Source organism: Mchenga conophoros, linkage group LG7 (assembly GCF_057382185.1).
Source record: "Mchenga conophoros isolate Kocher_MC1m ecotype Shallow Benthic linkage group LG7, M_conophoros_male_GT1.1, whole genome shotgun sequence".
NCBI classification, from domain to species: domain Eukaryota; kingdom Metazoa; phylum Chordata; class Actinopteri; order Cichliformes; family Cichlidae; genus Mchenga; species Mchenga conophoros.
Window position 1 is genome coordinate 58,642,474 of NC_140532.1, and position 57,014 is coordinate 58,699,487.

The 57,014-nt window shown below is 39.7% G+C and overlaps 4 protein-coding genes across 7 annotated transcripts in view; 2 read left to right on the forward strand and 2 right to left on the reverse strand.

Moving 5' to 3' along the window:
• Nucleotides 1-9,612, forward strand: part of aebp1a (AE binding protein 1a) — a 23,337-nt gene extending 13,725 nt beyond the window's left edge. For both annotated transcript variants that reach the window (XM_085280468.1, XM_085280469.1), the window contains exons 10-21: nt 1,202-1,341; nt 1,440-1,524; nt 1,621-1,765; nt 3,919-3,998; nt 4,141-4,264; nt 4,573-4,769; nt 5,467-5,640; nt 5,772-5,897; nt 5,988-6,234; nt 6,734-6,873; nt 8,431-8,530; nt 8,627-9,612. In XM_085280468.1, coding sequence (XP_085136594.1) covers nt 1,202-1,341; nt 1,440-1,524; nt 1,621-1,765; nt 3,919-3,998; nt 4,141-4,264; nt 4,573-4,769; nt 5,467-5,640; nt 5,772-5,897; nt 5,988-6,234; nt 6,734-6,873; nt 8,431-8,530; nt 8,627-9,195 — 2,127 coding nt within the window. In that variant the 3' untranslated portion in view covers nt 9,196-9,612. The remainder of the gene's footprint in view (nt 1-1,201; nt 1,342-1,439; nt 1,525-1,620; nt 1,766-3,918; nt 3,999-4,140; nt 4,265-4,572; nt 4,770-5,466; nt 5,641-5,771; nt 5,898-5,987; nt 6,235-6,733; nt 6,874-8,430; nt 8,531-8,626) is intronic.
• Nucleotides 9,613-11,125: 1,513 nt separating this feature from the next.
• On the reverse strand, nt 11,126-33,896 carry ddx56 (DEAD (Asp-Glu-Ala-Asp) box helicase 56). Its single transcript, XM_085280470.1, has 15 exons — nt 33,880-33,896; nt 28,894-29,015; nt 26,916-27,077; nt 26,497-26,651; nt 22,583-22,753; nt 21,938-22,028; nt 20,884-21,125; nt 19,695-19,835; nt 18,696-18,809; nt 18,520-18,614; nt 17,801-17,874; nt 16,514-16,603; nt 16,322-16,427; nt 12,872-12,972; nt 11,126-11,386 (listed from the first exon to the last, which is right to left on the reverse strand). The coding sequence occupies exons 2-15, from the start codon at nt 28,948-28,950 to the stop codon at nt 11,303-11,305; spliced, it is 1,683 nt and encodes a 560-aa protein (XP_085136596.1). The 5' UTR covers nt 28,951-29,015; nt 33,880-33,896; the 3' UTR covers nt 11,126-11,302.
• LOC146571315 (dual specificity protein phosphatase 26-like) lies at nt 33,355-46,619 on the forward strand. Of its 3 annotated transcripts, XM_085280473.1 has the most exons (5): nt 33,355-34,037; nt 34,338-34,521; nt 34,922-35,133; nt 38,183-38,423; nt 41,612-46,619. In XM_085280473.1, exons 2-4 carry the CDS (start codon nt 34,343-34,345, stop codon nt 38,386-38,388), a joined length of 597 nt encoding a protein of 198 aa, XP_085136599.1. In that variant the 5' UTR covers nt 33,355-34,037; nt 34,338-34,342; the 3' UTR covers nt 38,389-38,423; nt 41,612-46,619. The 3 variants fall into 3 exon arrangements, with proteins under 3 accessions (XP_085136599.1, XP_085136597.1, XP_085136598.1); XM_085280471.1 differs by having other exon boundaries at nt 33,357-34,037; nt 38,183-46,619; XM_085280472.1 differs by having other exon boundaries at nt 33,357-33,381; nt 38,183-46,619.
• Nucleotides 46,620-50,549: 3,930 nt separating this feature from the next.
• Nucleotides 50,550-53,025, reverse strand: LOC146571316 (peptidyl-prolyl cis-trans isomerase-like). The gene is made up of 5 exons (XM_085280474.1): nt 52,858-53,025; nt 52,056-52,086; nt 51,337-51,425; nt 51,072-51,244; nt 50,550-50,977 (listed from the first exon to the last, which is right to left on the reverse strand). Exons 1-5 carry the CDS (start codon nt 52,924-52,926, stop codon nt 50,842-50,844), a joined length of 498 nt encoding a protein of 165 aa, XP_085136600.1. The 5' UTR covers nt 52,927-53,025; the 3' UTR covers nt 50,550-50,841.
• Between the last annotated feature and the right edge of the window lie 3,989 nt (nt 53,026-57,014).

A 57,014-nucleotide genomic window follows, 5' to 3' on the forward strand; every position in this document is an offset into this window, starting at 1 on the left:
AAACCAAGTCACCTGAAAATTGGTAGAAAATTACAAGTTACAGTGATTTTAGTTACTGTCCTACCGTCATAAATAGACATGATATGTAGCTACTGTGTTTATGGCAGCTGTATTGAAGCACAAGAGTCAACCACTGACTAAAGCACTGTGGGGAATTTTTCATTACTTGGGATTGGGGAATGACATGCTTTTGGAGTTAGCTTTAAGCTGTCTTTAGAGGAACCTAATTTTCCAGACCTGGAGATTTCCGCTTGTTATCCCGATGCCGCAACAGAGTGCAACACAAAGGATAATTTCATTTTGGTGTAATTACCTTTAGGCAGCATGGTGGTGCAGTGGTAAAGATGGTTGCCTTACAGCAAAAAGGTTAGGAGTTTGACTCCACCATCTGACTGGGGTTTTTCTGTGTGGAGTGTGCATGTTCTCCTGTGGTTGCATGTGTTCTCTCCAGGTACTCCAGCTTCCTCCCACATTTTTAAAACACACAGTTAGTTGGGTTAGGTTAACTGAGGATTCTAAAATGCCCATAGATGTGAGTGGTTGTCTGTCACTCTGTTAGCTCTCCGAAAGACTGGCGACCTCTCCAGGGTGTACCCTGCTTCTTGCTCTGTGGTGGCTATGATAATCTCCAGCACCCCCCATGACCTTGATAAGGACAATGGATGGATGTTAATTTCATTTAATGAAACTATCTGTGTCATCCTAACTCTCCACTAATGCTGCACAGATTCGGAGAAACAAAGAGTGCACAAAACTGCATGATGCTTTCAGTTAAAACAAAACAACAACAAAAACATTCTTTTGTGAATCATCATGTTTTTATTCTCAGGACTAACAGAAAAAGCGTGCAAAATAATACATAAAAGGTGCACACTGGGACTAATTTAACTCCCCCATAAAGACGGTATTTGATGACCTCACCCTTAATTAAGAATTTTTGCACCTCAGTATAAGTCAATAAAGACAACCATTAGAATAGTTTCCAGGTTTTTCCAAAGGTAGCTGCATGGACAGAGACAACCCTCAAAAACTTCCAATGTGCACTGAACCATTTTGTCCTATGAGAGGCCCTGAAATATGACAGAAGCCTCTCAGTTGAGAAAAGAGCTTCAATGATTACTCCTCGTAGGCTTTCAAGAGTTATTCCATCATTTTATCAGGAAAACAATGTATTTTCAGCTCTCTGTGTGGTTGTGTACAGGGCTCTGACAATGATGAAGACCTGTATGGTGGTGCATGGTGCGCAGAGTCAGAGGAGCGAGAACACTGGTTTCAAGTTGATGCCCGCCGAGAGGTGGAGTTTACTGGGGTCATCACCCAGGGAAGAAACTCTGAGCTACAGTGAGTCCTACTCCATCTCCACATAATAAAACCTTGCACAAGTGCTGCTGTGTTTCATTAAAGTCAGTACTCAGTAATTTCTTTTGTTTTGATCCTAGTGAGGATTTTGTGTCGTCCTACTTTGTGGCCTTCAGCAACGACAGCAGAGACTGGACTTTACTACACGATGGCTACGCTGAATGGGTGATTGAGCCACAACTAATTATGAAAATGTTTTCGTAACAGTGAATTACACCTTTACACCTTCTCATTTCCTTCTCCTGTGATTCTCTCCTGCAGTTGTTCTATGGCAATGTGGATAAGGAAACACCAGTGATGAGTCAGTTTGCTACACCAGTGGTGGCACGTTACATCCGTATTCTGCCTCAGAGCTGGAATGGCAGCCTATGTCTCAGAGCCGAGATCCTAGCTTGTCAGCTGCCCAGTTAGTATTTTTTTAAATAGTAATATTTTAAATTAAAATGTCAGACAAAACAAAGATTTAGTATGCATTAACTTGGATTCTATTACTGTCAAGTCAAATTTGCTGTGTGGCAGGCAGGAGGAAAGACCCAAATGAAGGACTCACAGACTGAATGATAAACTTAAAGCTCAGCTTTATTTGCTAGAAAATTTTTTCTAGAAAGTAAAACTAGGAAACATGAACTAGGAAAACTAAACCAGAAACAAGCAACGAGAACATGAGGTAGAAACACAACACGAAGGGATTGTGTACGACCCAACAGAAAGAGGGGAAGACTGAGGATTAAAATACTCATCGGAGTAATCAGGGAACGGGAGATAGGAGAAACGCACAGCTGGAACTAATTAGGTAGGACTAAACTAAACATACTAACAAAGCACACAAGACTATCAAAGTAAAACAGAAAATAAGACAAGCATGCACAGACATGGAGTCAGAGACACGAGCTTAACACTACGACAGACATGGCAACAGAGGGAACATAGAGATGAGGGACCAGGACAGGCACAGAGGCATGGACTAGACACTGAACAGAGGGAGCACGAAATCTAGACCTAAGAACTAAACTATTAACAACAATTCCACTGAAACATATGATAATAATAATCAAAATAGCACAACTAGTGAATCAGAACATAAACCATAATAAAGAATAATACCAAAACACAAAAAACTTGAAATGCTGGGTCAAAATGACCAAGAACCGTGACAATTATGGCTTGTTTTTACTGCTAATCCTCAAGGGTCAAATACTTTTCCCCCTGTCACAGGATGTAATATCTCAATAAATAAATAACTAAATCTTTGATTCTTTAAAGAGCTTTTTAACTTTTTATCTACTTTTAGTAGCTGTGTGAAAATTAATGTTTGAGGGTATATTTATGCAGAAATACATCAGTCTTAACATGTTCACAGACTTTTCACTTCATTTGTAGAAACTTGAAGTTTTCCAACCTTATGAGTCATGTTTTCTTCATTCCATAATACAGTATGTCACCTCATACTGGAAGGGGGGAAACAAGAAAAAAATTGTTCTTTTGCCAAAGTAAGAGTGGAAATACACAAAAGTCTGTTTCAGAATCATAGCATGAACCTCCTAACCGTGGTCCTTAAGTGTGCTACATAAGTGCAAGATAACTGCTTGTATTCCCACTAGCTTTAGGAAAGACACAACAATAACATCTACTCAGCAGCAGCTGAACGTTTTGACTGCAAAATATTGGTACTTACTCATAAGCTTGTATTTTAAATAGAAATATTAGGGTTTTTACTGTGTTATCTATCTGACAACTGAGGTTTAGGTTACTTTGAAGATCAAAATTTAAACATGTAGGTAAGTCAAAATAAGAGGGTTTGCTGTGGATTACTTCATGGGGTATGAATTTAAAACCATCAAAAGCTTCAGAATGCAACAAAATACCTCAGCCATTACGAGTGTTTTTATCAAGATGCGCTGTACAGCAGGCAGGTTTTGGACCTAGTATCCAGGATTCGAGAGGCAAAATGGGTAAAACTAAAACCCTAAAAAACGTATATATGAACATACCGAAAGTAACCAAAACTCAAAACCCTGGGTTCTAAAACCAGGGGTCCTAACTGTGATGGAATTTTCTGTTAATAAAGCAACACAATCAGCTGTGGCCAAGCTTTTTTAATTACTGCATGCAGCAGAGCTAACACACATCAAACATCACAGCTCCACAGTCATGAGAGCTCTGTCACTGGGACGTCTCAGCCTCTCTTTTATACATTCACACACAACTCCTGCATTGCTACAGTTATAACAGCTTCCTGTCTCAACCCCCGCTGTTGCTGGGCAGGGATTTTCTAACTAATTCTACAGTGAATTTCTAACCACATAAAACGTAATGTGAGAATAAACTAGAAATGATCTAAAACAGTGTTTTAATTCCCAATGATTACTTGTGCCAACACTAGACCTGTTAAACATTTTTGTTTATAAGCATATTAGGTACCCTTAAATAAATTAAATAAATTCTAAATGCATAACAAATACTTAAAGTGGAGTAGTGTACTTGAAACTGAAATTAAAAACTTCTGCTTAGTAAAATATCTCCTTCCCACTCTGCTAATCTCTTTGCCAACTTTTTCAGGAAGCCACCACAGTGAGAATGAGGTCAACCCATCCGATGACCTGGACTTCAGACACCACAACTACAAGGAGATGAGACAGGTCTGTTTCTCACTTGGGACACTATCAGTCTACTCCACAATGCAACATTTCAACCTTGCCTCTCTAGCAGTATGCCAAAACCTACAAAAGCAATAATGTTGCAGCAACCATCCATAAATGTGTTTTTCCTTCACTCTTCTAGATGATGAAGGTAATAAATGAGGAATGTCCCAACATCACCAGGATCTACAACATTGGAAAAAGCTCCCAGGGCCTGAAAATGTATGCCATGGAAATCTCCGATAACCCCGGGGAGCATGAGCCTGGTAGAGAGATCTATAATATTTTTACTTAAGTGTAATTCTCTCAGCTGAAGCTCATCTTAGAATTGCATAATTTACACAGATTATGGTTCACCGTGAGACACAGATCTGAGTGTCATTACACTTGTTGCTGGCAAAGTAATATTTTGTTTTTTTGACTTGTAGACATTGCATGATGTCTGTCATTTAATGTACATGTATAACGCTTTGCATCTTTACAGAGCAATGTAAATAGGTTTTACCACATTCAAGTGGCTCTTAGTCCAGAAAATAAATTGTTAGTTGCGTTAATATGTTGTCTTTTTGTTTAGGTGAACCAGAATTTCGTTACACAGCTGGCCTCCATGGTAACGAGGCACTTGGACGAGAGCTCCTCCTGCTGCTTATGCAGTTTCTATGTAAAGAATACAATGATGACAACCCAAGAGTCCGTCGCCTGGTGGATGGTGTTAGAATACACTTGGTGCCCTCACTGAACCCGGATGCTTACGAGCTGGCCTACGAGATGGTACAATCAAAGGCTTCAAACTTTGTTTAGTGGCACATACCGCAAACAATATGGAGAAAAGTGAAGCAATTGTGGAAGTGCCTTAAACCTACAAACTTTAATGTTCAACAAGGTTGTAAAAAAGGTCGAGCAGTCTGTGGAGAACAACCCTCGGTTCCATCAACTCATAGCTTATAGATACCATTTTTAGTGCAGAAGGACAATAAAATAGGTAACATTGTAAGTCAGGCCTTACTTCTTACTGACAAGTCACTACCATATGAATATCTAATATCTGCCAGTTTCATTGCTAAAAACATGCTAAAGGCTTAAAAATCCTAAGCTCAAGGTTTCATCAACAAGATTTCCCAAACCAGTATGATACATGATGATGCCTGTGTCCGCCTTTCAAAGTAACAGTGGCTGTAAACATCTTTTTGTTTACAGAGCCATAATCAGTATGAAATTTTTGATCCAAATTTAGTATCTCATACCAGAATTTCTAATTTCTTAAATTAGTTACATTAGTTTAGAATACAGTTTTTAATTAAGTTGTTTTCTACAAATCTTGCATTTATAAAAGGAATTTTGTTGCTTCGTCTCATGTCTGAGCCTACTTGTCTTCACCACAACTGACAGATTTTTCAAAACACTGTAGAAAAATTATTCAGAGATCCCAGAGAGCATGAATGACCTAACACCATCCTCACTCCTGCAGGGATCAGAGATGGGAAACTGGGCCCTGGGCCACTGGACTGAAGAAGGTTATGACATCTTCCAGAATTTCCCAGATCTAAACAGCATCTTGTGGGGAGCTGAAGACAGAGGCTGGGTGCCTCGTATAGTGCCTAATCATCACATCCCCCTTCCAGAAAACTTTTTGAATGGCTCTGTGAGTTTGTTTACCGTCCTTTGGGATTGTGTGTGTGTGTGTGTGTGTGTGTGTGTGTGTGTGTGTGTGTGTGTGTGTGTGTGTGTATTTTAATTTACTACAAATTTATTAGCAATCTTTATCTCTTTTAGCTTGCAGTTGAGACAAAAGCTGTAATTACCTGGATGGAGCGCAACCCTTTTGTTCTGGGAGCTAATTTGCAAGGAGGCGAAAAACTGGTCACATATCCTTTTGACATGCAGCGCCCACCAATTTCTGTATGGCTCTTTTACTAAGAACACCTAACAAAAGCACTCTTTGGCAGCTGTACACTTGTATAATAACTCTATGCTGTCTTAATGTTTAAGCTAACTGACAACCGTCGTTGGAGAAATAATGCAGAAATGAACGAGGACACCTGGGCTCGCATTCAGCGCCAGAATGAGGGTGCTCTGAGGGAGACTCCAGACGACGCCATGTTTCGGTGGTTGGCAATGTCATATGCCCACAGCCATCTAACCATGACAGAGACCTACCGAGGTTCCTGCCATGGAGATGATATCACTGGAGGACAGGGGATCACTAACAGAGCCACCTGGAAGCCAGTGGTGGGAAGTAAGTGTTAACATGACACAGCAAAAAGGTCATAAATGAAAAATATTTCAGTCAAGACCATTAAGGGGTCTTTCTGTCTCAAATCATCACCTTAGAACATCTCCTGATCGACCATCTCCTGTTTGCATGAAAAGTTTATGGTCCAAAGTTTGACCATTTATAATTTTACAATATTGCTGGAAAATGTAAATTTTTTTATGTGTCTTTCCTAATTTCTTACCATCATTGTGATGGTAAGAAAAACCAGTGAAAATGCCATGTCAAATGTCTTTATTAATATGACAATCATTATAAATGTTTAGGGTTGTTTATTAAAATTTTTATGCAAATCAGAAACAGTCGACCAGAATTCTATCACAAGATTTATCCTTAAATATCAAGGTTATCAAAAGGCTATTTTTCTGTTTCTCCAAAAATGGACAAATAAAATCATCTAAATAGCCAGATGATATTACAACTGAAGGAGAATATTTCCTCTAAAACACAATCTCCTCCACAGGTATGAATGACTTCAGCTACCTGCACACAAACTGCTTCGAGCTCTCCATCTTCTTGGGCTGTGATAAGTTTCCCCATGAGAGTGAATTGCCTCTTGAGTGGGAGAACAACCGTGAGGCTTTGTTGTCCTTTATTGAACAAGTGAGAATTTTATTTCATTATATTTACACTCAACAAAAAATATAAACGCAACACCTTTGTTTTTGCTCCCATTCCCCATGGGATGGACGTAGAGACCTAAAATTCATTCCAGATACACAATATAACCATCCCTCCCAAACAGTGGTCACAAATCAGTCCAAATGTGTGGTAGTGGGCACATCCGCTATATTGAGATAATCCATCCCACCTCACAGGTGTGCCACATCAGGATGCTGATCTGACATCATGAGTAGTGCACAGGTGTACCTCAGACTGCCCACAACAAAAGGCCACCCTGGAATGTGCAGTTTTTTGCGCTATTGGGGGTCTGGGGACCCAGAACCGGTCAGTATCTGGTGTGACCACCATTTGCCTCATGCAGTGCAACACATCGTCGCATGGAGTCTATCAGATTGTCAATTGTGGCCTGTGGAATGTTGGTCCACTCCACTTCAATGGCTGTGCGAGGTTGTTGGATATTCGTGGGAACTGGTACACGCTGTCATATACGCCGGTCAAGCACATCCCGAACATGCTCAATGGGTGACATGTCCGGTGAGTATGCTGGCCATGCAAGAACTGGGACATTCTCAGCTGCCATCTGCCCTGAACAATGTGAACCATGATTCATCCGTCAAGCGCACACCTCTCCAACGTGCCAGACGCCATCGAATGTGAGCATTTGCCCACAAAAGTCTGTTACGGCGACGAGCTGGAGTCAGGTCAAGACCCCGATGAGGACGACGGGCATGCGGTTGAGCGTCCGTGAGACGGTTTCTGACAGTTTGTGCAGAAATTGTTTGGTTGTGCAAACCAATTGTTCCAGCAGCTGTCTGGGTGGCTGGTCTCAGACGATCTTGGAGGTGAACCTGCTGGATGTGGAGGTCCTGGGCTGGTGTGGTTACACGAGGTCTGCGGTTGTGAGGCCGGTTGGATGTGCTGCCATATTCTCTGAAACGCCTGTGGAGACGGCTTATGGTTGAGAAATGAACATTCAATGCACGGGCGACAGATCTGGTTGACATTCCTGCTGTCAGCATGCCAATTGCACGCTCCCTCATTGCTTGTGGCATCTGTGGGATTTTGCTGTGAGACAAAACTGCACATTCCAGGGTGGCCTTTTGTTGTGGGCAGTCTGAGTCTGTGCACTACTCATGATGTCAGATCAGCATCCTGATGTGGCACACCTGTGAGGTGGGATGGATTATCTAAATATAGCAGATGTGCCCACTACCACACATTTGGACTGATTTGTGACCACTGTTTGGGAGGGATGGTTATATTGTGTATCTGGAATGAATTTTAGGTCTCTACGTCCATCCCATGGGGAATGGGAGCAAAAACAAAGGTGTTGCGTTTATATTTTTGTTGAGTGTAGTTAAAAATTATATTTTCATGTCAGTTGCTTATCTGCTTTAGTGGTAGCTGAACGCAAGCTTTTGTCACGAAAAGTCTTGTACATAGCAGCTTTGATATGTCATTGACAAACGTGGAAATTAATGTTTTCTACATGTGAAATTTCCTTAAGATTCACTGGGATGTACTTTTCTTGTGCAGGTACATCGCGGGATAAAGGGTATTGTGAGGGATATAGATGGAAATCCACTTCCCAACGCGACAATATCTGTTGAGGGGATACGGCATGATGTTAAAACTGGTAAACTATTTTATATAGTGTTTCAGATCATGAAGATCCAGTCATTCGTTTACAGCATTTTTTAACATGACCTTTTTTAATGTAACCATTGTATAGCTGTGGGCGGGGATTACTGGCGACTGCTAAATCCTGGGGAGTACAAGGTAACAGCCAAAGCTGATGGCTACACCCCTCAGACACGGCTCTGCATGGTGGGCTATGACTCCGGAGCAACACCCTGCAGTTTCACCTTAACCAAATCCAACTGGGATCGCATCAAGAAAATCATGGCACTCCACGGCAAAAGACCCATTCGACTCATCACCAAAGCGAATGTAGTGAAAACAACTGCAGCCAGCACTGTGGCAGCCCCCAGCATTGATACAGAGCTTGAAAATCCCGCCAACACTCACGACATTGCGCGACGTAGACGGCTGCGGCTGATGCGTATACGGAGGCTGCGTTTGCAGAGGTTACAAGCCAGCCTTAGAACCACCCCTGCGACTACAATGACAACAACCACCACCACAGCATCCACCACTCTACCACCTGAAACCAAGAGAACAACCTCATGGTATGACTCTTGGTTTCCTGTGGATGAATGGTCCACTGAAAACCCATTCGATAGTGTTGTCTTTGACTCAGTGCCCACACAGGACTATCCTTTTGAATACACTATAGACTGATTACTGCACATACAAACCCAGTTCTATCTTATAGAAAGTCCTTACTAACCAAATCTGCTGCAAGATCACAGCTTTAAAACAAAACAACAAAAAAAACCCACAAAAAACATCTTTAATGATTTAGCTTGGACAAAATAAGACTTGTTGGCAGCATTGTGTATTGAGGGTTACATTCTTGGGAACAAATATTTCTTGGAGAGAGATAAAGAAGAAATGGAAGTCTCTGCTGAGCAAAGACTACACAGCACATGTTTAATTAGCTCTATGTTAAATTAAACATACAGTATGTTCAATAAGACAGGATTAGGTCTGTCTTCATTTTTTTAATGGCTTCATAGAATCATTTCTGGCTTCAATTAAACTGATTTATTGTACTGCTGAATGCATTGCATTAAAATGACGTTATTTTCTAAATTACTATAGTCTATGTATTTATTTATAGTTCAAAGAAGGTCCGTAACAGTTCACTCATGGGGAAATGTGCCACAGATGTAGATTGTAGATGTAGTTATTTATGTAATAATAATGGATTGCATTTTATATAGTGCTTTTCTAGACACTCAAAGCACTTTACAATTATTCATTCACTCTTCTTCTATTATCTTTCTATTATCTTCCTTTTATTCTCTATGTTACTTGTTAAGCACCTTGGCATACCCTTGGTTTTTAAGTGTGCTTTATAAATAAAGTTTATTATTATTATTATTTATCACTCTCACATTCACACACTGGCAAACCATAGTTGTAGCAGACTTTTTGCTTGTTTTTTGTTTGTTTTTTAATAAATAAACCTGTCTTTGATGGGAGACCAGAGTGCCAGACAAGCTACCCCTGACTTGGCTTTTACTGCTCCAAGATCAGTTACCATTACTACATACATATGCAAAAATAGATAGAGTATTTTGCTAATTTTAGCTCTATTTCCTATGATATGAACAGGTTTTCTCTTATTAATTACCTTGAGCAACAGTTATGATGTAGAGGAGTAGAAAACATAGAAACCTTACTCTTACTGAAGTCACCTGCAAGCTTCATTTGTAAGCTGCATTGTAAAAGGAATTGGTGAGAGAGATTTTGAGAGAAATTTGCCTCAAAAGTGTTACAAATGTGTATAACATGATTGATGACAAGCCTAGAGTAAGATTTGCAAATGTGTGTGGTGATTTGTGTGTAACTTGAGGTCTCACAATGCTCCAATCCACACAAATACTAAACAAACTAATCATAAAACAGTTGCACAAACACATACAGCCAAACCTGAATAAACAGTGATCATTTATACCCAAATTTCTTCCAAAAAGCTTCCTGTGCATATAGATGTCTCCCTAATGCAAATATTCAATTGCGTATCCTTTTGTTTGGCAAATCGCTGAAACTCCTTCAGATTTAATAGTCGTCTGGCATGGACCTTGGTCTTCAGTTTTACAGAATATTAATAGGATTCAATTCAGGGCTTTGTGCAGGCCAGTCATTTAATTTGGCTCATCTGGATGTAGTTCTACACCAAGGGTGATCGTTTTGGCAGGTGAAGCGACCACCCAGAAAATAACTGGTTTACAAGTTACTTATAATCCTATGGAGTATTAGATTGACCCACTCAAGATCCTTACCCTCCATGAACTTTAGAGTTTAAATAAACCATACTTTTAACCTAAAAGCATTTTCAGATCAAAATTAACAACTACTAAGGACTTAGATTCTAGGTCTAAAAGGTTAGAAACCTCAGTTTTAGCCTCTGGGCTTCTGAGTCAAATACACAGAGAAAAGAGAGAAGTCACGAGACAGACCAAATTATTGCCAAGTAACAAAGTACTAGAATTTCACTCAGGGAAACTAAAGTTTTCTAAACTTTACCAACGTTCCTTTGTTTTAGGTGTCATTTTGCAAACATCAGCATGCTAATGCTCATCGAATTACAGCACAACAGAGACACTGTTTGACAAAAAATGTATTCCAACATGTGTAATTATACAGAGCAAATGCACTGTGTATACAGTTAATTATTCAATGGATCAAATAAAACAGATATTGCTAATGAGATATAATAGACTGGTGTATGAGTGTAATAACATTTGCATCTCAAACGCATTCAGGTGTGTTCCAACGGCTATGACTGGCTCGCTTTGCCTTTTCTGTTTTTCCCTCCAGTGTACTGGAAACTCTTCAGTGGGTTCTTCCCCCGGATGTTCTTCTACCAAAACCAAAAGGGAACACATTAGCTCAGAACAAGGGGGTGATTTCATCAAACTAACTGGACATTTTTGTTTTAATATACATTTTATATTGTGAGCTTTGTAAAAGACATAAAATGGCATCTCACTAATATCAATTAGGGCTGCACGATTAATCGTTAGAAAATCGCGATCTCAATTCATACTTATGTGCGATCTCATTTCCAAATGACAACGATTTAAAAAAAAAAAAAAAAAAAAAAGACGACGATTGTACCGCATTTTGATCCGGGACGTACTCTGCATGAAAACAAGCGCTCACTCTTCCTGTTCAACAAATGACAAGGGCGGAGCCTCATACCACGTGATACAGAAGCTGTGCCGTGTGATGCTAAAATTAGCAGGGAAAAAACAACGGAGAGCACGTCAGGGATGATGAGAAAGTGACAGGAGAAAATCCGTCTTCGTCAACCACCCAAACACCAATAACAGGAACCTTATACAGCGCTTCCCTATACACGTCGAACTCCCGCAGGCACAAAGAAATTACGGAGGCTATCACTTATCACCTGACCAAAGATTATGGCTCCCATCAACACTGTGCAAAACGAGGGATTTAGGAAAATGATCAACACCCTAGACAAACGCTACACAGTGCCGTCCCGCAACTATTTTTCTATTGTTGCACTACCTGCTCTATACACGCAGCGCCGAGCAACGGTGGAGATGGAATTTCAAGCAGTACAACAACAAAACGTGAGACATTTGTTGTTTTTATGTTTATTTATTGTTTTTATGTTCAGTCTCAACTGTTACGAAGTTGATGTGCAGTTAATAAGTGCAATAAATATTTATACTGGAAAAGAAAATCGTGAGAGAATCGTGATCTCAATTCTAAGCCAAAAAAATCGTGATTCTCATTTTATGCAAAATCGTGCAGCCCTAATATCAATATAAATAAAATTGATAAAACGTGTCATCTAAGAGTGATGCTCAAAACTAGTTCATGCATTTATTACATCTAGGCTAGACTATTATAATTCATTATTATCAGATTGTGTCTTTTATCCTGCCAGCTGCAGTAGATGTCTGCCCCTCCCTGTTTCTGTTAGAGGTTTCTTCCTATTAAAAGGAAGCTCCTTCTTCCCAATGTCACCAAGTGTTTGCACACAGGGGGTCGTTCAACTGTTGGGGTTTTCTTCTGTACTATCATAGGGTGTTTGCCTTACAATATAAAATGCCTTGAAGCAACTGTTCTCATTTGGTACATTATAAGTAAAAGTGAACTGAAATTTAGAAGTAAGAAAATAGTACAAACGCTCACAACTCAAATTGCCTGATTTTGTTTAACTAAAATCTAATAGATATACAGTTTGTTTTCACAGTGAAACAGAAAATACATGACAAAAAATATGCCAAAAAGGTGAAACCTGGAACAGAATTCAAACTATTACACAGATCTGTGGCGTATCAAAGATCTGGTGTCCCTTCCAACCAAATCTCACCTTAAAACTGCTCTTGATGACTCCTCCTGGTCTCTGTATCTCTTTTCTCCGCCTTCTTCTGCTTGTCAGTGGATGTACCACGCCCTTCAGTGCCTCAGGAACTGCAGGAAAGTGAAATGAAAATGAAAAAAAATTGCATACTCAAATATACATCGATACATTGTAATTAGATCTTCCAGCACACTGATGCATCCTTATAAAATAAATTAATCCATGAAACATACTTAGGAGTAGAAAGCCACCATGCTTGCCCTTAGGGCTGCTCGATTATGGCAAAAATGATAATCACGATTATTTTCACTGAAATTGAGATCTCGATTATTTGACGATATTTATTTAACCCTTTAAGACCTACTACAGAACCAAGTCCGCCAGAGCTTATATTATTTTTTTACATGTTGTAGTGCCATTTGTGGGAGCATTTCAAGTTGCTATACAACTGTTATAGCCCATATTTTAATAATATGTATGCATTAAGTCCATAGTAACTACATTAATTGCAAAAAAGTGCAATAAACTACAAAAAAATTGAAAATCGTTTTTGGGGTTTTTTTTTTACATATATTTCTACTTGGAGGTTTATCCCTCAAAACTTTAAATACAAAAAAGTTGCAAAAAATAGTTTACAACAACAGGAAATTTATTTTGAGTGTCTTCATAGTTTTATTTTGGAGATACAGCAATTTTTATATACTGCAGGAAAAATGAAAAAACAATCCTATGATGCAAATTTGCAAAGAAAACAGCAGGTGCATCAAAATAAACTATTTCCAGCAGTGCAATTCGAGTTCTAAGCATCCCAGAAACTATTCAGAAAAGTCTAACATGACCAGTATAAGCCTATACTGGTCTTAAGGCCTTAAGGCCTACAAGTAAAAAACTACATTTTCCGCGAAAATGACGTCACTTCCGGTTTCGGCCAGGAAATGGCGGACATGCGACAGTTCGCGCTGACGTCTGTTTCACTGTGGGAAGTGTTACGAACAGCTGATCGGATCGGCAAAGCGTGTTTCTGGAATATTATGTTTTTGTTCCTGCAAGCGCTTTTTATGCAATTTTTGCAAAGCTTTATGTGGAAGGAAACCGTGACCGAGGACAAGCTGATGGCATAAGATGTAAGTACAACTCCTCCGGTTTCATATGCAAAACAAATTATTGCGCTAGCTTACACGGTTCAGGTTCTACAGGGATTTAAAAATAGTTACGCAAAACGGAGCGTGCTGCTCTGACCGGCTTTAAAGGGTTAACAATGACTTTAAAAAAATAATATAAAATAGTGTGCAACACCACTGAAGTTTTTTTTAACCTCTCTTTTCAACCAAAGGCAGTCACTCTCTCCTCTCCAAATAACTTCTGCTTAGCTTTCCGAGCTTCCCTCGGGTCCTCTTAATCAGCGGTCTCCAACCTTTTTTGCGCCACGGACCGGTTTATGCCCGACAATATTTTCACGGACCGGTGTTCCAGATCTACTGGCGTTTAGATCAACTGGCGTTGGTCGAACAGATGTGTGGCAAACTTGCGTTTCAGGAGCTGCTGAAATGTGTTGTGCATGAAACGAATTCAAATGTGGTGCAGATGTGTGTCACAAGTTGATCTGGCTGTAGGCTGTGGCACTTGGCCAGAGGTGGCGCTGGTTGACCCGAGTCCATGTTAGTGCACAAAGTAAACTGCACGCTGTAGTTGTGAAGCAAAAACGCTGAATTCAGAGAAATAAACCGTGCGAGGGGAACGATAACGACGACAAGAGTCTCCCGATCGTTTACTCTTGCTGTCCTGTGAACAACATCGCCGTGGTATTACTTGTTTGCTGTTTTCGCGATCGCGTCGCGCATGAGGATATCACCAGGTAAACTCGCCACATTTTTATACATTTTGTTGTTCAACAGCATCAAGACTGACGGAGTGTGTTTGAAACAACCTCACAAGTGTCACAGATGACACATTTGGCGTTTTTTTTTGCTGGTTTGTCGGTAGCAGCTCCTGAAACGCAAGTCTGCCACACATCTGTTCGACCAACGCCAGTTGATCTAAACGCCAGTAGATCTGGAACACCGGCCTTTAAGGTGTCGCGGATAAATGAGGGAGGGGCTAATAATCGGCTCAGTCATTGAATGATCGTTGAAAGCCCAGATCGTAATCGTGATTAAAATTCGATTAATTGAGCAGCCCTACTTGCCCTGCCATCTTGAACACAGTGGCTGATTTGCCATTTTGCGTTAACTGCGTTTTATGTATGTGGACAGAGAAGGATCCACATGTGCAGTACACCAAAGGCAGAAGAGAAGAAACACGTAGGCATTTGCGTGCCACTGAGACAAATTTTAATTTGTCTGTCGACTTTCACACTCAACATATGAAGGATCATTCTTATATTTTTTTCATTTGAGAAACTGTCTCCACAAAAGAAGCAAAAATGCAAAGGGAAGAGACAACACAACAGGCATCATTATAAGACGCCATCTTTTCACCTCATTCCTCATCTGAAGTCTTTAGTCAGGCCTCTAACATACAAAAACATATGTAAACATTCTTATTTATTCCTGATATTGTTGCAAATGCTTATGGTCAACCAAATTAGACATGTGACCATTCCACCTCCAGACAGCTAACAACAAGCCAGTTAACAATAGCTGATTATATGCTAGCAATATACCAGCTAATGTTAGGTTCGAGTTTCCTAAAAAATGTACTTTCTGCTCTGATGAATAGTTTGCTCAGTCACATTATATGACAGTTTTACAAACAATGACTAACAGCAGGACAAACAGAAGCACTTACTGACAGAAAAGTTTAGATCTCTTCAGTAACTCAGTATCACTGTCATCAGACTGACTCGTGGATTTGTATCGAATTCTTTCGGCGTAAATAGATTTGACCACATATTGACAGCTGATTAACATTTTTTTGTCCTACAGCAACCATTATGGCTAGGATTATTGAACTGAATTGGGAGGCGTAAGAAAACAAAACTCAACTTGACTGAAATTTGCAATCTAGTGGTGAAATTTTACACAGTGTAACTTAAGCTCTGTAAGTTCTGAAAATATGCTACTGTAACTTAACTCCAACTTTCAGTTATCTCGCCCAATTACATTTTTCACAATAAAAAAAAATGACGTTCTGTTAATGTTAATTTCCTTCAATAAAAAATGAACTAACAGAATTTTAGAAGAAATTATCCAAATTTGAGCTAACACTATGTAAACCTAATTGTTAATGTGATGTGCTCATGGGTAATAGTTTCTTTCAGTATTGCATTTAGAGTCAAACTTTCAACAAAAAAAATGAATTATTTCACACAAATCACTCCTTACTAGCCAAGACCTACATGGCATCATGGAAGTAGAAGATCAATATTTTTTAGCATAAACAATATACATTATAAACAGGAAAAATATCTTAATGGAAAATTTTGGTTAGGGTGATATTCATATATAATCAGACACTTACTGAGATACTCAGGTACATTCTTAAGGTGAGGTTTGACAACAGCAGGATGGAGGTCTTTGTCATGCCGGAGTAGCTGCAGATCTCTGGGGTTGTCCTCAAAGTATGTCTGAGTGAGAGCACAAGCATGCAATCAAAACGTGTTCAAACACTTCTGCCTTCCTCTGTCTTTAGAAAAAAAAAATCATCTCTCACCTTAAGTTTTTCTGAATTGAGCAGCTCCTGTTTGATCTCTTTTAGTCTGGCCTCCTTCACTGCCTGCTTTGTCACTGAGCGCATTGCGTCCTAAAGAAAAACTAAAAATAATCAATTCCCCTTACATTACACTTAAAAAAGAAAAAAAAGGGGCTAGGACTTGGCGATAAAACGATAAAAATGGTTATCTTTCCTCGTCTTTCCATCAAAAGAAATATGAGAAATGGTCAACATAAAGTAGAACTTGAAATTTGACAGACATCACAAAAGGCACAATGAGAATAGCACTGGACCAAATCAATCATGTGCTCGAAAACTCAGCTGATGGCATTACTACACAAGACAACTGAACAGACACAGTCCAAAGGTCAAACGATGAACAACCAAGGAACTCATCACCATCTTTATTTCTAGCATTTTTCTACCCGGCTGCCTCCCATTCACGCACCTGCCTTCTGTCATGCTTCTACTGACTGTATACTTCACTCACTTAACATCACAATGTCATCTGCAAACATAGGGATTCCTGCCAACCTCATCTGTTAACCGAGATTCACAAATACACAGTGCAACTGCTTCTGGCTTCTCTGACCTACTCCATCAACACATTGTATCTGTAGTGCTCTTTCTCAGCATGAAGCAATACTGCTGCTCACTAACTGTCACCTCCCTTCTTAGCCTAACTTCAACAACGGGTTCCCATACCTTCGTGATATGTCTCATCCCTACCAGTACACTTTTTCTCCATTCTTTAGCCTCACTGTCTCACTCTCCAAGACTGTTTTAAAACAGTTTGGTCAGAAGGTCCACCGCTGTCTCTCCCACACATCTCCCTCCTTCAACTGAGCCAAAAATCTTTCCGCTCTTCATCCTCTGCCTCCTTCTCCTGCCTTTCCTTCTCTCTTGTTGCCTCCTAACATGTCTTCCCCCTTTCCCATTTCTTTTTTCAGCCAACACTAACACCCTGTTGGCCCAGAGAGGTGGTCATTGTTGAGTCAAAACTTGACCAATCGGTAGGGAAATCTTTTTTGATCAGTATGTTTGATTTGTCCAAGATTTTACACCAAATGCCCTTCCTGAAGGAACGCTCCCCATTTACAAGGGCGAAGGGACTGGCACAGAGTATACTGGCTTGTGCTGATATGAAAAACTGATTATAAGTTTGTTTGTTTTTTCCATTTGTTGTTCAGCCATAGACTTAACTAATGCCAACAATCAGCAAATGTTGAGGAATTTGCCATTTTTGGAATTAAATTGAGCTTCCAAAAGGAGGAGGAGGATACTCACCCGGCATCTGTACCTGAAGCCTTCAATCTGCTCCATTTTAAATTCATAAGGTTTGAGGGGAGAATTGGTCTCATCTAAACACAAACAGAATAAAAACAATTTACAAAAAATTATCTCACTCCATTTAAATATCATGCTACACTCTAAAAGTATTTGCACCCATCCTGATTTCATAGTTATTTTGTACATTTGTCTTCCCTTCACTTGTTGGTAGACAGCAGAATCCATACTTCCACCAGGTTTCCAACAAAACAAAACATTAAAAACTGCAGTTTGTGTTTAGTCTGGTTATCAATTTCTTCAATAATGTGAAACATGCAAATGTGACAAATATGCAAAAAGATATAGGGTGCAAGTACTTGTTCACAGCACTGTATACTACTCCCTGAGGTTCAATATTTTAGCACTGAGACACATCAAACTCTGATGCAGCTGTAGAAGGTGAAGCTGACTAACTAGAGAAACGGTCTACCATTTCACTTATTCAGCGAAAAACTAGATGTGGGCCTTTTTCGCATGTGAAGTGAACATAGCCTAACTGTGTTTAAAGTAAAATGAAAAACAACATGCTACAGTCATCAACACAGAAACAGTCATAATGATAATGATGATATTAATGCAAGTGGATCTCTCTGCAACTCCATTTTTACTTAATTTTCACATTAAAAAGTCAGTAAAAGGTGTAGGCCTAAAATTAGATCAAAACACATCTTCATTACCCCCAGTGAGAGCTTCCTCCACCTCTGACAGCAAACCAAGCTCGGTATGAGATACAAATGACAGAGCGGTGCCCGGGTTGTCTGCTCTTGCCGTTCTGCAAGAATAAAAGTGGCCATCAGAGTTTGATTTTTAGTAAAGATTATCATGTCATTTTTTTAAAAGAAACTGTACATACCTTCCAACTCGATGAATATACGATTCCGCAGTTTTTGGGAAATCAAAGTTAATTACATTGGCAACATTTTGGAAGTCCACACCTCTTGACACTCCATACTCTTTATCTTTAGCTCTAAAGAGACAACAAAACAGTCAATACAGTGTCCAAATGCAATTTTTAATAGGCTGGTTCTATCATCCAATATCTGACGACATGGGTTACGCCACATAATGTGGGTTTTTCAATGTGGCTGCAAACACAGCTTGTTTAGAAGGTTTAAATGTATTTATTGAAATGGTAAAATCTCAACTTCAGCAATCCAACTGACCATCAAACTCTTTTTCCACTGATAAAGACCAACAACCTGAAAGCTTCCATTTATCCATCCATCCTCTCCTGCTAACCCTGATAAGGGTCGTGGAGAGACTGGAGCCTTTTGTTTGACTATATTACTGTCTGTAATATTGTTAAAGTCCTAAATTATCCCCTTTAAAGTGTTTGCACTCACAACATCATGTACAGTAAGACAGGCATGGAGAACAGTGGCAAGGCAGCCCAGGCGGAGAAATTTTGCTTTTAGACTTTGTGACTCATTTAATTTCTATATGTGAAGGAGAAAAAAAGAACTATCCAATCAGATAGGTATTTGTGGTGAATGAAAGACAGTTATAGTTTCAAGCAGTTTTAAGCACCACATCCAAAATTCAAGCACTTTTCAAACCACGAAAGGGCAATGTTAAAATTTAAGCAATTTCTAGGATTTCAAGCACCCGTACGAACCCTGGGCACCATTTCTGGTAACCAGCACCAAAAAACTTCACTGTTGTCTATACTTAAGAATATAAACTGTAGTTTTACACTGTTGAGAAAGTCCAACTGGTTACTGAAACATCACATAAAATGTATTCTACTAACATTAGTTTTCCCCCTTATGGCATTTTTCCCCATCTTGTGCTGCTTCAGAATATTATCTCTCTAATATTTTTTATTTGAGTGTTAATCAATAGTCTGACTTACTTTCCTCCCTTCTTTTGGGCCTTTTTCTTCTCTTTCCCTGCAGTCGTCTGTGGTGCAGCGGCTGTATCAGTCAGACTCTGCTCATCTGAGGCGATGATGTAGTCATAAAACCCCTGATTAAACTGGGCAATGATGTGACACCTGCAACAGAGTGATACAAAACACAAATACAGAGAGAAGAGAAAGGAATCAATAATGCACCATACATACTGGATGACTGCCTGCTACAGTATACTTTTACTATTGTGGGTGTCATGTGCCGTGTCGGGTCCAAATTAACAAGACGCTTAAAAAGAAAACAAGCAAATAAACAAAAATCTTAAAACAGATGCATTAATAGTTCAAAACTATGATACTTATATTTGTGGACAGACTATTCTGTGTAACACTACACAAGCCTCTCCAATAGTGCCTTGAAACGTGATCCTTTGTTGTTACTTTGCTGTCTAGACTGATTATTGATTACGGTAGTTTTTGTTCTTTAAGTCATCCAGCTATTTATCAACAGAGGTTCCAACCCTAACCCACAGGTAAATTTACCTTAATTTCACCAACTTAGACTGCAGTACTAACTTTTCTTCAAAACATGCAGGGCATTTTACAATGTGGCGAGTTCAAAACTGGATTTGTGCTGCTACACAGAGCTCCCCATGGCTACGGTGCAGAACAAAGACCATCAGCTGCAGTCTAAGCTAGTGGAGCTGGAGCAGCTATTGGCTGCAAAGTGCAATATTTGAAGGACTCCTTTTACTGTGCTCACAGATACTCGCATGCTTATTGAGCCCAATTCTTTTAATTTTTTTTTACACAATCTTGGGATCTAAAGTCTGATCTTCAAAGCGCATGTTTCATGCAGGTTCTGATGTTAATCATTTAAGGAAATATTACAGAATCATCTGCACTGTCACATTGCGTATAAAATCAATGAAATTGACTGTCCCTCTTCACGGGAGTCATTGACCAATAAAGTTTACTGCAACAGTCTAGATGGTCACAAAGGAACTCTGGCCTTTTTAACATCATGTTCATCAGTCCAACATCAGGAGAAAACTCAATAATTACACTGTATATAGCCCAATGTTGTGCTCTGAATAAGGTGACTGTACACCTTCATATTTCCACACAGAACCAAGTTGAAAAAAAAAACCTGAAAATGTATATAACACTGTCCTGTGAATTCTCCTCTCACCTGGACTGGACCGGCAGTTCAGAATTGAGGACGCAGGCAGGAATGCCAAACTGTTCGAGAAACAGTTTGAGTCTATAGCATCTGTCCACAGTTCCCACAAACAATAACGTCTTCCCCTTAACCAGGCACAGCTTGAGCAGTGTGTACACAAGTAGAAACTTGTCCTCCTCCTCACATTTGATGCTGTACTGCTGCAGCTGGCTGCTGTCTGGGAGCTGGGATCCTTGAAGCTTCAGTATCACCTAACAAAACACCATATCCAAAATGGATGTGTGGGTCAAGACAAAACCAGAAACATCAACACATCCTGCATATCACCTCTGACTGCAGCTTAAACTTCACTCTTATTCTTCACTAAGGTTTTCGCAAGAGAATAAAGTTATGTTTTTTTGTACTCATTTACTTTGCGCAAGTCTTTAACTGCACAATGCAGAAGAGAACACTGATAATGATAATACAACAATGATCAATTCACACTGTGTGAAATTAACTCTTGGTCTCAGTCTGTACAGTATTAATTAGAAACATAGCAGGCTAAGAGTGTTTTCACAACTATAGTTCTTTTACTCTGGTCCGAATCAGGTGGCTAGTTGCTAACTTGTACTGACCTTCGCTTCTATGATGCCCCGCCACATCTCAGGTGGGAAGGTGTGTATCTCAAACTTACTAGTATTTGGGTTGAATCACGTTCATACCATAAATTTGTTAGAAACAAATTTATGGTATGAACGGTATGATTGTTTTCTTTTGTTCTCAACCCAAGTGCAATTACTGTGTTCTGTTAAATTTATATAGCCATTTGCTGTTACTGGTTGGGGGTTAAGGGAAGAAAAAATATAATAATAGTAAATCTAATAATAAATACTGAATAAATATATTCAGTAAGTGGGAGTCTCTGGGAGAAATCTGTGTTGATACCTGAGGCTGAAGGAGAAAGGCAGGGCTGATTTGACTTGACAGGAAGTAACTCAAATGTTATTAATAATGTATCTAAACATTCAATTGTATAGAAAACAATAAACCTTTGATCAAGTGAGTGTTAAGGGGACATTACAGGATTGTGCAGCAACAGCTCCTTGAGGCTCTGGACATCCTCATTAAATGTAGCAGACATCAGGAAAGACTGGTAGATATTTGGTAAATGGCTGTTTTAAAAAAAAGAAAAGAAAGAAAGATAAAAAAAAACAGTTAAATTTGACATTAAGGCTACAATAACTAACCTAAACCCAACTGAAGCCAAACTAAATGTAAACACAGGCAACTTGTGGCTGCAGGGAAGAAAAGTATGTTTGGTGGTCTTTGAAAAAGACTGATGCTCCAATCTAAAACAGATTTTTGCTTCATTTCTTTTTTTACCAAGTTTGAGATTTTAAGAACAAGAACAGAAGAAAACTATGATGTGAAAAAAGAGACTTCTTTCTTCTTTGCCTCTTACATTTAAATTAGTTTGGAAAATGGATGAGTTGAAAACATTATTAGCTCGTGTCATATTCATAAGAAGGCTATAACCTATAACACTATTACACATGTAAGTTTCATGCAACTTTCACCTAAAACAGGCTGGGAATCTCTCATTTAAATCCCGGACGTTAAAAACAAACAAAAACACCACCTTTCTAATGCAAATTTTAAAACAAACAGCAGCAGGAGACGCTTGCATGAAGCGAGTTCCCTCTGGTGAAAATCTGTACACTCTCACCACAACAAGTTCTTCAGGTCAGACTCAAAGCCAAAAGAGAAGATTAGGTCGGCTTCGTCTACCACCAGCATCTCAAGAGAAGAACGCAGGACCAGGTTCTGTGCGTTGAGATGGGCAAGCACACGGGATGGCGTCCCCACAACTACATCCGGCTTCTCCATTAAAATGGGCCTGTCCACACATAAAAGTGATCATTTAAAATACATCTCCTCATTTGACAACACGGACTTTTTTATTAATCTATGAAGTCCACAATTACACTTTGCGGATTTAAAAATATTATATAACTGCAATACTGTGGAAAAATGCAGGCACTTGAAGTCTTTAGATTCTTATCACACAATCAGGGACTTTTGAGCTTGCTAAATGCACAACAGAACAATAAACCCAAGCAAAGCATAAAACAGGAAGGGGTAAGAGCAATTAAAATCAAAAGAACAAGGAGGACTGTTCACTAGCAAAATGATTGCAGATTTACAAATATGTTACACCCCGGCCTAGGCAACCGGAGTGCAACACGAAAAAAAGTAAAAATAAAGAAAAAAAACACAAAAAAAACCCCACTAAAATAATCCCAAAACGAGATTTAAAGCAAGATACGACATTTATTTACATCACCAAACACAAGACGTCAAACTATTTACAACGGGGGGAAGATCGCGACCATGACACACTGAAACACAGGGTTTAAATACCTAGAGGGAGCAATCAGGAAAATGGACAACAAGAGGGAAACACAGCTGGGGCAACTCAGAACTGACGAGACAGGGAAACGTAAACTGAAAAGACTAAGATAACACCTTGCCGCGTCACAGGGAAAGATGAAACGCCATTATGATAAGGCTTCTGTTAAAAGAACCTTTCAGGTGGGTGACCAGGTTCTCGTGCTCTTGCCTGTCCCTGGCTCAGCCTTGTCTACTAGGTATAGTGGCCCATTTAAAGTTTGTGAAAAGAGAGGGGAGACAGATTATGTAATTTGCACTCCCGACCGCAGACGCAAAACACGTGTCTGTCACGTAAACATGTTGAAACTGTACCATCCGCGGTCAACACCAAAGCCTGCAGGGCTCTGTGTTCCTATTGTAGCCTCAAGCCACCTGGAGGAAGGAGGGGCGGATGGGGGTGATGGGTTAAAACTATGTTATCCCACCTGTTCTAGACCCCGTTTGTCTAACTCTGAAATGCTAAAAGCATTGCCGGGTTTGCTTGAGCATCTGATTTCAGAGCAGCAAGAGGACATAATTGCCTTAATTAGGGAATACACCTGTTTATTCGGGGATGTGCCAACTGCCACTACGGTGCTAGAGCATGACATTGATGTCCAGGGCGCTAAACCTATTAAGCAGCATCCTTATCGAGCCAGCCCCCATAAGCGCGTGCTCATGAAACAGGAGGCTGACTATCTGCTGCAACATGGTTTAGCGAAGCCCAGTCAAAGCCCCTGGAGCTCGCCTTGTATAGTGGAGTCTAAGCCAGATGGCTCGCCCCGTTTTATTACAGACTTCCGGAAGGTGAACTCTGTGACTGTGGCTGACTCACATCCTCTCCCAAGGGTTGAGGATTGTGTAGACAGTATTGGGACTGCTCAGTATGTCTCCAAGTTAGATCTTCTTAAGGGTTACTGGCAGGTCCCTTTAACTGAACGTGCCTCTAACATCGCTGCCTTTGTTACACCCGATGATTTTTTACAGTACACAGTCATGGCTTTCGGCATGTGTAACGCTCCTGCCACCTTCCAGAGGCTAGTAAATAAAGTCCTCCGTGGTCTGTCCAACTGCAGTGCCTACCTAGATGATCTAGTAGTTTACACTGAAACATGGCAAGATCATTTGGAAACGTTACAACAGGTATTTCACCGTTTGGCTCAAGCTACTCTAACTCTCAACTTAGCTAAGTGTGAGTTTGCCAAAGCTACAGTGACGTACTTAGGCCGGGAGGTGGGACGTGGACAGGTCCGGCCCATAGATGCCAAAGTGGAAGTGATTAAACAGTTTCCCACGCCTACCACCAGGCGTGAGTTACGTCGGTTTCTAGGGATGGTGGGCTACTACAGGAACTTTTGTAAGAATTTCTCCTCTGTAGTAAAGCCATTGACTGACCTGCTCAGCCCAAAGGTTGAGTTTAGCTGGTCGAGTGAGTGTCAGGATGCTTTTGAGAGTGCAAAAGCCCTCCTCTGCCATTCTCCTGTGTTAGCTGCACCTGATTTGACGCGACCATTCAAACTCGAGGTTGATGCCAGTGCTGTCGGGGCTGGGGCAGTGCTGTTGCAAGAAGACTTGCTGGGTTTGAACCACCCCGTTTGTTACTTTTCCCGCAAGTTCAATAAAAATCAGTTAAACTACTCCACCATTGAAAAGGAGACCCTGGCTTTGTTGTTGGCTCTTCAGCACTTTCACGTGTACCTGGGGTCCAGCATGTTGCCTCTTGTCGTGTACACAGACCACAACCCACTTGTGTTCCTGGCGCGTATGTTTAATCACAACCAGCGCCTTATGCGCTGGGCTCTGTTGTTGCAGGAATACAACTTAAGTATCCACCACAAAAAGGGGACTGAAAATGTTTTAGCTGACGGTCTGTCCCGTTTGTAAACATGTTTTACTGCTTTTGTCTTTTGTTGTTGTTTTTGCTCTGTAACGTTGGCGTCAGCCCAACATAGTTGGTATTTTAAGGGGAGGGGTGTTACGGCCGCTGGCCTCAGGTGGCCCCGCCTTCCTCCATGGAAGCTACAGTGCTCCAGGACTCACGGGGGATTGGCTGGCCCGGACATATGCCCGCCCCAACTTCATGCGGATCCGAGCCTGTCAGACTACGCACACCATTGGCTGCCGCAGGAGCCTGGAGTACGACGGACAAGTGACACAGCTGTCTGCAGTTATGACAAGTGACACAGCTGACTGCAGTTAACGGATAGTATAAAAGGCTGAGGAGTCTTCATTCGAAGAGGGACTTGTTGATTTGAACAGACTGTACAGAGAGTCCCTCCCTTTTGCCTGTGTTTTGTGTTGCCTCCTGCGAGACGTTTAGTAGAGCAGTGCTCTACTGGTGTTATTAATCGTGGTGTTTGTTTAAAGTTTCTCTGCTGCCTAGTGAGTTGTTTCACTAACGGATTTCAGTTGTGTTAATAAACCTTATGTTTGTCTTCCTATCTAACTCCTTGGTCTCTGGGCTCGTTTATGTTACGTCCGCTGCCGCCTAGCAGAGCCGGGCCGTAACAGAAGTCCACAATTACACTTTGCGGATTTAAAAATATTATATAACTGCAATACTGTGGAAAAATGCAGGCACTTGAAGTCTTTAGATTCTTATCACACAATCAGGGACTTTTGAGCTTGCTAAATGCACAACAGAACAATAAACCCAAGCAAAGCATAAAACAGGAAGGGGTAAGAGCAATTAAAATCAAAAGAACAAGGAGGACTGTTCACTAGCAAAATGATTGCAGATTTACAAAAAAAAAAAGAAATTAATTAATAAATAAAATACTAAAAAAATGACCGTACCATGAAATCAAATACAGACGTTACAGTAGCATTGTACCATGATAGATCAAATTCTACTTTACTGTATTCATAATTCCATCAGTATTGACATGATCCCAAACACCACTGGCTGAAATGCAGCTCTAAAGCATGGCGAGGCCTCCACAATGTTTTAGAGATTACTGTAGCCACACACAGCTGCACCCATCTTCTGACGTGTTCCATACATGTTGGCACTAATCAGAACCAAAGTGAGAACAAAAGTAACCTGATGACAGCAATATTGAGGTCACTGTGTTTTTTTTCTGTGGAGTACTCTTTCCGTGAAGTTAAACGATAAATAAAAACTATTCAGACCACGTGGACCAGTGTCTCCCACACAGACTTTATTTGAACAGACCGCTTCAGCTTTCTGACTGAAAGAAATGTGCTGACCTCTGTGTTGACAGATCAACCTTGCTAGAGATGTCGGCCACTCGGACGTCCCTGGAGCAGTACGCTGTTAACTGTCTCATCATAATCTGAACTTGGTGACCCAGTTCTTTGGTTGGCACCACAATCAGAGCCCTCACATCTTGCTCACGCACAGTCTAACAGGAGAAACAACAAACAGTGAATAAACAACTCTGGAGTAAAACAAATTGTCTGGAGAACAGAAAACATCATCCTAAGCAATGGGAACACCATTTTGTTTTTTCAATTTTATACACTAAACAATAAAAAACAAAAAACCAAATCTGGATAGTCACATTCTCTAAGGTGCAGAGATCATCTAAGATGAAAGTAATATCAACCTACAGTGTGTAAACTCAGCATTTGAATCTGCTTCCAAAAACATTATTGCTGTTTCTCACCTGTTTGGAAGCCAGGATGCGCTGTATGACAGGTATACCATATGAGGCAGTCTTCCCAGACCCAGTCCGGGCTCGAGCCAGAAGGTCCTTTCCATCTAAAGCCAAAGGGATTACCTTTTCTTGGATCAGAGTGGGCTTTGACCATCCCAGATCTGCGACTGCCTGAGTCAAGAATAAAAAACAAAAAAACCCAGAGGTGAAACAAATTATTATAGTGACACAGACAAATGTCAGACAAATCTCAGTTTAATATTTGGTGCAGAGCATTCACCCGTGTTGACTGCTGTGCTAAATGTAAATGGAGCAGTTTTCTCATCTACTTGAGCACTCAGAGTGCTTTATACAACATGTCTCATTTACTCAATCACACAACCACTTTTTCTACACTTAAGTGCTTAAAACACACACACACACACACAAAAAACCAAACCCCAAAACAAAACAAAAAACCCACTGAAAACAGGGAGGTACAGGGCTGGACTGAAAATGAATGAAAAAGCAGCAAGCATGTCCACAAAAACAAACAAACTCTGCAAAAAAATGTCAACAAAAGGACTAGCAACACAGCAGCAGCAGTGTAACATGGAGCTGGAATTTGTTTACACACACACACACATACAACAAAGACTCTGAGCTGGCTCCCCCAAATGCAGCCCCCTTCGAGGCCCACCCTATCCCAAGATGCTTTGCATATTGGTGAAGAAATCTTTTGAACAAAAATGACGGACAGTCGAAGTGAAGTGGTCCAGGAATAAACTTGTTACACATAAAATTTGTACATCTGCCCAACCTTATTTATTTTATCTTGTGTGTATGCGTTTGTTTTTTTTGTTCTTCATTTTGTCATTGTTCTACTATGTATGTGTTTTACTCTATTGTTTAGTGTCCTTGAGTGTCTTGAAAGGTGCTTTTAAATAAAAGTTATTATTATTATTTCTGTAGGATTTTATGTCCCATTTCACCTTTCTTAGTTTTTCCTTTTGATTAAAATATATAAAATATGTCCATGGGATTCTAAGTCAAAATTGTGTTTTCATTTTGCAAGTTAACAAAAATAGCAACATTTTATAAAATATCTGTTAAATGCCATGGTTGAAGTGTCCGAAGTCAAGAGAGACTAAGAAACCCACACTGCAAAGTGAGAGGTGACAGGATAGACACTTTCCACCCTTGACGATAGGCCAAGACAAATTGTGTGTGGAAGATTAGAAGGAAGAGAAGCCAGAAGCAGCCAAGAGCTGGAGAGGAGAACAGGGAGAGAACAGACAGCTGTTCTCTGTAGCTGAGGGAGAACAGCTGTCTATTAACAACAACAACAACAACAATAATAATAAACACATTTAATTTGTAGTGCACCTTACATTTGCAAAACAAAAATTGGAACTAGCCCTTTTTTGTTTTACATTCTAACCGTAAAATTTTATTGCATACAATGAAACACGGATCTATAATTTTTGTAGTAGTTTTGCTGCTAAAAAAGAAGGACAAATTCAATATGGCGGACGCGCTGACGGGTCGCAGCAACGGGTGAGCCCCCTCCCTCAATGTGGCGTCTGTGTATGCATGTTTATGTCGAAATCATCATTTATGGGTTAACTGAATGCCCATTTAAGTAAATATCGTTATAACCGGATTTTGTCATACATGATAAACGGGATACTAGGAAGGCAGTTACAACCAGGAGAAAGTCAAAAACAATGTAGGGTAATCAAACTGTTATTAGCTTTTGATAAAAGTGCGAAACGGCGTCTATACTAGAAAACAGCGGACATGATTTCTATTACTTCTGTAATCCAGCATTTTTCCATGTCTAGTAATTTCACCTACGCACAACTTCATGTTTGCATAAAAACTTAACTCTGCCACCGAGCGAGCAGTTCCGACTCCCGAAGTAACTGTCGGATTTTCAAACTTCTCGGAGGATTTTATTCTCCACCTGAAAATTCACAGTTCCCCCGACAGCCTCGAAGTTTGTTACCTTTAGCAGGCGGTCGTCTAAGCCCATTTCATGGAATTGTAGCCTCTCATGAGCCATCGCTCGTCTCTCACCAAGCTCACACGTGCGTCGCAAGTTTATGACGTCACGTCGCTTTTAAGCACCTCCGAAATAAAAGAAAGAACATTTTGTAGTCAATCTCTACTTTATAACTAAAAAGTGTACTTTTTAAATATTAAACAGAGTTTTCTTGCTCTTAAAAAAGAAACTGAAGCATATTTCAAATACATAACCAAGGTTATTTATATATATATATATATATATATATATATATATATATATATAAATATATATATATATATAAATATATATATATATATTTAAATATATATATATTTAAATATATATTTAAATATATATTTAAATATATGTTTAAATATATATATATATATATATATATATATATATATATATTTAAATATATATATATATATATATATATATATATATATATATATATATATATATATATATATATAACAAGAAGGCATCGGTGGGCAAGGGACGAAAACAGGGTGTTGTTGGAATGCTACTACGCAAGTAACCCCGGCGGAAGGGGCTACATGAATAGGATGAGGGACCTATGGATTCTTCGATACCCAACATCCACAATGACGGCGAAACAACTAGTAGCTCAGTGTTCCAACATTCGAAAGAAGGGACTGCTCTCACAGCTAGAGATTGACGAGGTACAACACAAATGCTACGGCAAGGAGGAGTCAGGACGCCAGGTCAGGGGGGAGATATCATCACCCCCACCCGAGATTGGGTACATAGCCCCAAGTGCGATAGGAGAAGGATCGTTGAGTGCGAGAGGAACTGACCTGAAAAATAGGATCATGGCCAAGCTTGAAACTTCGATCCCCCGTAGCCGGTTACCAAGATTACGTGAAGTACCCTCAGAAGGTCTGCTAGATGATGTTAATGCAGCACTACGGGCAATACCTACAACCACGATTACCGACACTAACAAGCTGATCTACAATACGGCAGCAGTGATCAGTGAGATGCTTGGCTACAAGTTGAACAGCCACAAGGGGCAGTACCCTCCATGGAGAAGGAGGCTAGAGGGCAAGATCAAAGTAGCACGGAGGGAGGTTAGCCAACTAACAGAGTTGCAGAAAGGTGCGACAAATAAGGTGCCTAAGAAATACAGCAAGCTGTCCATACCTGAGGCCGTGGAAACTGCCAAGCAAAGACTCACAGCCTTGGCCAGCCGCTTGAGGAGGTACACCAGAGAGATAGAAGGCAGGAGAATAAACCAGCTGTTCTCCACAGAACCAGCAAAGGTGTACTCTCAGTGGCAAGGGAACAATAAGAGAACAGCACCACCAAGGCTGGAGACGGAGCAATACTGGAAGAGCATATGGGAGAAGGATGCAACCCATAACGGCAATGCTCAGTGGCTAGTGGATCTGAGGGCAGACCACAGCGACCTCCCTGAACAGGGTCCAGTAACCATCACAGTGGCAGATATCCAAGAAAGGGTCTCCAGTATGAAGAGTTGGACAGCACCAGGGCCCGACATGGTTCACGCCTACTGGCTGAAGAAGCTGACTGCACTCCACGAGCGTCTGGCAGCACAAATGAACCAGCTGCTAGTTAATGAGAGACACCCGGAATGGCTAACTGAAGGCCGGACGGTCCTGATCCCCAAGGACCCCAAGAAGGGACCGGTCCCCTCCAACTACCGACCAATAACCTGCCTCAGTACTACATGGAAGCTCCTGTCAGGCATCATATCGGCTAAGATGAACAGGCACATGGGTCAATACATGAGCGGGACACAGAAAGGAATTGGCAAGAATACCAGAGGTGCAAAACACCAGCTACTGGTAGACAGAACAATCAGCCGAGACTGCAAGACCAGACTGACCAACCTGTGCACTGCCTGGATTGATTACAAGAAGGCCTATGACTCAATGCCCCACAGCTGGATACTGGAATGCCTAGAATTGTACAAGATCAATGGGACCCTAAGAGCCTTCATCAGGAACTCAATGGGGATGTGGCGTACAACACTAGAGGCCAACTCCAAGCCCATAGCACAAGTTACCATCAAGTGCGGGATCTACCAAGGAGATGCTCTGTCCCCACTGCTGTTCTGCATAGGCCTGAACCCCCTCAGTGAGATCATTAACAAGACTGGCTACGGATACCGACTACGGAACGGAGCAGTTGTCAGCCACCTCCTGTACATGGATGACATCAAGCTGTATGCCAAGAGTGAACGAGACATCGATTCACTGATCCACACTACCAGGCTATACAGCAATGACATTGGAATGTCGTTCGGACTGGAGAAGTGTAGTCGGATGGTAACAAAGAGAGGGAAGGTAGTCAGAACTGAGGGGATTGAACTACCAGAAGGCAACATTGCAGACATAGAGGACAGTTACAAGTACCTGGGGATCCCGCAGGCAAATGGGAACCATGAAGAGGCCGCTAGAAAAGCTGCAACCACCAAGTACCTGCAGAGGGTCAGGCAAGTCCTGAGGAGTCAGCTGAATGGTAAGAACCGGGCCATCAACACATACGCCCTGCCCGTGATCAGGTACCCTGCTGGGGTAATAAGCTGGCCAAAGGAGGAGATAGAAGCCACTGACATAAAGACAAGAAAGCTCCTGACCATGCATGGAGGGTTTCACCCCAAGTCCAGCACCCTGAGGCTGTACGCTAAGCGGAAGGAAGGGGGCCGGGGACTGGTGAGTGTCAGCACCACAGTCCAGGATGAGACAAGGAACATCCAAGAATACATTGGGAAGATGGCCCCAACTGACCGAGTGCTCAGTGAATACCTCAGGCAGCAGAAACCCAAGAAAGAGGAGGGAGACGAGGAACCATCATGGAAGGACAGGCCCCTGCACGGTATGTACCACCGGCAGATAGAGGAGGTGGCTGATATCCAGAAATCCTACCAGTGGCTGGACAAAGCTGGACTGAAAGACAGCACAGAGGCACTAATCATGGCAGCACAAGAACAAGCTCTGAGTACAAGATCCATAGAGGCTGGGGTCTATCACACCAGGCAAGACCCCAGGTGCAGGCTGTGTAAAGATGCCCCAGAGACAATCCAGCACATAACAGCAGGGTGCAAGATGCTAGCAGGCAAGGCATACATGGAACGCCATAACCAAGTGGCCGGCATAGTGTACAGGAACATCTGTGCCGAGTATAACCTGGAAGTCCCGAGGTCAAAATGGGAGATGCCCCCAAGGGTGGTGGAGAATGACCGAGCTAAGATCCTGTGGGACTTCCAGATACAGACGGACAAAATGGTGGTGGCTAACCAACCGGACATAGTGGTGGTAGACAAACAGAAGAAGATGGCCGTAGTGATCGATGTAGCGGTTCCGAATGACAGCAATATCAGGAAGAAGGAACACGAGAAGCTGGAGAAATACCAAGGGCTCAGAGAAGAGCTCGAGAGGATGTGGAGGGTGAAGGTAATGGTGGTCCCCGTGGTAATCGGAGCACTAGGTGCGGTGACTCCCAAGCTAGGCGAGTGGCTCCAGCAGATCCCGGGAACAACATCGGAGATCTCTGTCCAGAAGAGCGCAGTCCTGGGAACAGCTAAGATACTGCGCAGGACCCTCAAGCTCCCAGGCCTCTGGTAGAGGACCCGAGCTTGAAGGATAAACCGCCCGCAGGGGCGCGCTGGGTGTTTTATATATATATATACACACACATAACAAGACTTAGATGGTATGAGCAAGTGCCGTAAAGACAGCTTACTGGACAAAAGATGCTGTGGATGGAGCTGTCAGGCAGGAGGAAAAGAGGAAAACCATCATGGATGTTATGAAGGACCTTTAGTATGTTAGTGTTGCAGAAGACGGTGCTTCAGATTGGATGAGATAGGCATATGATCTGGATATATTCATTTTTACGTTAAATTTCAACTCAATATTGTTTATGACCAGTAATACTATTTTCAGGTTTATATACTTTTCTATATACTCTACCGCAAGTTACCATTGTGATGTACCCTGGCAAGCAACCACCTCAATAATGAAAACTAACCTCACCAAGACCATAATATTGCTTCATAATACAGGCCTCTGATAATGTTATTTATGTTGTTATTGTCTGATGCTGGAAAGAAATCGTACTATTTCACACAATCATTCCAAATAAATTTTCATTTTCCCTATATTTTTTTTTCCGTAGAAAGCCCAAATTTAGATTTTTTTTATGGTTAGATTTTTTTAAGTGGGTCTAACGTTTCTTCATTATATTTTTAAATGATTTATTAAACCAGTTATTATTAAATCAGATTTAAAACTAATTTTATTAATTGTAATTTGTAATTCATAACATATATTATTTTCTGCACATGGGTCTTCCTAAAGAAAAACTAAAACGTAATCAGTTTTATGACAGAATTTTCCATCACTCTTTATACAAGGAGAACAACACCGCACTACTCCAGCGGTGTGATGGAAAGTTCCAGAGCAGATGGACCTTGTGGTAAGACTGCTATTCATTTTTTCCTACCTTGACATTTTTAATGCTTTACCCCAATTTGACCAGCAGATGGTAGCAAACACCACAATGACTAAAATCCATTAATGTTAAATAATACCATTAAAGCCATCATTTCAGTTAGCAATAGCAACATTCGCATAAAAACTGAAAGATCCCTCTTCGATCCCAGGAGTGCTCACAAATCCTTTTGGGGTTGCGTCGGGAAATAAACGACCTTCAATTGCTTCCTTTAGTCACAATGGTGTCAAGAACTCGGTGTAAAAATCTTCCAAATCAAATATGCAGACTTACTCGCTGTGGCGACCCCTTGTGACCAATGTGACTAAAGGAGCAGCTGAAAGTCGCTTATTTCAACACAACCGACTATAAATTGCCACAGAGAAGAACTGGAGAAGCTCTTTGTACTGTGTAAGCTCACATTATTTTAAATTTCGTTAAATTTCGTTTTAAAACGGGAGCTATGTCCTCGGAGTCACGCACCTCAATGAAGACTTGTTGAGAAGACGGTGAAGATGCCCACTGAATGCAATAGCAGCTGTCTCGTCTACACAGTTATCCTCCCATAACAAATAAATTAGTCAACATGGCCGCAGAGCACCTAGCCCCACATAACTGAGACACGGAATAAAACAACACAGGTAAATACAAATATGGTATTCGCGTTTTTAAAAAACACGTAAAATTCATGATCTGCATGCTTTTGTTTGTATCCGCAACTGTAAACTAACATGCTACGAATTATTTACATAAAGCTATAGGTACATTTGTTATTAAAATGTCATATTCAAATAATAAACGTAAGGATTACAACACACGACCAGTTTATATTTTAATTTTATTCGTTTTATTCTGAACGCACGCGCGTGTGAATTTCTTTAATAATAATAATAATGATAATAATAATAAAAGACCCGTTCTTTTCATCTCTGTTTTCACAGATTTAATGGCGTTCATGTCTCGATTCTCTCGGTCCCGGAGCAGCTCCAGGTCTCCGAGCCGAAAAGACTCTGAACGTTCCTCCCCGATCCTGACCGTCTCCGAGCTAGAAAGGCTCCTTTACACGGGCAAAACGGCCTGCAACCATGCAGACGAAGTGTGGCCACGACTCTATATCGGAGACCAGTGAGTGTTTCTAACCTCTAAACGGTGGCAGAAGAAGTAAATACTCAGAGTGTCTTAATAACAGTGAATAAATACTTAAAGTATTAATTTCTTAGTAACATATTACTTAGAAATAAAAATACCCATTACTACGAGTCAGTAATGAGCACCCAATGAGAACTAATTTTAATGAAGTAAATATTCTGGCATTCCACCATATAAGCTGAAAGTTGTTTAGTCTAAAGCAAGCGTATTTATCTAACATCTATATCTAGCTCCATCACCCAGCAGTATCTGTTTGTCTCATTCATAAGCTTAGGAGTCACATAAGAGTTACATGTCAGCATAAATCATACAAGTTATGTAGTCAAGTGAAAACAGTTTAACTGCTAGAGCTGGAAATACCTTCTCTCCTCTGCAGGGACATTGCATCAGATCGACGAGAATTGGCCAAACTTGGCATTACACATATCCTCAACTGCGCACAGACGAAGTGGCGCGGGGGAGCCGAATATTATGCTGGGATGAACATCACCTATCTTGGCATTGAGGCTCATGACTCACCAACTTTTGACATGAGTGTTAACTTCTATCCTGCTTCTGAGTTCATTCACAAAGCCCTCACCAGTGGAGGTTTGTCTGAGTCTGGGTGTGTGGGGGTCTGTGTGGGTAGATTCTCTGTTCTACTGTGTTTGATTTTAATTTTATGATCTATTAACTTTTAAATCTATGCACTCTTCCAATTGTTATTTTTTGCATGCTGTGTTTTTTGTTATTTAATTGCTTACAAGGTATCTTTGATTCTTTTGAAAGATGCCTATGAAAAATGTATTATTAATTGATAACATGAGGGAAAATTATCATTTCAAATAGCAGGTCATCTAGCAGTTAGAAGCTCTGTGTTCTGCATATCAAAAAAAGATCCCGGGGCAAGACTGAACCCCATATAACCCTGATGGCCTGATGGATAGATATTGACTAAAGTAATTTTAAGTAAAAATGAGTTATTATATTACTAGAGTAAACAAATACATTTGTTGTTTGACCTAAGACTTAAGACCTAAGACTGTTCTTTGACCTAAATGGTACATGGTAAATGGCCTGTATTTGTATAGCGCTTTTCTAGTCCCTAAGGACCCCAAAGCGCTTTACACAATCTGTCATCCACCCATTCACACACTGGTGATGGCAAGCTACATTGTAGCCACAGCCACCCTGGGGCGCACTGACAGAGGGGAGGCTGCCGGACACTGGCGCCACCGGGCCCTCTGACCACAACCAGTAGGCAACGGGTGAAGTGTCTTGCCCAAAGACCTAAGACCTAAAAAATTTCCAGACTGTAGTATCTTCTACATTTTAAATGAATCTCTTTTTGATCTAGGAAAGGTCTTATATAACTACTGGGAACGCTTAATGTAACCTTGCTTTAGCAGATTCATCATTTGTATTTGAATGGCCCTGTTTTTAGTTTATAAATTTTCCCACTACATGCTGTTGCTTCTTCAAAAACACTTAAATGTTGTGTTATATAGTTAGACTTGTGTGGCTCAACAGGTCTAAATAATGATGCAAATGTCTAATGTAGTGAAGAAGAAGAAGAAAAGAGGAATTTGGGGCACAGCCCTTGTCTTAACTGGTCATTTAGCTTTTTCTTTAAAGTATGAACAAATATTTAGTATATTGCTTTACACTGATTACATGAAACTATTTTCATTTATATAAAATATGTATAAATATTTTTAGGGTAGCTAATAGTCTTTTGTAAATCATCAATTTATCCTAGTAATTTGCACTGGGATGAGGGGAGCAACCATTTGTGTTTAATAGCAGTGATCAGGGGCACAGCTATCCTAAAACCACGCTGAAGATTGTAATATAAACAAACATCCACAAGCTCACACTCTGGTTCTGTATGTCTCTTTTGCAGACTGTATAAAAATAATGGAAGTTTGTGACATCATCCATTGATTTCTGGAATCTGGCGTAATGTTAGTTTTGTGGCCACTGGCATGTTGTTTTTGGAGCCAGAGATGGTGGGAATTCCAATTGCAGAACAAACTGACCATTTTAAGCAAAACATTTTGACCTAACATTTTGTAATCTTATGGAATTATTTATGTCAAAAATTCCACGCAGGAAAAAACGTAATCTAGAATTAAATTCCTCTGCATAAATTCAACAACCTGTGCATGCAGAACTTTGATTCACACTCTCACTCTTGCTCCTGCAAATGAACTGAATTTTGACTGTTTGGAGCAGAGCCCAAAGGAAGAGGGGTTCTAATGTGATTGGTCACTTTTAATGGACATTTCAGGTTACTGCATTAAAGCAAGGTGGCGCCATGATCAGCGTTGTTTTGAACTGTATTTGTGTACAATTTGGAAACTAAATTTGGAAGCCTCTCCAGTGCTTATGTTGCTGCCAAATGGTCACTCAGTGAAACACAGCTGTACACCTCTGGCTGCAGAGTTCCACTCACTGCGGGTTCAGGTTCCAGTATTATAGGTCATCTAGATAAAGTTACACGTCCGCTGAGCAGTGGACAGAGAGGAGTATGTGACAGACTGTCTTTTTACAATATATGACAACAATAAGTAGCTCATTTGTCTGATCTGAACAGTTCAGGTTGTTTCTATCATTTTACGTAAATCATCTTATGTAAATCTGGTGGTACTTAGATCTGTGTTTACTAGTAAAGTATTCTTCACTGTTTTGATAAACAGTGAACAAATGCTCTGATCAAATGCTGATTATCAGCATTTTACAGCTTTGGAAGAAGTGTCCTAAATCTGCTACTTATATAAAAGTAATACAATAGTGTATGTATATTCAGTAAAAGTAACATTTTACTGAAATAAAAGTATAAATGTGCTGCAATAAAATCTACTTGAATCTCTATAAAAGTATTTACTCATTAAAGTCTCCACCCGAGCTGGAACAAATTCACTGTAGCTAAAACACACCATAACTTATTATTTATTTTGCCTGTTTATAGTTTGAATAAATTACAAAATCACTATGAAAGATTTGATATGTGTGCTGCACATCAATAATTTGTTGTCTTCAGGATTTGTTGACTTTTTGAAAGTTAAGTTTGCCATTTTAACTATAGCTGTAATTTCCACTGTACATGGGTGGATGTATTGATTTATCACTGGCTTCACTCTAATACAGAAAAAAATGCAAAACCTGAAACTCATCCAGTCATGATACGTGCAGTTACATGTGTTGCTGAAGGCTGAGCAACTTTTTATTGGCGAATGAAATGTCTGTATTTTGGCCAAAGTTATAATTGCTGGATCACAATGCACACTTACTTTCCTGAGCCTCGTTATGTTTGTTTGTTTGTTTGTACAAGATATTGATATTGTACAAGACTAATGGAACAGGAGTGCTGAGGCTTCAGAGCTCGCCTTAGAATCCTCCAGTTTTAAAGATTCATGTAATCCAGTGGCAGTTGTTGATATTTCCACTGCTACACAGCAAACAATAACTGTTGACAAACTTCATTTTTCAAATAGTAAAAAAATGCATTTTAAAACAACGCTGATGTTTCTGCCACAGTGGATACAAAGCAAACAGTTTTGTGTATGTGCTGGGTTCTTTGTGTGCATGGCTACTGAGTTCTATGCAGGTTGTTTAATTTGCGTGGACTTGTGATTATGTTTTTTGGTATGTGCAGGTAAGGTTCTGGTCCACTGTACTGTGGGAGTGAGCCGCTCAGCTACTCTGGTGCTAGCCTACTTGATGATCAGACAAAATCTGACGCTTGTGGAGGCCATCAAGACAGTAAAAGACCACAGAGGTGTCATCCCTAACCGAGGTTTCCTCCGCCAGCTGAATGGCCTGGACAGCATCCTGAGAGAGAGCCGAAAGACATCACCATAGAGCTGAAAATACTGTCAAGACACACTCCACCTGAGGTAGCAGCCCATTACACTGGGAGATATTCTGGGACCAAACTAGGAGCAACCTGTGAATTTCTGACTTTGCATCTCTGAATGGTAGCCAGTGATACCACAGATCAAGTGATGCCATTATTTTCATAGTCAATTTGCTCAGTTTGTTTAATCTTTGTAGTTCTGTAGACTCTGAAACAGCAGCACCAAATAATTTTATATTCCTTAAGATCAAAGTTTACTGGTACATTAGGATTCTAAAAAATTAGAAACTTTTATTAATAATTCCACTATTTCCTTCAAAGTGTTTTTTTCAATTTGTAACTGACCTCTGCCTTTCAGATTCATTCACGCACATAATGGTAGAAATTTTACAGCAACATCAGTTGACCTATGTAAGTTAAGTAGTAAAACCTTACCTTTGACGTATAGGATTCAAAAGTTGACTGCGAGTCCAAAATTGAGGAAACTGCTGCACGGGGTTTGAGTCAGATGTGAAACAGGAGTTTGGTGTGTAACCTCTGAATTATGTTAATTTAGGCTATGTCCACACTAGCCCGGATAGATTTGAAAACGGCGTTTTCGTCTGAAATGTGCGTCCACATTGAAACGGCCAAAAACGCTTACGTTCCAGTCCTGCGCATGCGCAAAAGTGGGTGAGAATTAAAGAATTTGACGAAAAGCTATCTGGAGCATGCACAAACTGATATTAATCTTTTTTAGGGCTGTCAAAATTGAGAGCAATCAAAACAACTGCTGTATAATGCCCTCCACTATCTTTGTTTAATTGGTCACATGAATGCATCACAGGACAAAAATGCATCATCGTTTTAGAAAGTCTGCGTTTTCGAGTGTGCACACTGCGACGGGACAGCTCCGTTTTGAAATATATGCATTTTCGAGAGCGTTTTCAAAACGCTGCGTTTTTCCTTGGGGAAAATGCCATCTCAGTGTGGACGGGAGAGAAAACTATGCGTTTTCAAAAGAAAACACATTAGTGTGGACGTAGCCTTAACTTAGCTTCTATTTATTGATCTGAGATCTAGTTTCGATGCTCGGTAAACAATTTTTGCACAATTATGGCTGACAAGGGGAAAACACCTACGTTAAAAGTATAAAGGACTAGAAACAATCATTCTTATGGTTGACAAGTGCTAACATGTTTATTCATGGTACCATGTTTGCAGTTATCTTGCCAGCCACAGATGTCCACAAAATTTATGCCAAAAGCTTTTACAGGATTCATCTACACATGTTTTTGGACGCTTCTGCAGTTTCGAACTCATATCCATTGTTTTTCTTTTTAGTCAAGCTTGTAGAGAACACGTCTAACAGAGATTCCTGTCTGACTTTTTTAAATTTCAGAAGAAAATAGTCAACCTGAGGCAGGTTATCGCCAACCTGATTAACATATCTGGGGTCTGAACCCAGCAAAGAGTCACAAAATAACCCCAGCAGACACTGTGATATTGAATAGGATGTTAATCTTTTTTGTTATCTAGTCTTTGTAGAGAAATAGTTCCACATATGAGTTGTGCCAAGGTTGCAGATGTGAGTTTACTGTTGTCTTGACATACTTTCTGAGTGTTGTCTGACTTTCTAGCAAGAGAAAGTATGTGTTCAAGAATGGTTTTATATCAGTATTTTAATGATTACAACAAAATGAAATAAACAAAACTGCCTCAACCCAGAGAGAAGTAACAATATCAAAAAACTTCAGCTGCTTAGTTTGAGCTAACCAACCACACACTGAACTATACACTGAACTACTCAGATCACAAGGTTTATAATGCTGTTTATTGGTCCTGGTAGTCCAGAAACGTTAGGTTTATAACGTTTTGTGTGAATTCCCTCTCAGTTGTTAAAATGAGAGGGAATTTACACAAAGGTAACACAAAGGTACTTGGCTTTAAAGTTATGTGAAGATAAGAATTTTAAAACAGACTCCATGTTCTTGTCTGTCTATTTGGAATTAACATTATGTGGCTGTAACTGCATTACAAAATATATTTTTAAATAGATAAGAAAAGTGAAAGGTGCGAGTGATATTACAAAAATCAAATCATTAAGCCTAAAATTCAAACAGGCATTGTTGTTTAAAATAGTTGTATAGATTTGCAAGTCTTAAAGATTTGTGAATCCACTTCATGCCTGAAATTAAACTGGCAGATGTTTTAAAGTGGTTAATGAAGTTATGAGGTCCTTTGCAGAAAGGAAAGGTATTTTACTATGATCAAAAATTATAATATGTAAAAGTAGAATAGAATCGTATATTAAAATAAACCTCAGCCTGTTAAAAAAACATGATGAAAATTGGCAGAAGAAAATTGTTTGTGCTAGGAAATTTAAATGTTTGTGTGACAGCAACATTAGGCCCTGTGTGATACTCCATATCAATTTAATGTATTCCCTCATCATGTTGAAAGTAATTTCTTTAAATGTTCCACAACTTTAGCCCGAATCTTATGGATAAAATACACGGGTCACTGTTATGATTCAGGAGTGTCAGTAATTAAAAACTGATCACAACTGACCCTAAGCAGACACGTTCCTTGTTGTATTTTCTAGTTAATATAGAGCGTAAATAAGTTATATCAACCCCCAAAAATGTTCTTTGTGATTTTTTCCCCCGTGGTTCCAGTCACTTTTACATTTGTGAAGTGCCCTATAACCCGGGTCTAATCCAGCAAAGTTATGTAGCTTATAGAATTCCAGCGTAATTACAGCATATATAATGTAATTATTTGTTTGTGAACACAAAAGCAAATGCACCAATTGCAATTTGGTTGTTTGCTTCCAAGTTCCTTTTTTTGCTGATTCAGATTTTTTTTTCTAAAAACTATAACTTACAGCATATACAAACAAACTTTTCAACTTTTCTCAAAGTAAAATATTATTTTCATACTAAAAGAAATAATTAAACTTCCTAAATCCCCCAAATTGCATTAAATAACAGGATCTTCTCTTTTTTAAACAGTGAAAAGAGGTACAAATAATTAACAGAAATGAGTTGGTATATACCCACTGTTATCTGACATATCTTAACTTACCAAAAGTAAGCAGGTGGATTTATATAACAAAACAAATATCAGGTAGTTGCATTATTTCCAGTATGTTTATAAATTTACCAGATAAAATTATGTTGACCTCTCTTTCTTTAACATTTTTTTTAATTTTCATAATTTTTCTTGTAACTGTTTTTTTTTTTTCAGAGCAGCTTCTGGTTGGCTCTGAGCTCTGAATAGCGTAAGGCTGTTCCAAGTAGATGGTCCCTGGCCAAGCCATTGTTGCATCTTTAATTAATTAGTTGCTTACAATTTGGTGTTGTGTAAGTAAACCTTTTTATGGGGTAATTTATCAAAATAAATTCGTGCTCTCTAAGTATCTCCCAGTCCAGTGTATCACCTTAACTTTACAGTGACTGTTAGCTGTCCAGAGTACTACTCGAAGTGAAGATGTAGTATGCTAGCTCAAGAAGCATTTTGAGTAGACATGCAGTGAGAGACAATACCACAGATGTGCCGTTGCAAAAGCTACCAACTGCCTGGATAACATACACAGTAATCATGCTGCGTGCACAAGTCGGGTAAAGTCTGCTGTTTTGTCTTGATGTTAAAAGTGAGGCTTGTAAAAAAAAACCTTTAGAAGAGCCAATTCTGTGCTTTTAACCAGCATTTCAAATACTTTCCAGTGTGTTACTAATGATTACCTCAAGAATGATGTTTGAAACACATATTTTGTGGCTTGTAGAATTTGTGCTGTGTAACATCACCATGTTGAGGTACAAGGGGGAATGAATTGAGCATTGTTACTCTCAGCAAATGGAGATAAAAATAACCCCCCAAAATGAGGATCTGTACAGTCTGTGGATATTAAAGAGGGTGTACTATGCTCATTATATATATATGCATATGTAGATGCATTAGTGTTAAAATATTGGATTTTCATATTAAACATGTTTAAAGTGTTTAAAGTAAATACACTGATGCCAGTGTATTTACAAGTAATTTTTATTTACAAGTAAAACCTCTGGCTTCACATTGTACAGTTTCACACAGCTTTTTTCTACTCTTAGCTCTTTATTATCTCAGTGAGTACAGATATCTCCAATAAGGTCATCTCAGGCACACAGCTCTAGTCTCCCAACCCATATGGTGTTCAAACCTGTTTGCAAGGAGCAGCAAATCTAAAGAAAGTTGGCTGTTCTTCAGACAGAGGATAAACTTAGTGCCTGCACCTACACCCAGCATAAAAGAAATAGTATAATCTATTATGATTGAAGAATAAAAATGAGAATCTGGAAATGAGCAGACTGTGCTATTACTATTGCTCTCAGCAGCTTGGTTGCTGGCAAATATGAAGTGTTGTCAGAATCTCCAAGTAAGAAATACATTCCTTCCCACGCACTGCTGACTCTGTTGTGCTTGTTCCAGGTCCATTGTGTAACTGACGCCACCAACATTAACAGGACGCTTACATTAGAGACTTGTATTTTGCGTTTTGTTTGGGTTTCCAGGTTTGGGTTTGCGGGGAATTGCCAAAATTAGAGACGGGACAGCCTGTGAAACAGGAAATGACTGCAGTGTAATCCATTTATTTCAACACAGTAACTGTATTCTTATTATCACTTTTTTAAACAGTAACTGTAATGGAATACAGTTACTCATATTTTGTATTTTAAATACATAACGCCGGTACATGTATTCCATTACTCTGCAACACTGCTCTTGGCAAGAAAGGGTGTATTTCACAAAATACATACCTGTATTTTGAACCATAGTATTGGAACGCAAAAAAGAACAACAAGCAATCTGAACTCAACTGTCATGACTTTTCAGTGACAATTTGTGTGCATTTTATAGGGAATTAATTGCATCTTAACTGGGTGCTTAGGGCTCAATAGATAATCAAATGGCCACATCAGACTATAACTTTCTGTTATAGAAAGCATATAAAGATGGATGGAATACCCATTATCACTTCCTGCCTTTTTAGCCCATGTCTTTGAGTGTAACTAGCATGACATTACCATAGTATTGTAGCCACAACTTGTGCCTGACCCAAATGGTAGCTCACTTGATAACAGTAGTTTATTGTTGTATATCTAAAATGCTGTGTCAGCCATAAGAGAAACTATTAAAAAATGTTAAAAAGTCCTCCAATGTTTTTATGTACAATATCTAAACAGATGCTAAAACATGTCTACATTACTTATTTGTTCAAAGGAGCTACCTGTCACTTTCAGTCATCAGATACCTTTTTTTAGAATCAAGCAACTAAACAGTGACAAAATATCACAGTGATGCGTAAAAGTCAATTTGACTACATATTTGCTACAATTGATAAAATATGTTTTAGTCAGGCTCATATCCTCTATGCTAACAAGAATAGGGAGCTGTGATGTTGTCCATCTTAATGTCTATGCCTTGCAGTATTAAAAATTACTTCTACTGGCAAAAACCCACTTTATGTGTGTTTTTTGCAAGGACTGTGGTGCTTTTTCAGTTCCGTCATTCCAATTCCATCGCAGATACAATTTTTAGTGACCATTAACTTAAGGGCAATATACATAAAAAGTGATAAGTGAAAGAAATGCAAACGGAAGATGTAACATTGCATTCGAAGGGGGATAATGAAATGAACGTCCTGTTTAGAAATATCAAAATAATTTACATTTAGAATAAATAAATGCTAAAATAATTGCTCTTTGTGACATTTTTCATTCAGATTGGCCCATCCTTTAAGGAGGAGATAGGGTGCATATATACATACATATAGTGGAGGAAGTCATTGTTTGAGCCCCTGCTAAATGTGTAAGTTTACTAACTTAAAAAACAAATGAACTGTAGTAGTAGTAATTTCATTTTAATGGACAGAGAAAAATATCAACCAAAATCCAAAAAACATGAAAATTATGGTTTGAGTGAAATAAGTATTTGATCCTCAGGCAAAACATGACTTAGTACTTGGTAAAGAAGCCCTTATTGGTAGATGTAGTTGTGAGATGTTTTTTGTAGTTGTCACCAGGTTTGTGCATTGTAGCAAGTGTGACCCACGCTTGGCAGTGTAATTACAGAGTCTTCATTTACAATGTGCATTGTAATCTTGTGCTTGCGTGAGCAGCTTTCCAGCTTCTGGTCACTTGGCAGTGCTTCTTGCCCTCGCTCTTCTTGCTACTGCTCTCCTCAGCTACTGCAGAAAAAGTGGATGCATGATTATGATGATAGGTCCTTGCTGTGTCTGCCAGCCTCCCCTGACTCTACACCCTTACCCCGCTGCACCATCCCTCCTCTACGGCAGAGCCAAAGACAACACCCCGCCACACAAACATCTCAGGAGTGATTATGGCCCAGAAATTTTCTAAATCCTTTAAGTTTTTGGAAACTTGAAGCTTTAGCTGCCTTCACTGATTTTCTATAGGACTGACATCTGAAAACTGGCTAGGCCACTTCCTGACCTTAATATGCTTCTTTTTTTAGCCACTTCTTTGTTGTCTTGGCTATATGTTTGGGGTATTTGTCATGCTGGAAGACCCATCCACGATCCTTCAGTGTTCTGGCTTGGGAAAGGATGTTCTTGTTCAACATTTTACAGTACATGGCCTGCCAATTGGTTCCTTAATGCAGTGAAGTCATGCTGTAACCTTAGCAAAAAAAAAACAGCCTTAAAGCATAATGTTTCCAGCTGCGTGCTTGACTGTGGGGATGGTATTCTTTGGGTCAACATCTTTCTTCCCTGAAACGCTCAATTTTAGTTCTATATGACCACTGGACTTGGACTGATTCTTATATAGCACTTTTCTACTTTCCTAGAGCACTCAAAGTGCATAATACAACAAGCCACATTCACACAAGCACTGTCTTCTATGCTTTAAGTGCTTTCTATCTAAGCATTCACACACATTAATATGAGCTTGGGGTTAGGGTTAGGATACTTAGCATGCAGACTGGGGCAGCAAGGGATGAAACCACCAGCCTTCCAATTAGTAGCTGACCTGCTCTACCTCCTGAGCTACAGCCACCCCACTTTCACCTGACTGTTCCCAGAATCATTTAGAAGTGTGCAAACTGCACATGTGCTTTCTTGACCAGGGGGGTCGTGTGGGCTCAGCAATATTTTAATCCATTACAGTTTAGAGTGTTATCAATGGTGTTCTTGGCGACTGTGGTCCCAACTGCCTTCAGATCGTAGTCTTGGGTCATGATCATCCTTACCTATTAAGGCAAGATCTTACATGGAGACCGAGAATGACTGATAGTCGTTTTATATTTTTATTCCATCACACCAGCAGCTTTCTCACAAAGCTTTTCCTGAAGGCTTTGAGATCAGAAATTGTAATGTTTGATAGACTGAATATAGTCTTTGTGCTACATGGGCACATAACCAATCTGTGGAGGCCAGAATTCTGGCTGTAGGTTATAGGGGATCATTTACCTATTCCACTAAATGATATGCTATTCAATTTATAACTTTTAAGTAATGGAGTTGTCTGGATTTTTGATTGATATTCTGTTTCTCCATTAAAATGCAACTACAATAAAAATTAGAGACTGTTCATTTCTTTGTAAGTGAGCAAACCAAATTCAACAGAGGATCAGATCATTATTACCCTGAATATACTGTATGAACATTATTGTAAGAATATGGGATTCTGATTGATATGATTGATATGATGATGTTGCTTTAATGCGTCAATTAGTATTTGGAAAAAAAGGAGCATGGTTTGCAAAATTTGGCAAAGCATCCTTAGTTTTACTGAGTTAAAGCACAGGAGAGGCATATATATATATAGATATATATATATAGATATTTATAGATATATAGATATATATAGATATATATAGATATATATATGATAATTTCTAGATGGGACCTGTATTACCATTGTATTACCTATGCTGTATTGCATTTGCATGTTTTGTATCCGTGAATTTTTTGTGCTGTGATTGATGTTGTTCTCAATTCCTGTTTCTATCTCTATTGTTTTGTTATAGAGCCCTTTCTATAGAAAAACTTGAATTGTTTTAAATTTATTTTTGTATCACTTTCTGTGCGGTTCATTAAAGGAGACACTAGCAAATGAGATGTTAATGCCTTAATCTGTGTACTTCAAGTTGGTTTTTAATCTTGTGTGTCTGTTTTTATTGTAAATAACACTGAACATTGCTAATTTTGTTTTGATAAATTCTCTACTAAATGTAATAAAAATATTCTAACTGAGATATTTTACTGTTTTCATTTTTTACGAACTGTGTTGTGTCAGATCAAATATTTTATATTTTTAATTTTAATGTTCATGCAAGGAAAGAGGACATTCAACTTGAAGAACACACAGACTCGCTTCAGAGACATAAAAACAGCTGATGATAATACCATAAGGTGATAATATACATCTTGTGTCAAACCTGTGATTTATGATCCCCATATCCCCCTGAAAATCAGAATCAAAGTCAGACTTACTCTCCACAGAAACGTGAGACTGTCGTACTGGAGCAAAGATCCCAGAGAAAAGCCAGTGTGGGTAAAATGACTCATGCGGGCCGCAAGTAGAGGTGACATGGGCCGTGAGATTGAGACCAAGGCATTAGAGCCTCTTAATGCGTGTTTTGTTTGGGTTTTCCACCAGCATGCAGTTACCAAAAATAGAGAGGGGACAGCTTAACATATGAAACAGGAAAAGACCGCCGTGTAATCCCTTTATTTCAACAAAGTAACTGTATTCTGAATACCATCTTTTTAAACAGTAACTGTAACAGAATACAGTTACTCATATTTTGTATTTTAAATACGTAACGCTGGTACATGTATTCCGTTACTCCCGAACACTGAGTACAAGCATCATTTAACTTTTCCTTGCTTTTCAGCATAAATGCAGGAACTTGCAGGTTTTATTAAAACTGTCATAATTGCCAAAAACAGGGTTGACCCATGTTTAAATGAGGATTGCTTCATATATCAACAGTTCTGAAAATCCCTTTTTAAAAAAAGGAACCTAGAACATGCTCTCTCTGTCTCTAAACCTTTTCATCACGTGCCCCCCCTGTAATGGCTCAGCACTGCCTGGTCTTGCAGTGTGTCCACCTGTTGTTGACACACCACCGCCTGCTCCGAATACATAATTTGCCAATGTCAGAGTTTCTGCAGAGATGGTAAAAATCAGTGGGCGACATGTTGTGCCACTGTCACCACAGCTGGGCAGCACAGAAACAGCGGCTCAGGGCAGAAGATTGCAGATATATCGGCGGATATATCAGCCCATCGATAACTCAGTTGGGTTCTACCATATTGGAGTTGTTATTGTTTTGGTTAATTGGTATTCGAAATTGGTTGTAGGTGTGAATATGAGTTTGCACTGTTGTCTGTCACTATGCATTATCCCTGCAACTGACTGACAAGCTCCATCTCTGCTATGACCATCAATTGGATAAGCAAAACAAAATGGATGGATGTCAACCATCACCCCCAATCACGACAGATGGAGGCCCCTTCCTGTACCTGGTTCTGTTATGACAGGAGTGGGCAACTCCAGGCCTTGAGGGCCAGTGTCCTGCAGGTTTTAGATGTGTCCTTGAGCCAACACAGCTGACTCAAATGGCTAAATTACCTCCTCAACAAGCCTCTGGAGAACTCCAGAGGCTTGGTAACGAACTAATCATGTGATTCAGGTGTGTTGACCCAGGGTGATATCTAAAACCTGCAAGACACCAGCCCTCGAGGCCTGGAGTAGCCCACCCCTGCGCTATGACCTGTTAAAAGAGTTTTTTTTCCTTTCCACTGTTTGTCAAGTACTTGCTCATAGGTGGTCATCTGATTTTTGGGGTTTCCTATTATTGTAGCACCTTTACCTTACAATATAAAGTATAATACAATATAAGTGTGATTTGGAGCCATAAAAAAAATGGAAGTGAAAGTGGATAGAGGGAAGGTTTAGCTTCAGAATTAGGGGGCTTGGATAGTAATTTCACATACTGATCAGTAAAGTTTACATTTATTTCTTTTGGCAATCTCTTGTTTTAACAGATGGGATGTAATGCTCCAAGAAATGTGCCCCGCTTGTCTGCTCTGTGTTCTTATCAATCCCAGTGAGTATATGCAACAAAGAACACATGCTGTAAATACACCTGAAGGACAATGACTTGCAAACAAGCAGGCTTCTTCACGTTGCTGTGGAAATTTCAAGCAACAAGATAATCCAAACCACTGGAAACAGAATTCTGAAACCAAAGTATTATGTGATTTCAGCAAAAGTGGCAGAGCTGGCTAGATGACTTTAGAATTTAAGTTAATCTCAAGGGTTTGCATGCTCCCTAGTGCATGTGTGTATGTTACACCACTCTAAAAGATGCCTCTGTGCCCCGGGCAGCTTTGGGACATTCTGATCACTGCGTGGTCCATCTTATTCCAGTTTATAGGTAAAAACTCAAACGTGCCAAGCCTGTAGTCAAAACTGTGAAGAAGTGGACTAACGCAGCAAAGCAGGAACTGCAGGACTGTTTTGACTCCACTGATTGGACTGTTTTTGAAGCTGCATCTGAGAACCTAGATGAGCTCATGGACACTGTGACATCATACATCAGTTTTTGTGAAGACGTGTGTGTGCCAACAAAGACCTTTTGCACATACAACAACAATAACCCATGGTTCACTCCTAAACTCCAACATCTTCGTAAGGCCAAGGAGGATGCCTACAGAAGTGGTGACAGGGCCCTGTACAAGCAAGCTAGGAACACACTGACCAAGGAGATGAAAGCAGCTAAAAGGATCTACTCCCAGAAGCTGGAAGAACGGCTCTCAGCCAACAACCCAGCGTCAGTGTGGAAGGGCCTGCAGGAAATCACCAGCTACAGACGCCCCCCACCCACTGTTGAAGCAAACAAAGACCTGGCCAAGGAGTTAAACACATTCTACTGCAGGTTTGAGACGGACAGACTTCCACACCTCACCCTCCCCTCCCCAGAGACATTGCTTCAGACATTGACCCCCCAACACACCTTCCACCTCTCCCCCCTTCATCCTCCCCCTCCCCAATCCAGTCAACGACCACCACCACCCTCCCCAATCAAGACTCAACGACCACCCCCACCCTCCCCAATCCAGACTCAACGACCTCCACCACACCTCTCACCCCCCTTTCCTCCTCCCTGAAACTCAGAATACACACTGAGGATGTGAGCCGACTATTCCAGAAACAGAAGCCCAGGACAGCCCCCGGACCAGACGGCGTCTCACCCTCCTGCCTCAAAACCTGTGCTGAACAGCTGGCTCCCATCTTTACTCGCATCTTCAACAGATCCCTGGAGCTGTGTGAAATTCCCTCCTGCTTCAAACGCTCCACCATCATCCCTGTTCCCAAGAAACCCACCATCACAGGACTGAATGACTACAGACCTGTCGCCTTGACGTCTGTGGTCATGAAATCCTTCGAACGACTGGTGCTAGCCCATCTGAAAGACATTACAGGCCACCAGCTGGACCCTCTGCAGTTTGCCTACCGGGCAAACAGGTCGGTGGATGATGCAGTGAACATGGGGCTGCATTACATCCTGCAACACCTCGACCGCCCGGGAACTTATGCCAGGGTCCTGTTTGTGGGCAGGAGAAAGGATCATCGGCACCCCCCTGCCCTCCATCCAGGATCTGTACCCGCCAAGAACCAGGAAACAGGCAGGGAAAATCATCACAGACCCCTCACACCCTGGACACAGACTTTTTGATCTGCTGTCCTCTGGCAGACGGCACAGAAGCCTGCAGACCAGGACCACCCGACACAGGAACAGTTTCTTTCCCCTCGCCATCTCCCTTCTAAACAGTTGACCTGTCACACTGCTCCCACTGCCAGACTGCAACTGCACCTTATGTACATTCTGTAGTATTCATTCCACCTCATTTCATTTCTGTATTTTATGTATATAAGTTTAGATTAGTTATTTATAGTTGGTTTACACAGCTTTGTGTATGTATGCGTATGCATATGTAATGTATATATAGACACGTGTGTGTGTGTGTGTGTGTGTGTGTGAGATTTACATTGCTGTGCTTGAGAGCCACCATCTACCGGAACCAAATTCCTTGTATGTGTCTGCACATATACTTGGCACATAAACACGATTCTGATTATGTATAAATAAAAGAGGGCATACACAAAAAACATGCTTTCAATTAGTTTATTTATAACACCACCACCATTTTATCTAGATTTTGTTAACAAATGTGATCATGAAAAGGATAATGTTATAGGTAAAAAGAAATAAAACAAAATAAATTATTTAAACAAACAAACAAAAAGTAACACGACAAATGACAACACAGCAGAGAAACATTTTAGAAGGAGAAAGTTGGTCAACTTGGTGTTTTTCCCCCATTCTGACTGTTGATATGCTGAACCATAAAAACTGACTGGCGTGGATAATAAAGGCTATATCTGATAAGGGAATGAGTTACACTATTTTAGTTCGCCACAGTCAGCAATGACAATCTTGGCTTTAGTTGTGCCACTCTTTGTGCCTTGCTTCTCCATTGCCTTGACAACATCGATACCCTCCACAATGTTGCCAAACACCACATGCTTCCCATTCAGCCTGGAGAGCAGAGGAAAGTATTAGTATGCGAGAAAGACACCTGAAATAAGCTGAATAGAACCTGAATGCAGCAGCATTACTAAGTAGAGTTTACCAGTCAGTTGAGGCTGTGCAGATGAAGAACTGGGAACCATTTGTGTTGGGCCCTGCATTGGCCATGGACAGTGTCCCCATGCCTGTGTGCTTCAACTGAAAGTTCTCATCAGGAAATTTCTCTCCATAGATGGACTTGCCCCCTGTTCCATTGTGGTTGGTAAAGTCTCCACCCTGAAGAGAAAAAATGAAGCACATGTGGTAAACATACATAAATACATACAGGTGAAAGTGAGGACACTACATATTCCAAGCCTCGACTGTACCTGGCACATGAATTTAGGGATCACACGGTGAAATGTGGAGCCTTTGTAGCCAAAACCTCTCTCTCCAGTGCACAAAGCACGGAAGTTTTCTGTAAAATTAGCATATTGTTGCTTACTTAAAAATATATACAGCAACTAAAGTCAATAAAAATAATAAGCAAACTATTTTTCTGCTTTTGGTAAAAAAACAAACAAACAACAACAACAACAAACAAACAAACAAACCCTGAATACTCAATTTCCTGGAGGAACCTACCTGAGGGATTAATAAAGTTCTATCATCTTTACAGTAAATTTGAAACTTCATGGATAACAATGATAATTATATTTTAAAATTTTTAGAAATACCATTTTGATTAAGTAAGTTATGGTGAATTATTAATCTCAGAAACATAATAAATAATGTCATAATAATATAACTTTTAGGCAGCTGTGGCATAAACCTTAGTGGCTGGTGATCTAGTAAATTTGTAAAGCATTACACAGATCCTTCTCTTTCTAGTATTAAGCTATAGGTGTTAGTATCTCCACGTGTCAGTTGATTCATGTATTATTTTCACAATCTCTATCACCCATAGCCCTGACAGATATTTAGAATAAATCCCGCTGTGGTTGAATGGGAACGAAAACTTTTCAGCAGTGAAACATAAATTGATTGTTGGGTGTGAGGAAGCTGAGGACGCACAGTGACACGGAAAATGTTTTTCTACCTCACCTACCTGCAGTCTTTGGGACCACATCAGCCCGGAGCTACAGAACACAGAGATTTCAATTAGTGGAAAGGAAACAGGGGATTCTGTTTTAAGGTTGAGAATTTATTGATGTCATAAATTGATGATTGATTATTGATTGATTGATTGATGTAGCTTGCCATCACCAGTGTGTGAATGTGTGTGTGAATGGGTGGATGACTGGATATGTAAAGCGCTTTGGGGTCCTTAGGGACTAGTAAGGCGCTATATAAATACAGGCCATTTACCATAAAAAAACGCAAGTTTGAGACCTGCTAAAGGATACTTGCTTTTATTTATTTGCTTAAATTTTAATATATTTTTAAGCAGCATATTTATCGACACTCAACCCTATACTAGAGACAGCAACCCCACCCTTCCCCAAGCACTACTCGTAGGAATTGACGATTCTGCGAATGCAACATCTGGAACATACAAATATAAGTAGTTCATGTAAAAAAACCGTTAACCTGGAACACTGGAGTACCCGGAGAGAACCCACGGAGACACTGGAAGAAGCCATAGGCCGCACACAGAAAGGCTAGATTGGAAACCACAGTGCTAACCACAGTAGCACTAGGTTGCCCTCGGTTTATATTGTCACCTGACGATAACACTGACATTTAGCTAAAGTTAAAAAATAAATAAATAAATAAATAAATAAAGCAGCGAGGTTTTAAATCTCATCAGACTATTGGGAATGAAATTGAGACTACTCCTTAGAAGATGACGAAGGCTGTAGCTCTGGAACGCAGAGTGACAAAATAAATGATAATAGGAAATCTCTTACCTCCATTACAATTCTGCCGGCGTTAGCGCCATCAATTGTTATGTCAAAGAAAACTCTGGGGTTTCCCATGTTCACAAATGTGCTCGCGATTCGTTCGTGATAGAGAATAACGTACTGAACCTGACAGCGACACTCGGGTCTATTTTTGGATGGGTCTTGCGGCAGCGATGTAAATGGCCTACAGCCAATCACAGCCGTTCCCTTTCAAAGACTCCAATGCTGACCAATTGGATTTAAGATAATCGAGGTTACGTGTGACATTTCCACGGCAACCCTCAAGGGCTGGGCAGGAAGCAAAACAGTTAGGTGCCTGACCTAAATTATTCCCTTTTGATAGACTTGTAGTCAAGACCACCTAAACCAAGACCAAGACAATACCAAGACCAGAGGGTATCGAGACCAAGACAAGACCGAGACAAAAAAAGTCTTTAAACTGCAGCCAGATGCTGCTTCGTTTACGGGTGTCAGGCAAATTTATGTGTTTTTGCGATGCACTCGCACAGCCCTCTTCCCCGCTGTCTACTGTCTCACTCACTTACAGAGAGGACAGACGCACGCTCCACTTGACTGTCGCGTCTCTCACCCTCTCTGTTTTTCACATAATGATATTATCCTATATGCTCGCATGTGATTGGCCACAATATGGAGGGATTGAAGCATAGCTGAGCCACTCTGTGAGAGCTGAGCAGCGAAAGGAAATTAAGTGAAGCTCTTAGAGAACTTACGTTGTGTGTCATGGATACTGTTGACTCCAAATCTCCCCCGACCACTATGTCGATCTGAGACAGCAACACCGAGAAAGCGAGACCAAGACAAGACCAAAGTCCATCGAGACCATTACATCAGTTACATTTGGGGTCAGATGATGATTCATCTGAGCCCAAAACAGCTTTCCACTTTGCCTTGGTCCATTTTTGAATGAGCTTTGGTGCACATACAATGGTGACACTACTGGATCATTTTAACATATGGCTTCTTTTTTGCATATGCTTCAGCCAACATTTGTGGATGGCACGATGAACTGTCTGAACAGAAAATTTAGGAATTTTTATACATAGTCCCCCATTTTCAGGTTCAGCATTAATTGTACAGTTGACTAACAAGCAGTTTCATGGTCAGGAGAGGTCTATGACAAATTAAGTAGATCAAAGATTTGAAGCTGATTCCAAATGTTGGATTTCCATTTGGTAGCTGCTCAATGGAACTCTCAATATGAGGTCCACAGAAATGTCAAGGTGGCCATCATTACACTGAAAAAACAGATAAATCAAAGATTAACTTGGGACAGCATGCTAGTAAGGGGAAAGTATGGAGAAAGAGAGAAATGGTGGAGGCAATGTTATGGCATAGGCATGGTTGCCAGTAGAACCAGACCACTACTGTTTATTGATGATGTGCCTGCTAATAGAAGTAGGATTAATTCTAAAGGCTATGCTCTGAGCCCAAAAATGCTGTAACATACAAACTATTTCAAAAAATTATTTATGCTATTAGTTTTATCCATTTATAACACAGAGTTTAAATATCCAGCTAAAAGCAGACTAATAGTTAACTATTAGTGAAAACAAAATTAATAAAGATGACTAACCCAAACAGCAGTTGGCATTCTGATGGAAAAAGCTTTACATACTATAAATACATTCAAAAAGCTAAAACTAAAATAAATGTTAAAGTTAAATAGAAAAACGCCATTGGTCAAATAGCAATGTTTAATTCTGATTCAGTTTCAGGAAGGGGACAAAGCAACTGTGAATACAATGATAATTATAATTAAAAAATAAATAGAAAATAATGGCAATTACAATGTGTTACAAAATAGGAAGAACATTTTTAAAAATCTTTTTTGTTTTTTGTTTAGTTTTTTTGTAGTAAATTTGTTTGTTCATACTTTTCAAATATAATTTTGCGTAGCTCAACGTGGAAAAGAATTTCTGTTGCTTTGTCAACACAATGTTGGACCACAACGAGTAAACAGTTCATACAAAAAAATGTCAACTTTAAAAAAACCACATTAAGAATAATTTCAACTTTATCTTGATGACTGCTGACTGTCCATTTTTTTGTCACACATGCATCTTTTATGTATGACCTTGATTTTTACAATTGGTTTAACACTTTTAAACATACAGTATACAGTGCCAACAATGATCCTTTATCCAACTAATAACATTAAAATGATCATGTTTAACAATTTGTCTGATACACACACACGTTCTCTAATGAAAACAGTTGATTATACAATACGTAAACCCGTGCCATGATGGGTTATAAATGTAAAACAATATAAAAACATACTAACTTTCAAATGGCAGAAAAATGCCATGACACACAGCTCATATAAAGTATTTTTGAAAGCCCTCAAAAGAGGGTAAACCAACAGAGGGAAAATGAGGCTTTGTACATTTCACAGTGCTGAAGGATGTCAGAGAGACAATGAATGTCAGTGCTCTCCCAGCTTTATGTTGTGGAAAAGGCCTACTGGCAATGCCTTCATACTTTGGGCTTTTTCTCATTTACTCTATGACGACATGTGTCTTTTAGCTCTACACCTTAACCACTCTCATTTTACATTGTAATCATGTGTGTATTTAAGAAAATGTTTGTCAGTTTTCTTTATCTTGCATTATCATCAATTCCCAGAAGATGACCACAACTAAGAAATGCATCATGCTACCAATTAGTGGGTCTCAAGCAAGAAATACTTGTATGAATAAATATAGTTACTTATAGTATTTAATTTAAATAAAATTGCACAAAATCATCAATCTTTACCTGAATAAATGTAAACAAACTAAATTATGTAAGATTAATATTTAGTTATTTAATTAATAATATTATCAATTACCAAAAATGTCCAATGTAATCATCTTCAGTTTCCCAAGGTTGGCTCAAACTCATCAAACCACTGCTGCTTGAAAATAACTATAAATACTTTTAAATGACCCCAAGTTTACTGGGTTTGGATCATACCACATTCCTTTGCAATCTTGTAAATTTGAATTTTCTCATAAATTGACCACAGCGTTATAAGGTTAGATCAACCTCACCTCACCATTGACACCACTCATGGCTTCCCCCATTATAATCTCAGAAGATCTGGCTGTTCTTATAAATAGATCACACAATGCTTGTTTGGATTAACATCAACTTCCAACAGATATCACTTACAAATTTATGATTTATAATATGAGAATGTCAGAGCTATTCTTGTGTGTGTGTGTGTGTGTGTATATATATATATATATATATATATATATATATATATATATATATATATATATATATCAGCTCTTTCAATGATGGTCCCATGTAATATTTTCATACAAATAAAAGGGAAACTGCTCCAGCACCTCTTTACACCCTATATGTGATTTGACCTCAGTAACTTATTTCTGAGTTTAGTTTACAAAATACTGTTTTGTAAATCTTATTCACACTATGCTTCAAAATGAAAGTTTATATGACTTATGATCAACATGTCATTAGCCAATACACAACTAGTTTCGCAGTCAGACCCGCCCCTCCTTGTCACATTCAAATGTTTGTTAACCAAAAGCTGAAAACAGTAAATTCAAACCTTCAAACGGGGCTCCAACTTGTATACCGTCTATCGAAAACACACTTATCCCAAGCCCCAGTTTGATTTAACTGGTCATTCTTGGGCAATGTGTTTATGTAAATAACCAGTGCTAAATGTTTTCTATTGCTTTCCATTGTATTACTAACAAAAATCTTAGAAAAACAATTGCTTTCAACTTTTTCAACTCAGAAAGTGAGCTCATAGTTGGATTTGACTTTCCCCTCAAAAATTAAATGCAACAATGAACCTGCACAGCCATGATACAACCCTGGCCGTTGGTCACATATTCTGTAGCATAAAATTGTCTTTCTTTTGGCTAATATTACCAGACAATGCAGATGCAGACAAATTTCTCGTCACTGGCAATATGCTATCTGAAGCCATATCAGTATTTGAGTCGTGAAGTTTATGTTGGAGTCTGTTGGTAATTAGTGGGATATTATTGGCTAGAGCCAAACAAGTTTATAAATAATCATTATACCATTTAGGAGCAGTGTATCCTATGGGGGAGTGACCCTGTTTAGCTTGAACCTTTACTTTTAGAACTGTGTAAACTTAACACACACAAAGAAAGCTA

Bases quoted from the DNA above. Each gene is read 5' to 3' on its own strand.
- LOC146571316 (XM_085280474.1), bottom strand. From the start codon at position 52,926: ATGGGAAACCCCAGAGTTTTCTTTGACATAACAATTGATGGCGCTAAC. The intron at 51,426-52,055 runs GTAGGTGAGGTA...CTAATTTTACAG, and splicing joins TGTGGTCCCAAAGACTGCAG to AAAACTTCCGTGCTTTGTGC. The intron at 51,245-51,336 runs GTACAGTCGAGG...TTTTCTCTTCAG, and splicing joins TCCCTAAATTCATGTGCCAG to GGTGGAGACTTTACCAACCA.
- ddx56 (XM_085280470.1), bottom strand. From the start codon at position 28,950: ATGGCTCATGAGAGGCTACAATTCCATGAAATGGGCTTAGACGACCGC. The intron at 21,126-21,937 runs GTAATGTCCCCT...GTGTTTTGTTAG, and splicing joins AGCTGTTGCTGCACAATCCT to GTGATACTGAAGCTTCAAGG. The intron at 12,973-16,321 runs GTAAGTGTCTGA...ACTTTCCTGCAG, and splicing joins GAATGTACCTGAGTATCTCA to TTCCTGAGGCACTGAAGGGC.
- LOC146571315 (XM_085280473.1), top strand. From the start codon at position 34,343: ATGGCGTTCATGTCTCGATTCTCTCGGTCCCGGAGCAGCTCCAGGTCT. The intron at 34,522-34,921 runs GTGAGTGTTTCT...TCTCCTCTGCAG, and splicing joins CGACTCTATATCGGAGACCA to GGACATTGCATCAGATCGAC. The intron at 35,134-38,182 runs GTTTGTCTGAGT...TGGTATGTGCAG, and splicing joins CAAAGCCCTCACCAGTGGAG to GTAAGGTTCTGGTCCACTGT.